The following is a 60,948-nucleotide window of genomic DNA, read 5'->3' on the forward strand; positions in this document are numbered from 1 at the left end:
CAGATGGTGAGCTAGCTGTTGTGTGTACTCATTCCCTTTAGGAGGGCCTGGCCTCCAGCCCAGGAAGTCATGGTCACTCCTGAATAACATGCTCAGAGAGGTGTGCCCATTCTCATCTGTACTGAATAGAAGCCATTTCACATCTATTATTAGTGCCAGGAAGTGACCCACAAAGAACATGTCACAGAGAATTACAGGAACTCTCTAATAGGAGAGATCCTTCATAAGAGAAAGCGAATTGGTTGATTCAGCATTGTGAAGAGTTTGCTATTTGCCGCATGTGAAGCCTGACAATTAAGATGAGAGCTTGCCTAGACATCTACAATAGACAGAAAGGATCAAGGATAACCACAGTGAAGTGACGATCTTTAGATAACCCAGTGAAAATTTTTCCTTGAAGCCAATGTGCTTCATGAACAATAAAAAGAAGATAAAGACAACACAAAATATTCTGAACAATAATCTCAGTGCCCTGAAATTGCACTGCTTTTATTAGTTCTGTCCTTTAAACCATATTATTTTTTTCTTTAATTAGAAAAACCCCAAGTAATACAACCTCATATATTGAGTATGCACCTATTTGTGTGTGTGTGTGTGTGTGTGTGTGTGTGTGTGTGTGTGTGTGTGTGGGTACCTTGGAGACCACAGACTTATCTCTGATGTTTTATCCACTCTCTCCCTTGTCCTTAAGATAGGGTCTCTCACTTCCCTGGCACTCACCAAGTAGACTAGGTTGGCTGGCTGATGTGCCAGCCCAAGTTTCTGCTCATCTCTACCTCCAATCCTGGGGTTACAAGAGCATATCACAACCATGTCTGGCTTTTTAAACATCAGTTCCAGGGATCCAACTCAAATCCTCATGTTATCTTAGCAAAGACTTCACTGATCAGACCATGTTTCCAGCCCAACAATAAGTAATTAAATAATTTTTTAAAAAAAGTCAGACAGAGGCTTACAAACAAACAAAAGTCTACAGTCCTTTGACCTTCTTTACTAACACATTCTTTTTTTATGTGGGGCAGCAGGTGTCCTGGGCTGGTCTAAACCAGTTCAAGTGTCCATTCCTATGTGGAGCACTCAAAATAGGGGATGGGAGTAACCCTGCATTTATTCCCATCCAGGCCACTCTGGGAACTCTGCAAACAGTGTCAGTGGCCCATCACGGCTTCAATCCAGCAGTGGCAGAGAAGAGCAGAAGCTAAGGGGCCACTGTGCTCACAGTTAGAGCTCCCCTCGCCCCTTTTTAATTACTCCATGAGATAGATTGAACAACAGTCCACAAAACACCCAAGTCTTGCCCTAGAGCCTATACAAGTTTTCTTCTAGGGCCAACATGGCTTTGTAGATGTGAGTAAATGGAGGATCCTGTGATGGGGAAATTTTCCTGGGTGATCTGGGTGGAGTTATGTGAGTAGAGGGAAGAATAAGGAAGGCAAATGGAGACCTAAACAAGTTGCTACCTCACTGACTTTGAAGACAGGAAAAGGGATTCAAGCCAGGGAGTGTGGGGTGGTGGGTACAGGGGTTCTATTCAGCTTTCAAAACTGGAGAGATGGGGGAAGAACAACTCTTGAGTGAAAGAATGAATAAATAGCTTTACACAGTTATGAAAATGGGAATCCTGTCCAGTTGCTGTGGATGAAACCTATCCCTCCTGTATTTAAACTACAGAGATGCATTTTTGTTTCTCACAGATGTCCTTGACCTCTGCATGAACTTCCTAGCTGCTTGATACCCAATCATAATAGTGCAGATCTGAATGTAGCCACAAGATGGAGACTTCGTCCTGTTTAGCACTGGGAACAGCCCAGCTCCATGAATTTTTGTGCCTATTAAATGCCTTAGTTAATCTCTAGTCCAGGCCCCTGACCTCACCCACAGGGAAGAGACTCTGGGGCCCACAGGATCTGTTTTTAAGGGGTCATATCTAACATGACGTCTGCTAACTCTCCCTCTGGTGTTCAGAGGCAACATTCTTCCCTCTGCTATCTTCTCTGGTCACAAGTACTTTCTGTTCCTGTACTCTGAAAATCACTTTCCATTTCCTTCTCCTGCTATACATAAAACAGGACTACAGATTACTTCACAGTGCCACCTGCACTGGCCTATGGGTTGTTATCCTCATGAGACAAAGGGAAAGCTTGGGCCCAGACAAACTAATGTCCTCCTATTGCTTCCACTGACTGCTGAGCTAGGCTCTCAGGTTTCTGAATGAATCAGACATGGGCAAGGGGCTCTGAGTTAAGGGAAAGATACAGACAAGCAAATGAGATGATTGGTATAAATGGGTCACGGATTTCTTTCAATCACCAGAAAAACATATGGGAAACATTGCCAAGTAGAGACTGAGGTGGGCAAAACATAACATGAAATAGACCATGCATGACACATAAAATTTTATAAACCAGAAAGAAGGCAAATGGATCTGTAAGCAGACAGATGGCTTGACCAAATTATGCAGCCAGGAAAGGAAGCAAAGATCGAGAGCGGAAGGTAAGTTAGGTCAGTTACACGGTGGAAGTAGATGACTCCAAATCATGAGTGCCTTACAGAATAGTCTTATTTCTCACTTGTTAGCTGTGCAAATGTCAGCAGAGTTTTGTTCTCTACCCAGGGACCCGGGCTGAGGCCAGCACCATCATCTTGCATCTCCATCACCTGGTTCACCAACTTCTAGCTACAGGCATCTGGAACAGAATCCCAAAATTGACCTATTTGAGCCATAATATAGGAAGTCTTTTAAGATCTAGTGAAAGACAAATGACTTGCTTCAATTCTGAGAAAATCATCACACTAATTGCAAAGAATATACATGTTTAACATGTTTACCAATGAGCCAGGCTTTGCCAAAACTCAAACAGAAAAGCAACATTTTTCTGGTCCTGTATGTGAGGTTTGTAATTAATTCAGCAGAAGGACTGCTGGAAAGAACAGCTTCCAAGGGCCTCATATAGCTTCAGGTTTTGCCAAGTCAGTCAGATCTGGATTCCCAATGTCAGTGTTAACAAAGGAAACCCCTCCCCCAGATTCCAGGTTATAGCCTCAGAAAGTAGAGCCACAGATCTGCAGGTAGCTTCAAGTATTCTTTCCAAAAACATTGTCTGTGGTGGTCAGAATAAGAATGCCCACCCCACATAGGCTCATATGTTTGGCTGCTTGGGGAGAATTAAGAGATGTGTGGTCTTGCTGGAGGGAGTACGTCACTGGGGGTGAACTTTGAGGTTTCAAAAGGCCATTTTGAGTTAGCACTCTCTCTGCCTTGCGCTTGTGGATCAGGATGCAAGCTTGGCTTTTGTTCCACCCTCTACCATCACGGACTTTCAACGCTCTGAAACTGTAAGCACAATTAAATGCTTTCCTTTATACTTGCCTTGGTCAAGGTGTTTTGTCGTGCAGCCAGAAAAGCACTTGGAACCATAGCACTGCAAGAGACACCTTAATACAGAAAGGCTCAAGAGAGGGCATGAGAGAGGACACAGAGGGGAAGACAAAAAGGAGAGCATAGCTGTAACCAGACGCTTCTATCACTGTGTAACTGGATGTTTCTATCCTACCTGCCAGTTTCCAAATAACAGCTAAGAACTTAATATTAATTACCAGCTGTTTGGCCTATTAGCTCAGGCTTACTACTGGCTAGCTCCTACTTTTAAATTAACCCTTTCTATTAGTTTGTATTTTACCACAAGGCTCGTGACTTATCACCTCACACCTTGCTTCCCTGGTGGCTGTTAGTGTCTCCCCGACTCTGCCTTCTTTTCCTCTGTGTCTCTGTTTGAACTTCTCACCTAATTATATTATGCCTAGCTATTGGTCAAATCAGTTTCTTTATTAACCAATGGTAATAAAACATATTCACAGCATGCAGAAGGGCATCCCACATTACCTCCCCCTTTTTGCCTAATTAAAAAGGAAGATTTAACCTTAACATAGTAAAATTACATATGACAAAACAATTATCAAGCAAGAATTGCAGTTACAATATTTAGTCTATTTGTATTTGGCAAAATTAAAGAAAATATTCTATCATCTATCTTATTTTGTGAGTTTAAAGTTTCATATCTAATTTATCTTTTGTCATAATTAAGGAAAACTATAATTATAACTATCTAGTCTTCAGTTCCATCAAAGACCCAAGAAGAATATAATATTACCTAAATAAACAGGAACTGCATTTACAGCAACTACCAAAATTCTAGAAATTACAGAGATATCTGACTGCCTGGACAGTCACCCTAAGTTATTCTGTAATATTGGGGCATCCATCTGCAGCTGGCCTAGAGTGTCTGGCGGACTTCTCAGTGAAGCAGGAAATTTGAAACTATCCTGCCTGTATTGACAGTGTGTCAGTCATTTTTCTCTGTGTCCTGAAGAATGTCTGGCTGACTCATCTATGAAGCAGGAACCCTGCAGAAATTTCCCATCTTGTCTTGACAAGTTCAGCAGTCTATTTCCTGTGGGTCTGGTTCATAAAGCATATAGAAGGTAAGAACAGTTTCTTATCCAAATGGCTAGGCTTTCCACATTGAATGCAAACTCCATAAGGAGCTTCTTCAATGCCCATCATTCTTTTAAGTAATTGGTGCTGCCAGAAACAGATGTGTCTCACTGTCTAGAAAAGTGTAAGTCCTTAAAACATTTTAAATGCCATATTCTGTAGGTCTTTGAAGTGTTTGACGGTTACATAACCATCTGAAATATATCTGTTCATATCTAGAAAACCTAACTAACATGACTATAAGTTTGACTATTATAGATGATTATTAATCTGTATATTTAATTACACATATTTTAAATGAGCTGCATACAAGAGTAGAATTGTGTATTTACTATAACAAAATTGACCTTAAATTTGTGGCAATGAACAAAAATAGAAACATATATACAGTGTAACAAAATTAACTTTAAATTTGTATCATTAGAAATATCTGAGATTAATAGTTTTTATCCTATATTCCCCTAAATATAGCAAACATCCATAACTTGCCAAATAACCATCCATACCCCCCCAAAAAACTCTTGGGAATGTGGGCATCATTATCTCCAAACTGCTTCCTGCTGTCTGTGGGTAAAGTATCTTTAGGGTCCCTGATACAATTGTGAGATAATGTCCAAGTCCTAGAAAGACCAGCGGTAACCTTTGTTGATAGATATCACCTGCCAAGGCTCAGGAGGTATCCCTTGATCAAAGCTACTCCATCTTAACCTGGAATGAACTTATAGCCTCTTGTTTCCTGGGGAAACAAGCAGAAATGTTTCTCCAAAGCAATGTTATCATTTAAATTCCATTTTGCAAATATATTTTTTTCTTTTGTTTGAAAGTTAAGGCATTTTTAAAATACTTAGGTTAAGTTAGTATATTTTATCAGTCTCTCTTTCAATCCCAAGTCTCTGAGCAGCTGTCCTTTATTTTCAGCAACCAAAAAATTCAAAATCAACACAATACTATACAGGATCCAGACTCCCTATTTTTTCCATCTTTAGGTGGTTTTTTTTTTATTTTGTTTCTCTTTTTAAAGACTTTATTATATTATTTTTTAACTATTTACTTCTTTCTATAACTGTTGATACCTGATAGGAGATGTCATGCTGTAAATATGTTAATGAATAAGCACTGTTGGCCAATTGGAAAGTAAGATAAATGGGACTAGGAGACAAGGAAGAGAGAGGAAGTAGTAAGGGAATCCAAGATGGAGGACAGAGAGAAAAGAATGCCAGCCTCTCTCCGGTAAGATAAGACCACGTGGAAGTACTTAGATTAATAGGAAAGGGTTAATATTTAAGACAGGGCCAGCCAATAAGAAACAGGTAACTGGCCAACAGCATTTATATCTAATACAGTGTCTCTGTGTGTTATTTGGGGCTGGCACAGTGGTGGGACAAGACTGGCAGGAAAAACCTTACTCTTACCTTGGTGACTGTCCAGGTGGCTTGCTGTTTCTGTCCTTGCTGCACCTTTTGGAAGTTGCCCATCCGCACTTCCTGTCTACCCTAGTATCATTATTTTCCTTCTCAGGTCTTGATGAGGTTGGAGCTTAAACTATCACAACTATTATTCTCTCTTTCTAGTTAGATATATTAGGTACTAGACTTACGTTTTCCAGCTTAGGACAACTCTATTGTAAACGCCGTTATGCCTTCACCCTAGGACTAGATATGTAGGTCTTTGTTCTCTATTTTCCTTTTCTTAGAGCACACTTGTTATTCACTGTTTTGTATATAGTTTTGTATCAAGCCTAAATCTTTTCTTTAGACTAAAAGGGGAATTGTAGTGAGATATTTACTTTGTTTCCTTCTGTGGTACTAACCACGCCCATTGGGGGGGTGGAGCCAGGGGCAGAAGTGACTGGTGGAACTAGATCTAAGGAGGAGCCAGGGAATGCTCTCTTGCTGGGGAGAGGGGAGCATCCGGAGAAACCTGCTGGTGTTCATCTGTCTAGGTTGTAAATTATTTCTCCCTGAATAAACATCTATTTGGCCTATTTGTTTATCCTGATCCTTATTAAATCGCGCTAGATACCCTTTTTATTTTTTATTTTTCTTAAGCCTACATACATTGTAAAACACATTGGAACCTGGCTTTTCTGTCTGGACCTCTTTATACTGTGTATCTTTTAGCCCTTTTTTGTCTGTGTGAACAAAATATAAATCCACCACAGAGCAGGCAGCTGATTAGCCTTTCCATACTGAGTCCTGAGGTGAAAATCTGCCATGCCACTCTGGTAGCTAGCTACATCTTTCAGGCAGCTGTTGGGAGACACATCTCTGCTCTACTGCTGGCATGAGACTGACACTAAGAAGCCCAGTACAACTCAGTTTCTGTGTGTTCAGAACTTTTTTAAAAAAAAAGGCTTTCTCAGGCCCTATGAAAATTCCAGAGCCTCATGTTGGTATGCCATTTGTAACTGGAGGTTTCTCTCCTGACAACCTATTCCTGAATAACCACTGAGAGACTTATTAATTATAAATGTTTGGTCAATGGCTCAGGCTTATTACTAACTAGCTCTTTCATTTAAATTAATTCATTTCTGTTAATCTAAATATTGCCATATGGCTGTGGTTTGCTGGTAATGTTCTGACATCTTACTCCTCCAGTGTCTACATGGTGTCTCCCTGACTCCCCCTTCTTTTCCTCTGTTTCTCTGTTTTGACTTTCCACCTAACTATATCCTGCCTGGCTACTGGCCAACCCAGACTCTTTATTAAGCAAGGGTAACAGAACATATTCACAGCATACAGAAGGGCATCCCACATTATGTCACTGAAATAGTAGGGATATAAGAAGAATGAGAAACTGGGGGGGGGGGGCTTTTGAGCCTGGAAAGTTTAGGATAAGGGGTGGGGTGACAAGAGCAGGGATACAGCAAGGACTCTGAAATGTGTAGCAGGTACTTGTGATACTGAGGGAAGCCTGGAGGCAGGCATGCACTCTGGATGTTAATAGGCACCATGGATAGCCTTTTGTCCCTTCTGCCAGTAATAAGGGAACTGGCTCCTTTGGTAGTTCCTGGGGAATACTGGCTTTTGTCTAGCCACTAGTATTTGGACCTAATAGACATTGACTCCAAGGGACAATTGCTGTCTGTTCATTACAGTTGGAGGGTTTATGACTTTCCTCCTGTGACTCTCCAAATCACAGAGAAGCAAAATACAGTCATGAAATTTACCTCAGGGAAACAAGAATAGGAACTACAGGGTGTGTGGTTGCCTTCTAATGAAGCAATACACACTTGGTCAGAAATTCTATTTTAAAACATCCTATGAACACACTCTAGTTGGACTAGAAATTGTTCTGAAGTTTTTCTGGTGTTCCGTATAATTCCCAAAACCATTGCTTCCCTAACAGTGTTAGGGAAATAATAGTTTGGGCAAATCCAGACTGCATTGAGCCAAACAGACCCCAATGGCCAGTGTTACCACACAGGGTAGAGTTCTGATGTGTTGTGTGTTCTATTGTCCAGACTATGCTGTGATAATGGGGAGGACTCACAGGTGTCAGGTCAGCAGGCATCCTAGTTGCCTAGTTACAACAGGACTGGCTGATTGTAAAATCAGAGGCAGAACCAGTCTACCCAAAAGGGAATACCAAAGCTGGAGAAATTCAAGCCAAATAGTAGACTTTCACAAGTCTAATCCTTAGACTTGTGGAAGAAAGATCAGTTCTACAATATTGAGCCAAATCTGAATCAAGCTTTAGTAAAGAACTGACCAGAAAAAATGGATTTTTGTCAGGACGACCCTGAGTTTCCAATGAGTCTTTAAAAACCCATTTAAAAAAAAAAAAAAAAAAACATATTTCTGTCATTCATCCATTTAGTCACTCTGAGTCAGAAATACAGGTATAGACATAAGACAAGATACCAAGGGGGGGGGAGAAAGAAAAGAACAAAGTAAAAAGAAAGCAACACAGAGCCAGAATGACATTAGGAAACACCAACAATTAGAATCATTTAGAAGTCTGCCAGTCTAACCAAAAGAAATTCTCTTAACAAATAGGAGGCCTCTCTATAGCCTTCCTGGAGAGACCACACACTAGGAACCCATCAGAGGATGGGCCTCTCCAAGTTCTTGGCTCCTGAACCCATGCTGGACCTTTTCAAATCTTGGCTTGATCTCCAGTGTCATGGAGTACCCCTATGGCTCCTCAGCTGTTGTGTAGCCTAGGCATTGGAATCCGGTCCAGGTTCTTTGACTCCCAGTATCACAAGGGGTCCTTCAGGCTCCAAGAAAGGTCAGAAAAGAAAAATTGATGGTTCTTACTGGACTCTAATTAGCTAGAAATAACCAGTAGACCATGGGACATCTCCCTTTACCCTGAATAGGAATGCATAGACCTCTTCAGATCCTCCCCATTCCCAGATCATGATATCATATAACCAGAATCCAGACACCATGTAGGAAGCTAAAAGTGACTTCTATGACCTACCAAAAGAGGCCTCAATTTTTAAAAAGGGCTTCTTAACTCCTTCAATAGTAGCCATTAACTTCAGGAGTTCATAAAGCCATTGGGTTAGCCCAAGGTACAACTCCCCACTATGGCTTGTCAATCCCAGAGTAAATAGCCCCACTTCAGAATTTAGGTGGAAAGGCTTTTGATCTCACTGGGGCCTCCAAATGTTAATCCTGAGACCAGTTTCATAATTTTGAGCCAAATTTGAAGCAAGCTTTAATTAAGTACTGACCAAAAAAAAAGGACTCTCGTTAAGTCAACCCCTAGGTTTCCAACAAGTGGACCCAAGTTACATTTTGCAGGTCTTTAAAAATTCAAAACCCATAGTTCATTGCATTTCCCACCAGGTCCAATTATGGGCAAGCAAACATTCTGAAACATGTCTTGTCTACATACATCCCACCTATATGTGATTTGGCATATCCAGAGCAGTTTTTGGCATATCCAGAGCAGTTGGTTAAACAAACACTTGTGTAAGGAGTTAAAAACATGTGGCTTGTTATTTTCCAAGAACTACAACTCTCAGCATTCCAGGAAGTTACCTTTTCCTTTGGCAGGTAGGGCTTTAAGATTAATGTCTGCTTTCACATAGTTCCAAGTGGAATGACAGCAACACAACTTTCTCCGACAGAGTAGTCCTATGTGGGACTGTGTACCACTTCCTGTGTATTACTGTGCTGATTAGTCATGTCAACTTGACACACAAACTAAGAAAATGCCTCCATAAGATACAGCTATAAGGCATTTTCTTAATTAGTGATTGATGGAGGAGGGCCCACACCATTGTGGGTGGTGCAATCCCTAGGCTGGTGGTCATGGTTTCTTAAAAAAGCAGGCAGACCAATCAATGATGGGCAAGCCAGTAACCAGCACTCCTCCATGACATATGCATCAGTTTCTGCCTCCAGGTTCCTGCCCTGTTTGAGTTCCTGTCCTGGCTTCCTTTAGTGATGGACTACAATGTGGATGTGTAAGCCAAATCAACTCTTTTCTTCCCACCTTGCTTTTTTTGTCATAGTGTTTCATCTCAGCAATAGAAACCCTAGCTAAGACAGTTACCATCTTCATTGCTGTGACAAAATACTTTATGTGAAACAATTTAGAAGAAGGTTATATTTTGGTTCATAGCTTGAGGGTGCAGTCAGTTATGGAAAGGAACAAATTGCAGAGTTCATAACAACAGAAGCATGTGGCTGGGTAATCCTCAGCTTTGGGTAGATAAGCACTGGAAGACCTTTATTCATTTGAGGATTCTAGCCCATGAGATGATATAACCTATATTCACAGTAAGCCTCCATCTGCTCAGTTAATTCTCTGGAAATATCCAGAAATCTATTTCCTGGGTGAATCCAAATTCATCAAGTTGAAAGTGAAAAATAACCACCACAGATAGGGTAGATAAAGGCTGATAGTAGAGTGGAGGTGAAAAAAAAGTGTAGGAATAGGTTTTTTTTTTTCCTCTGTCCTACAAGTTAATGTCTTCAGAATGCAATTACTTAGAGCATCTGTTATTAGTCTAGATGTCCTCTCCACCCATCCGCTCCTCCTGAGTTGAACATGGTCTATGATTAGCTGACTGTTACATTGGAGGCTTTGTTTCCACCAAGAAGTATAAATGTGGAGAGGCCAATACTTGCCTCAGAATTGCCAGACAAATATCTTCTGATATCCAGCAGTGGCAGGAAGCAGGCATCCAGACTCGACATGGCTATAGCATCCACTGTGCTTTCTTTTGCCATCAAGATGAAACTATAAACACAGAGCACTCACTAGTGTCTGAATAGTCTGGAAAGAATGATGTTTTTCAGGATGTGCTGAACATTCCCTTCAACTTACCTAATGTAGATATTCCCATCCTATTGTCCCGGATACATTTCAGGGTGGTGGGGAACATTACAGAGCCCTTGAGAGAAGAGACAAAAATGAAAGAAAAATATTTCTCTACATGACCCACAATGCATGCTCCATGGGGTTGATACGTTTATAACTGTGACAAGGGAAGAAGTAATCACCCTAACCAATGCTGGGGTGGGGAAGTTCCCATTAGATCATTGTGACTGTCTGCATGCACTGTATGAATGTTTATTCCCTTCAAACACATCTTCTCTAAGACCTGGAAATAGGCATAGAGAAGGGGGAATAAGCAAATGATAACAATCTCCCCTCCCCCTCACTGTTAGATGACATTTGTTTAATTACATGGTAAACTCTCCCTCGGTTTTGCATTTCCACTAACATTGTATGGAAATCTAGTCCTCCCTTATATTCCCTAGCCTTTGCTTTGATCTTTTCTTCCTAACAGGTATGTGCCAATTCATTGGTGTTTTCACTTGACTTTAACTAATGACTAACATGAGTGGATGCCTTTTCATGTACTTATATACTGTGTACCACACTAGTGGTTGATGAAAAAGGCCAGAAGAGGGAGTCACAAATGATTGTGAGTCACTATGTAGATACTGGGAATTTAACCTGGGTCTCTCCAAGAGCAACAAGAGTTCTCAACCACTGAGCCATCTGATCATTCTCACCATCCCCCTGCTTTGGGGAGTAGTGCAGCTCGTAAGACTCTCCCAACCTTTGGAAAGCATAATCTTGGGCAGGTCTCCTTGGGGAAATCGCAGCCTCTAAGTTCAAAAGTGCAGTAGCTGTGTCATGCCTGGAGGATGTCATTCCACAGCTTGCAGGAGGGCTGATGAGGGAATATTTTAATTCACTTTGTATTATACAGAAAGATCTTTTCATTCTCCTCACCAGGCCATGCCATCTCCCCCTAGAATAAGCCACATTAAATAATGGTACTTTAACCTTGGGATGGTGTGGGCTTGTAAGACACAGAGCAGAGAGGTGATAGACAGGAGATAGAAATTCTAGAGCCGAGCATGCAAAAGAACTCAACTACAAGTTTCTGGAATCACAAATTTTAGCAAACAGAACCTCATTGATTCTCCTCTGCTCACTGCCATGTCTGTTTAATGGATATTTGGGAATCATTTGAAGCCCATCCCATAATGGTTTTCTTGCTAAATTTTCTTTACACATAAAAATGATAATGTGGTTAGGATGCTTTCAAAAGCCTCTAGGGAAATTAGTTTACAGGGTTATGTATCACATAGTGAAAACAACAGGACAGACTTCCCCCCCCCCTCGGTCCTGCTGTAAGTCCTGCCTCATGAAGTCCATACACAGGGAATGTGTGCAGGATCATGTGAGTGTCAGTGAGGCCTGACTGTTAGGACCTGTGGCCTCCAGTCCTGACCAGTGGCAGTAATTCAAGACCTCACTGTGATGCTGTTCCCAGTTACAGTGGCTCAACACTCTGCTCATTCTGTACAGGGCTGATCAGTGAGGCTGGGTCTTCTGCTCTTCCTACAGGGCTGGTGTGCTTATCACATGTCAGCAGTTTTTCAATCTATCCCTGATGCTTTCCCAAGAGGGGTCTAGAAAGTCAGCCCTCATGAACCTTCCTCTCCATCTTCCACCACCCAAGTGCTCTGACGGCACCTTCTCTCACTCTTAGCACTGGAAGAGAACCCAGGCCACCCTGAGGGTGATAAATAGGCACATGGAATTGAGATACAATAATTAAATGAATGCAAGGCCTCCATCCAACAGCGCAGGGTAATGCAAAATTTCCAAATGATAGCACTTAACTCTTTATTTTTGTCCTCTAGCATGTATGCCAAGTCCAAATCATCAGTTTCCAAATTAGCAAAGTAGGGATGCAATGATATCCCTTTTTAACTTCATCAAAGATAGTGGAGTTGTTGAGGTCAGATGCTGTGTCCTGGTAGCTCTAACAGGCCAGGCTTGGCCATCTTTACACAAATAGGTCAGTTAAAGAAACATGTAATAGTGAAAATCAGAAAAGATAATCAATGTAGCCACAGTTGGAAGAGAAACAAAGAGGTCCAATGAACCCACTACCCAACTCTATCAGGGTCCTAGAGGAGGTTTAGATTTAAATAGAAGGAGGAGGGTTGTACAACTAAGGATTTTCCTTCTTCCAGGGTGAGAGCTGCTTCAAAGTCAGGGACACAGAGATTTCTTGCCAGAGCTAGTGGAGGCCCATTGGCCAGCCAGTGAGGCTGGGCTGGGTAACAAACCATGTGGTCCTAGCCCAATTGCAAGAAAGATGAAGTTTATTACATGTGGTGTAACCATCCTGGCAGGAATTCAGGTGTTCTGTGTCCTTCTCTTTGGTTCTCAGACTACTAAAACAATGGTCACTAAGGAACTGAGATGTTCCCAAGGTGTCTCACTCTGGAAGAAAGAAAATGCCAAGCCTGGTGCCTGCCAGAGGAGGTGCTTGTCTCTGGAAAGATATCCCACACTGTTTTGATCTTCAGGAGAGACTGGAGATGAGATGATGGGTCAATGATGAATGAGACCACACCTCAGTCAGGACTGAGCCAAACTCCTGAAATCCAGTTATAGAGAGGGAGGAGTGATGAGCAAAGGGGTCAAGACCAGACTGGAGAAACCCACAGAAACAGCTGACCTGAATAAGGGGAAGTTCATGCACCCCAGTCTGATAGCTGGGAAACCAGCATAGGACCAACCCAGACCCCCTGAATGTGGGTGTCAGTTAGGAGGACTGGACAGTCTGTGGGGCCTCTGGTAGTAGATCAGTATTTATCCCTAGTGCACAAATGGACTTTGGAAGCCCATTCCACATAGAGGATACTCTAAGCCTAGACACATGGGGGAGGGCCTAGGCCCTGTTCCACATGATATGCCAGACTTTGAAGATTCCCCCATGGAAAGCCTCACCCTCCCTGGTGAGCAGAAAGGGAATGGGATAGGGGTTTGGGGGAGCAGGTGAGGAGGGGAGACAGAGGGAACTGGGATTGACATGTAAAACAAGCTTGTCTCAAATTCAAATTAAAAAGAAAAAGAAAAAGAGAGTCATGTTAACCATCAACCATCAATATAATAACAGTTCATATGCCATTAATAAACACAAAACATGCATCCTGACCAGAGTTTCATGGTAAGAGGTAAGTAATAAATAATGCTGTTATTACAGACATAGCAAAACATGGCTGCCAATTTGGAGACTCAACTATGCCCAGACACTCTGCTGTGCCTATGGCACACAATATTGCTAACAGCTAAAAGTTTACCAGGCTTCAATGTGACAACCCTGAAGGATGATGTCTACATTATACATAAGGAGAAGTCTCAAAGTCAATCACTGCTGGCCCCAAGCAAACACAGGGTGAGGGCTTAGACTGTTTAACCAAAGGCCATGTTCATAGCTGCACATCAAACAAATTATTTTTGGTTGAAAAATTAGATTTTTAGGAGAAACTGAGTAAGTCGCAGTCTCAGTTGTTGTTTTTTAAAATTCACCCAAATGCAGTCTTTTAAAAATAAATATGGAATATGGAAATTGGCATGTTCTGTTATTTTTCTACTGTCATGTAAGGTATCATGCCATAAAAAGCAATCAAGTTGTGTGCGTGTGTGTGTGTGTGTGTGTGTGTATGTGCTATGTGTGTATTTAACACCATAAGGGACAACTGCTGTAAATAAAGGTGTAATGTGCTATCAATAGAGGGTGTATATTTGCTGTTACAGCTACTGGGGTGCAGAAGAGACTGAGTGAAATAGCACCGCGAGTGAACTTGTTAGTAGAGGGAAGAGGGCAATGTGGTCAGAAAAGCCAAGAGCCAAATTGGCGTAGACTCTTCATATATCTTAGTCCATTCAATCTGTGTTGGAGTTTTAAGTACCTTACAACCAAAATATACCAAACGGGGTGTCAACAAATTTTAGAGCAATCAATAATGATTTCCCTTAAAGAATTTTCAAATGTCACCCTAAGACCAAACCAGAAACCTAGAATTGCCAGAGCTTTAGCAACAGATCAAAGCAGCAAAACTGTTTTATCTGCTCTGTTCTGTTCCCTTGGTAACTCCAGATACTTTGGCTTCCTTTCTTCTATTGATGGCCATGCAGCAACTCTGCAAAAAACCTGAGGAGATGCTGTCAGTCAGCTGGCTAGTTCTTTGTCAATTTGACACAAGCTAGAGTCATCAGAGAGGAAGGAGCCTCAGTTGAGGAAATTCTTCCATGAGATCCAGCTGTAAGACATTTTCTCAATTAGTGATCAGTGGCGGGGGGGGGGGGGGGATGGCGCAGCCCATTGTGGGTGGGGCAATCCTGGACTGGTGGTCCTGGATCTATAAGAAAGCATGCTGAGCCAGCCATGAGGAGAAAGTCAATAAGCAACATCCCTCCATGGCCTCTGCATCAGCTCCTGCTCCCAGGTTGCCGCCCTCTTTGAGTTTCTGCCCTGACTTCCTTCATGATGAACAGCAATATGGAAGTGTAAGCCAAATAAACCCTTTCCTCCTCAACTTGCTTTTTAGTCATGGTGTTTCATTGCAGAAATAGAAGCCCTAACTAAGACACACCCTTTGACAATAGCATCCACTGTGCCAACTCAGAGAACCTGAGCAAAAGAGATTAAACAAACCCACCAAAAAAGCATTATGGAAAATCTCAGTCAATTCCTAAACAGTTATTTGAGAAGAAATTTGACTGCTGGATTTTTTGTTTTGTTTTTTACTTCAATTTTAAGGAGGTTCCAATTTTTTTTTCCATTTTCTGAAGACAATGTGTATGCTTGGTCAGACATGAGAAGGATTTTCTTCCATGGCAAGATTTGACAGCAGGCAGGAAAGGGAGTTTTAAAGTTCATACATGTCAGCTGAATCTCATCTTCAAATCATTTCCTCTCCATCCTTTTAAAGGTTACATTATAGTAATTATTTTTTCAAGTTAACCATAAAAAATATATGTATTTATTAACTACTGTGTGATGTTTTTGTGCATATACATACAGGCTAAACATGTATGTCCCTTGATTCTTCATGATAAAAGGTGTCTCTCTCTTTTTCAGGGCTTGGGAAGAGAGGGACTCACACTGTAACCCAAGCTGGCCTCAAACTCACAGTGATTCTCCTTCCTCGACTTCCTGGGCTCTGGGCTTACTGGGGTGGGCCACCACATTCAGCTAAAAGTGTTACTTTTGAAAGGGTTGTGTGGTGCTGACAGCCTGTCCTCAGTTGTTTTGCAAAACAGCTGCGGTAAAGGCCAGTCCCCCCCCTCCTCCCCAGCCCACCTGTCACTGCTATAAATGAGCAGAGTTTCACAGTCCCCAGGGACTCTCAGCATGAATGCTGGGTTTCCTCATGATTTATAGCTGAAAACAGCTAGAAACTGTTCTGTCTCAATCAATTCAGCTCAGATTGCTGAAAACCGTTTTGACCATCTTCCCTAAATTACAAACCCTAAACATTTCTCAACTCCAAACCAAAGCTTTCAGAGTTGCTAAAACAATGTGACTGGCATTCAACTAAATCCCCAGAGGAGGAAAGACTACCTTCTTACAAAATGCCAAGGCTAGAAACTGTTACCTGAGAAGCAGGCTCTTGACAGATGGAGATGACAGTCTACAGGTCAAGATGTTCTCTGGGATATTAGTGCCTCAGAATAGAATTCACTTAGCAGGATAAAGAAACCTAATCGGCAATGTAGGAAATGAACATTTTTGTTCCTGTAAGCTAAGCCACCTGGTGACTTCTATTCAAATCTTCTGGGGTTTATAACTAAATATTAGCCTGTTTCCTTTCTGGAAATGACAGGATCCACATGCTACAGGGTGAGGTCCTGTCTTGGCTCTTCCTCTGCCTTCATTACCTTTCTTCTCCCATCATGTAGATCCTGTAAAGTATGTGTAGTGTGTAAAATCATAGTCGTAAGTCATTTTGACATTGTTTGGTTCCATTTTGATAAGAATGTTTGGCTTGTAAGTATTCAGGGGCTTTTCAGTAGTTTCACTATGCCAGTACTGACCTGACTGAAAATTATGCAGTAGCTCTCAAGCTTCTAATCACACTCTCAGGGGGCTGAAGGCATGCAGTGTTATTCATTACTGCATTCAGAAAGATGCAGCTGCATTTGCAATTTCTGACCAGATCTCTGGCATCTCGAGGGGCAGAACCCTGTAGGGAAAGGGGCAATGGGTTGAATTCATCCACAGGACAGTGATGAGGCCTTCACGGCCTCATTAACATGTCCCTAGCAAAAGGTTTGGGGACTTTGGGCCAAAGAAACCAGAAGACACCTACAAATGTCATCATGTGAAAACTTTTATTTAAATTGATGGTAGCCAGAAAACAGATTTTGAATGTTTCCAGCACAATGAAAAGGAAACACTCCAGACCATGGGTTTGCTTACTATCCTGATTGACACTATTTATGTTATTGTATATACGTATAACACACAATACCCCTTAAATATATACTATTATGTGTGAATTAAAAATAATTTAAAGTTGAATGCAAGCATATCCATATCTATCACTATGCACCAAACTCAAGTCTAAGTGGATCAAAGACCTCAACATAAATCCACCCACACTAAACTGCATGAAAAAGTGAGGCCAGGTGTTGGTATCACACTCCTTTAATCCCAGCACTCCTGAGGCAGAGGCAGAAGGATCTCTGAGTTTCATGCAAGCCTGGTCTAGGACAGGCTCCAAAGCTACAGAGAAACCCTGTCTCGAAAAACAAAACAAAAGCAAGGGGAGGGGGAGTACCCTTGCATGCACTGGCATAGGAGACCATTTCCTAAATATAATACCAATAAATACCAATAGATAAATGGGACCTCCTGAAATTGAGAAGCTTCTGTAAAGCAAAGGACATGGTTACCAAGACAAAACATCAGTCTACAGAATGGGAAAAGATCTCCACTACACATCTGATGATCTCCAAAATATACAAAAAACTCAAGAAACTAGACATCAATATATCAAATAATCCAATTTTTAAAAAATTGGGTACAGATCTAAATAGAGAACTCTCAACAGAAGAATCTCAAGTGGTGGAAAGACACTTAAGGAAAAACTCAACATCCTTAGTCATCAGAGAAATGCAAATCAAAACATTTCTGAGCCATCAGGATGACTAAGATCAAAAACACTGAGGACAGCTTATGTTAGACAGGATGCAGAGAAAAGGAAACACTCCTTCATTGCTGGTTGGAGTGAAAACTTGTACGGCCTCTGTGGAAATCAGTATGGCAATTTCTCAAAAAAAAAAAAATTTGTAATCAATCTGCTCTAAAACCCTGCAATATCACTTTTGGGCATATCATATACCCATAAGAGGCACACTCACACCACAAGGACATTTGCTCAGCTATGTTCATAGCAGCACTATTCATAATAGCCAGAACTTGGGAACGACCTCAACTGAAGAATGGATAAGAAAAATGTGGTACATTTACACAATGGAGTACACAGTGGTAAAAAAAAAAAAAAAAAAAAAAAAAAAAAAAAAACCAAGCATATCTTTAAATTTGCAGGCAAATGGACAGAACTAGAAGAAGAAAAAAAAAATCCTGAGTGAGATAACCTAGATCCAGAAAGACAAATATAGTATGCACTCACTCATAAGTGGATACCAGACACAAAGCAAAGTGTAACCAGCCTATAATCCACAACCCCAGGGGAGTTAGATTCCCTCTTCCAGAAACAGATGGAAGCAGATAAGCAGATGCAGAAATCCCCAACAAACAATTGGCCAAGCTCTTGGGGTACAATTCAAGTAAGAAAGGAGCGATAATATGAGCAAAGGAGTCAAGACCATGATGAGGAAACCCAGAGTCAGCTGACCTGCACTGTCACTGACTCTGCACTGTTAACTGGGGAAGCGGCATAGAACTGAACTAGAATCCCTGAATACAAGTGACAATGGTGAGGCTTAGGCAGTGGGACCAAGATCTAACTCTAATGCACAAACTGACTTTGTGGAGCCCATTCTATATGGAGAGACACCTTGATCAGCCCAGACATTGGCGGTGGCAGGGGTGGGGGAGTTGAAGTTGCAGGGGTATTGGGGGGGGGGGAAGGATTCCAACTGGGATTGGAATGTAAAAACTAAGTTAAAAAGTAATAATTTAAAGTTAACAACTGTTTTTAAATTCATGATATCAATCTCCATAAGCACTTACGATATCCAAACCATTATAAAAAAGAGAATAATTCATTTGATATGAGTTTTCTCTTGCATTTTACCAGAGTTTTTGCTTATGGCCAGCAATTAGAGCAATGGAGTTATTTGCCAGTGAATTGAGGGAGGAATAAATGAACAAATGAATGAGACCTTCTTCCTTTCCCAACTCACAGTTGCCAGTGCCTGCCTTCCTGCTCTGTTGTCTGCCCTGACCTCTGCTCACACATGAGGACTGTCCAGCAAAGCCCAACCAAGCCTTCTAGCATTGTATTATCGTGTTCAGTGACACACAGGTTAGCTAACTCACTGCAAGCAGCAAGCGCTCTGGATGTTCGCTAGCTAACGGGTGTGTAATTCACAAATGCAGGAAGGTCCTAGGTTGAGATGAGATGTTTGGCCAAGAAGCCAGTGTACAGCTAACAAGGGAAACAAATGTACAGGAAGGAGACAAGGAAATGGGCTCCATTTTGCCTGTGGCGAGGACAGGAAGGAGACCTGGGCCTTTGTCCAAGGCCCAGTATGGCCAGGTGCATCATTTTCAGATCTATTTATTTTTTGATCGCTAACATACATAAATCTCCAGAGTCTTGTTTTTTAAAGACTTCTTTTTGGAGGGAAGGAGAGAGAGGAGGAGGAGGAGGAGGAGAGAGAGAGAGAGAGAGAGAGAGAGAGAGAGAGAGAGAGAGAGACAGAGAGAGAGAGAGAGAGAGAGAGAGAGAGAGAGAGGGAGAGAGAGAGTCATGTCTGTGCAAGTGTCCACACAGAACAGAATCGTTCATCCAGTTCCCAGGAGCTGAAGTTACGGCTGAACTCAGGTCCTCTGGAAGGACAGCAAATTCTTTTAACTTCTGGCCATCTCTCTAGCCCTTAAAATAAATCTTAATTTTTTCTCTAACCCAGTTTTGTGGGGTCATTGTGCATAGTGATATGCCCACACTTAATACATGTCAAACTACAACTAAAGTAATTTGGTTTTTATTACTAGAACACAAAAGTCTTTAAGGTTGAGTTGTCATTATTTCTAGAGTTTACTTGCAAATGGGAGGTGGCAAGGAAAACATGGGTGGAACTAAGGCAACTGTAGCAAAATATAAGTAGTAAATCTATATGGGAAGTAGCCAGATGTTTATGATACTGTGGTGCCAACTTTCTGTAAGCTTGACATCATCCAAAGTAAAAACCAAAAGATGTAAAAGTAAGGAAAAAAGAATAGAGGGTTATCGTTTGCGCCTGAGTAGCAGTGTACTTGCTGTCTTTAAGCCCCTTCTGGAGAGACATGAATAGGAACACCACGCCCTGCCTTCCATGTTCCCCAAGCAGTAAGTGACTATCAGTCATGCTAAGAAACAGAGGACTTTGCAAGTCTTTGGGTCCTGTCCGGGCACACAAGCTTGCAGATAGACTTTGGGAAGAACCAACTCATCCCTAGGTCATTGAGCCACACCTCCTACTGTCCAGATCTCAGCCAATCAATGTGGGCACGCCCTCCTCACTGTTACATATGTATGACCCTGGCTGGCCTTCTGGCTTCTTTTATGCACCAGCACCAGATGTAGGCTGGAATTTGCTCCTGCTTCTGACGCAGGAGAGCAAATCAACTCTTCAGGCCCCTTTCAACATAACCCTGCCTGCAGACTCCCAGCCTCCCAACTCCCTGGCTGTCCCCAGGGACCACTGGCAGCAGCCGGGTCTCATGAAAACCTCAAAGGCATCCCAGCGCTACAGAAGCATCCGGAGAAACACCAGCCAGCGCTATCTCTACCAGGACTCCCTGCTGCTTGGGTGAGTGCCCAGCTGGCTTCTCCAGAATGAATGCATAAACTTACTTTTCAGGAGTCGCCTGAGAGTGGGGTGTCAGTGCTCTGGGAGGGAGAAGCTGCCAGCGGCTGCCTCTTGACCAGAGCTGTATCCTACACTCACTTTGCTGCCCCTCCAAAGGACAGACACACAAAGTCCACACATGGGACTGTAGGGAGAGAGCTGATATTACACCTGTCTGTCACCTCAGATAAATCAGGCGTCTGCTGAAAAGGCTTCTGGTAACTTAGAAGTGGGCAAGGACAGGACCTGATTGTGTTAGGTTTTCATCAGGAATGGTTTTTGTTAAATGCTGAAACCTCCCCTAACTATGAAGAAAAATTTCCTTCAAGGAAATAAACGATGTCTCAATGGGAATGAAGGGAAACGTTTTCTCCTGCAAAAGCCATAGATTATTATCTACACTTAAAAATGTATTGGGTTACATATTAAATATTACTGGAAGGGGGAGGCCCTGTTATATGATGAAAAAGTGTTCTTCTACAAGGTAGCTATGTCCTGGAGGAGTCTGCCCCAAGCATTCACTTAACTCTTTTTATTTATTTTTTTTTTTCAAAAACCGCTGCCTTCTTCTAACTCTCTTGTCTTGGGTTTAAAACAAACGAACAGACAGGCATCTCTGCTGGCACAGGCTTGTGTTTATCTCTTTTACCCTCAGTGTGGAAGAAGGAGTCATTGGGACTCTAACCGTGGCTGGTCACTTTGGTGAGCCTATAATTGACAATGCCCCCCCTCCTCCCGTCAAAACTGCTGCTCCTCAAGAGTGGATTCCAATTTGGGAAATCCACTTCTCCTCTCTCCTTTGGTGTCTCTTACCTTAACAAGTTATTCTTTTTCACTAACAACTGAGGTAATAGAATCCCACAAATGAGTTTCTACGGGTGCTCTCAGTCTATGGACACACACACACACACACACACTATACAGTTGACCTTAGGACAGTCAGATGCAGAAATTACCCAGGAAAGATGCCCTTTGCTGGAAGCAATTCTATAATCAGATTTCCTCCATGATGCCCATTTCCATTCAGTAACTCGGATGACAGCTTTAATGCTGATGAAACAGGGGACAACAATGATCCGGAGCAAATCTTCCAGAATATACAGTTCCAGAAAGATCTCATGGCAAATATCCGTTGCAGACCCTGGACCATGGGACAGAAGTTGCGGGCACTAAGGTGAGAGCTTCCCACAGCAATCAATAATAAATGTGAATTTTACTTTATAATTAAACAGCCACATCCTGCCCAGGAAAGCTGGGGTGAAGAGGGATGTGAGAACTGTGGCCACCTTGCATATGACTCAGAAAAGTCCCAAAGATGCTTGAAGGGATTATCTAGCCTAAGTGTGCATACATATTTGTGTGTTTGTGTGTGTGTGTGTATACGTGTGTGTGCCCACGCGCATGCGTGCACACACGCCTGTGCACACGTGTGTGTTGTTTTGTGTTGGTAGACAGTTTGGGGTTTCTAATAACTTTTCTAAACACTAGATTTTCTCATTGTCTCCCAACTCACAGGAGACAGGGTGAGGGCCAGAATCAAAGAAATATCTCCTTAACTTCCTGCTTCCATCTCTCCTAGGAAGAAAGTCTTTAGTGGTCAGGATATTAGGATATTTTGAATCCATTAGAACATCTGTCTCACCGATGGTTAAGTGCTTAGATGTTTTTAAAAAGTGGCTCAAGAGAGAAAGATGCCATGCAATGGAGTTCAAGTGGAGGGGTTTTTTATTGAGGGAAAATAATCAGAAATGGGACAGGGGATGGGGGAGACCAGCCTCTGGGGACAGGAGCAGCAGGAGAGAGGAAGGAGAGGCAGAGAGAGAGAAAGAGAGAAAGAAAGAGTGAGTGAGAGAGAGAGAGAGAGAGAGAGAGAGAGAGAGAGAGGTGAAAAGGGCCCTTTTAAAAGGAAACATATTGAATGTGCACAGGAGGTGCTCTTAGTAGCAGCCGCTGAGGGTGTTTCTTGTCAGAACTCTAAAAGCCGGCCAGTGCTAATGTCTAAATACTAACAACTTCCCTTCTTGAACTCTATTACCTCTTTGGATCTCTAGCTGTTCGACACTGGACAGGTTTCCTAATTTCTCTAGATACAGGGTCCTCTCTTTAAAGCTAAAGTGGGTGGCAAGCAATGACTCCCACCCCTGCAGCAGTGTTAGTGAAAACATCAACAGCTAAACACTCAGAGTTCTGTCAAAAACACTGCTGTGACATCTCCCAGAATCAGAGCCAGATTATGGAAGATGAAGCCGGCCTCTCCTCTCTCCTCTCATCCCTGTGACATTGGGGATGGAACACAAGGCTTCACACATAACAGTCCATATTTGACTACTGAACTATAGCCCAGGTACCCAGAATTTTTAATATTGATTCAGCGCAATCCTTTTGTCCTCTGAAGTTTGAACTTATTGAACATTAGATGTGCTAATAATCACCGTGGGAGTTAGCTATGTGGTCTATGTAACATGCATGCCTAAGAAGGAGGTGATTGCCACAGATCCCATTAGCGGAGTTGTGGCATGGACTTCATGACTGATGATACTGAGCTGTGGTGGTGAACATTATGTTTAGTGAATAAATTTACGGTGCAGCTGTCCCCATACCTGCTGATCAGGGACCTCCTCTGTACACAGAACTACTGTCATGTCACACTGTGCTCTTCCTGGTGGTTTCCTAGATACCAGTGTGCATTCCTGCCCCTTCATACCTACCATCTATCAGGCTGGTGGATCTTCCTGTCAAAACACCTGTTTGTGAGATTTGAGTCCCAGTCTGACCAACATGCCCCTCTGGCTATAGTGGGTTCTCCTCTGCCTGCTTCCCATGTCTGTTTCTGTGTCTCATCATTGCCATCCTTTAAGGGTGGGTAGCACTATGCCCACTTGTCAGGTGAGAAAGACTGGTTGGAGACATTAAGAAAGCAGCCTGAGCAAACAGCCCATGAGTGCCAAGATCAGCTTTAAACTAGATGCTCTGGGCAAACAGAAGAGATTCTCAGAGAGGACCTAAGGTAGGTGGGGATGGGAACATGATCGATCAGGTTGTGGGCAGGGAGACCAATGGGGTGGTAGTGAAAGAAACTACTGGAAAGGAAGGGCTTTGGAGTCAGGTAAAACCCTGGTGCAAGTGAGACTCAGAAAGACCCCTGCTTACACCCCTAGCAATAGTGGATACATCACCTGAACTGGTCATCTCCTGTGCCTGGACCAATTATCATCAGAGAGGCTTCATCTAGCAGCTGGTGGGAACAGATGCAGAGCCACAGTCAAACACTATCCAGGGAATACTGTAGAAGAGGGGAAGAAAGGACCGGAGGAGTCAGAGAGGTCAAACACAGCACAAGAAAACTCACCAAATCAGCAAACCTGGGCTCATAGGGGCTCACAGAGACTGAATGGACAACCAGGGAGCCTGCATGAGTCTGACATAGGCACTCTTCATATATGTCACAGTTGTGTAACTTGGTCCCCTTGTGGCACTCCTAACAGTGGGAACAGGGGCTGCCTCTGACTCTTTTACTGCTTTTGGGACCCTAGTCCTTATACTGGGTTGCCTTGCCCAGCATTAATACAAGGGGAGGCACTTAGTCTTACTTGATACGCCATGTTTTGTTGATGCTCATGAGAGACTTGCTCATTCATAAACAGAAGTAGAGGAGGAGTGGATCAGGGGATTGTGGGAAGGGACTCGGAGGAGAGGAGAAAGGGGAAACTGGCTGGAATATTAAATAAATAAATAAACAAACAAACAAACATCTATATGCTTTGACCCCAAGTTTTATGTACTCTTTGGAGCAATTAATTTAAAACTAAAGAAGAATACATTCTACCAGAACTTTCAAAGACCATTCAGAAATGACAGCTTTTATCTGAGTAGTGGGAAGTTAAACCGTGTGTGTGTGTGAGGGGGGTTGGGGGGGGTGGGGGAAGGAGAGAGAGAGCTGACCTGTGTGTGTACTAGTAATGCTCAGGTGTCAACAGAAGCCACCATCCTCTGTCACTCCCCACCTTATTCTTTGAGACAGTCTCTCACTGAACCTGGAGCTCACTATTCCTGCTAGACTAGCAGGTCAGTGAGTTCTCAATACCATGTCTCCTCTCCCACACACTTGGAGCTAGACTTACAAATGTATGCTTTTGTGCCCAAACTCAGTATCCAAACTGAGTATCCAAACTCAGTTTCTCATGCTAACACAGTAAAGCAATTGTGATGCTTTTTTTTTTTTTTATGGCCCTCAAAGGGAGTGACAATATTAGGCCTTTTCAGAGGAAGTGTGTCACTGTAGGGGCAGGCTTTGAGGTCTCTTTTACTTAAGCTCTCCTTGGTGTGACTGTCAGTTGACTCTGAGCTCCAGCCCCACATCTGCCTGCATGCCTCCATGCTTGCCCCCATGACAATAATGGACTGAACCTCTGAAACTGTAAGTGATCCAGTGCCAAGTAAATGGATAAGAATTGCCATGGTCATGGTGTCCTTCACAGCAATAAAAAACCCTAAGACAGCAATTCACTCCCGTGAGCCATCTCCCCAGCCCAGACTAAACCTTTTTTTTTTTTTTTTTTTTTTTTTAACATTGAGACCACAGCACAGTAGATGCTTACCATTCTTTCGGATAACTTCAGGAATAAAACACAAACCTGGGTGGCTGGTGGATTCAGTCATGCTGCCTGCCTCACCAGAGCTCCAACAATGTCAGACACAGGCCACACCTCAGGCTGGTGGCAAGGCTCCTTTGTCATTTCCTGTGTCCCTTGAAAAGCTACTGGCACATCGCCTCACTAATTGAACCCACTAATGCTTATCCTGGTGTATGGGGACTGTTCAGAAGGCACTGAACCCTGGCTGTTTAGACATCAAGGAGGGACCCCAACACCTGTCAAAGCTACCCATCTGCAAAGACACAGCTCCCACTTGCTTCCTGTTATGGGGCCTGTGTTGTGCGTTTCTCTCATCTCTCCACACCTGTCATCCTCCACCACCTCTTCTTCATCAGACATCTTTACTGAGTAGGGAGCCCTTCCAGGACAACCCTTTCATGCATGTCTGTATTCCACTGTCCTTGACCCAAAGCAAACGTGCCAACAATACATGCCGGGAACAAAGCTACAAATAGGATGATGAAATTATTTGCTATTTTGACTCTTGCAGTATTTTTTTTTTTGCATGCACACTGTATGTGTGTTTAAAAGATGTCATGGTATTGGCTAGAACATTAACTTTCATCCTTTCTGTACCTGTGATTTTGATCAGAGTAGAGCCAGTGTGGATAGTAGGCTATCACAATGAAGGCATTAAAACTGAGAAGATAGAGCCAGGAGGATAAATAAGTTCAAGGCCATCCTTGACTACATAGCAAGTTTAAGGACTGGGCCACACGCAAGACCCATAATCAACAAAAATAAAATATAATGAATTGCAACTAGTGGAACAGAAGTCTAAAATCCAGAATTTGGTGAAATAGTGATTTGGGGAAGTCACCTTGTCTGTAGAAATAGGAATTGACTTCTCCCTGATGCTTCTAAAGGAACACGTATAGTAGATTTTATTAGGACGGCTTGGGGAAGCACACACAAGAATGTCATATTAAATAGATCTGTCAAACCCACAAACTGTCTGACTGAGAGGAACTGAGTGTAACCCCACAGAGAGGCTGATCATCAAGTGTGGGTGAGTATCTCTGCCTTGGGTTGTGCTTCATTAGGATTGAAGCTCTAACATCAGCCCAGCTCATGGCACTAACACTCAATGTTACTCATTCAGTTGCTATTTTAACCATAACTATCCTGATGAATTCAGCCCATTGTGTGGATGGAAATGTGCATATTTGTGTGTGGGGGGGGGGGGAGAGAGAGAGAGAGAGGAGAGAAGGCAGGTTCATATCTGTGTACCTACTGTGGAAGCTAGAGGATGGCCTCTAAGGCCATGCCTCAGGATTCTCTCAATGTCATTTTAATATACAAGTTTCTCACTTGTCTGGAACTGGCCTCACCAAGCAGGCTAGGTCAGCTTGCCTGTTTCCAGTACTGAAATTCCAAGTGGTCACCATCACATCTGGATTAATATGTGTATTTGGGAGATTGAACTCTTGTTTTCATGCTTGTAAGGAGAGTATTTTATTGACTAAAATCATCTGTCAAGTCTGGATCAGGTTCAAGGCCATGTAAACACAACTTTGTTACACTCATTAACTTGACAGTGCCCCTTTCTTGAAGCAGGCTCCTTAAAAAAAAGGGGGGTGGTATGGCTTTCCCTACTAAAGACGTGACTGAAAGGGGCTGGAGAGATGGTGATCTTCCAGAGAACTCGGATCAATTCCCAGGGCACACAACAGCAGCTTGCAATGGTCTGTAACTTCAGTCCCAGGGGTTCTAACTCCCTGACTTCCACTGGCTCTGCATTCGTGTGGTACATAAGCATATATGCAGACAAACACTCAAACATGTAAAATAAAAATAAAATTTCAAAAAATGTAATAAAAAAGTGCCTGGAAGAGACAAGTGTCAAGTGGAGGAACTGAGGTATATTGTCTGCTCTCAGGATACCCAAGGCCTGTGATCCCCAGCCAGCCACCAACCAAAGAAGCACGTGGTAAGAAATTGAGTCATAACTAACTGGTGTGGATTCACTATTTCCAATTAGTTCATCCACATAAATGTTATGACAGTTGTAAAATGTGTGTGTGTGTGTACAAGTGTGCACAAACACATTTGCTCTCTGAAGCACACTTGCATGATTTTAGGTGTGCCATGTGCGCACAGGTATCTGTGGAAGTCAGAAGAGGGCATCCAATCCCCTGGAATTGGAATTATAAGTGGCTATAAGTCACCATTAGGTGCTGGGAACAGAACTCTGGTCCTCAGAAAGAGCAGTAAGCAGTTTAACTGCCAAGCCACCTCTCCAGCCTCTTAAAATAGTTTTAAAGGAATTTTCTTGTTAATGAAATATTTTAGTTGTACTCCTGCATCAGTCGGTGCTCTTTTCCTACTAAGTCTTCATATATTTGAAAAATGGTGAGCGTGGTGAAGTTGTGGTAACATTTACATGTTTCTTCTCTCAGACGAGCAAAGGAGATTGTACTGAAGTTTGAAGGGAGGTTGACTAGGACCCGAGGCTATCAAGCAGCAGGAGCAGAGGTAAAGAGCACACATAAGGCACAGGTGGCCTCCCTTCCTTCTGTCTCTGGAGTTCAGAAGCTGCCATAGTCCCAATCATTACATGTGGGTTAGGAGCATCAAGCATTAACAACTACAGAAAGGGGGATGAGGCAGCAAATTTGAACTCTTCCAAACCTGAATCTTAGTCCTGGGGATCACCAGTTATCAGCTGTATAATATACGTAAGCCTGGTTCATTTTTGTGAGAATTATCCAGGACCCTTCCTGATTTATCCCCATACATCTAAGTGCATTTGCGTCATCCCTATATTTGGCTGTATCATTATAGCTTTCACATTGAAATCCTCAGAAAATTAAAAATGGGAAAAGGACTGGGTGCCACTCCTGATATCTGCTGCTGCTTCTACAGATGGCCAATTGCTGCCAAGGAAGGAAAAGAACTTCCTGACGAGACAGATGTATAGTGGAACTAGAGCTCAGGTCTCTGACTCCTGCCCTGTGCTTCCTTGCTGTAGGACTTTAAAACAGTGCAGAGGCCTGATGTTTACTAAGGCCAGGCCTTCGCTAAAGGATGCTTGAGCAGTCTGGAGACCATAGGGATGGGAGTGGTCAAAAAGTTTCCTGTATTTCTGGGCTCTAGATATGAGGTGTGTAAAGTGCAGATGATGCCAGATAGACATAAGAAAATTGGAAGCAAGACCTGTGACCCCAACAAGAATTTAGAGACAGAGATATCTGTTCCTGGCTACTCACATACAGTCTGTGTGATCGCTCATGGAGTAATGCCTGTCTTTGACTTGGCTCTCAAATCTTGAGCTAGACAATTCCAACTTCTAATAAAACTCAGATTTCCATGGGCAAGCAGCCGTCTGGCCTTAGCAGATGCACCCTGAATGACATTATCCTGCGAGCCTGTGTCAGGACCGTGTGCTGTCTTACAGTTGGGAATGTAGTAATTACATTTGTAACTCTTCCTTGTGCAATGATATCATTTGCTTCCAACACAAACCCGGACTGTTTGTGTGTTAGAATGTACAACCTGTCAATTTTGCTGGAGAGCAGAGCCAGTATAGGCCACATTCTGCCTTGTTCTCCTTTGAGAGAGAGAAGAATGATTTCATACTCTTGGCAATTATATACTAAGTCCACAAGACAAAATTCCCAAGCTTATTTTTGGCAGCTTCGACCAGGACAAAGGCCAGGAACTAGCTTATAGAATGCAAGATGAATCTAGGGTGTAGCTCATTTTCAAGGAAGATTCTAGATTTTTGGTCTATAAACAAGGGTGCAGATGGAATCATCTGGGTGGCTGGTGACTCAAGCAGATCTATAGGCTACACTTACAAAGCCATTAGGTGTCTACACCTACACCTACACCTACAGCTGGGTCAAATGACTCCCTTAAGATGACATTCTTCATGTGATTTCCACTTCCCTAGCTCCCAGCCCATAAATAAGGCAGACTGTGACTCAAAAGAATCTAGATCTCAGGACTGGGGTATAGCTCAGTTGGTAGAGTGGTTGTCGAGCATGTGCAAAGCCGTGATCTCAGTCAACATCACATTAACTGGATCTGGTGGGGTACCCACACTTGGAAGACAGAGACAGGAGGATCAGAAGTTCAAGGTTATACTTAGGTACATAGTGAATTTGAAGTCAGCCTGGCATGAGTCTGTCTCAAAAAAGGAATGCAGATCCCATAGCGCAACGTGAAAATTGGTCAGGACACAGGGAAGATAAGGGGCTACTTTGGTCTTGGAGGTGTTTAATGGCCTGTGAAACCATGATTAAAGGTTCTGTGAATGTGTCTGGGAAGCTCTTCTCTACCCAGAACCCCAGAGCTCTAGTTTTTACCTAGGTTATGAATGAGAAGTTTTCTAATCATGTCCTCTCCTGTCTAGCTCTGGCGGAAGTTTGCCCGTTTGGCCTGTAACTTTGTGGTCATCTTCATCCCCTGGGAAATGAGGATAAAGAAAATTGAGAGTAAGTATCCACTGGAGGAGTGGAAGGAGGAGGTGCAGCTGTGGCCAGCACACAGCCTAAGACATCTGGTAGGCCTTGGCCATTATGGCATAAAGTCAGCCAGGGCTCATGTACAGCTAGAGGCTCTGCTCATGTGGGACTCAGAGATGGGAGACCTGGTGCCCTCACCTGAAGAATACCTTTCTCCATCTGATCTGGTCCCATTGGACCAATTTCTCTCTGCCCACCCAGTCTCCACAGTCTCCACTATGGAATAACCACTCTGAAGCTTAATATCAGTTATAATTGTTTGGCCAATGACTTAGGCTACTTATTGGCTAGCTCTTATAAATTAATTCATTTTTACTAGTCTGTGTATCACCACATGGCTGTGGCTCACCTAGGTGATGCTCCAGCATCCCGTCTCCCCAGCAGCTATGTGGCGTCCCTTGACACTGCCTTCCTTCTCTTTATATCTTGGTTTGGATTGCCCGTCTAACTACATTCTTCCTGTCCATTGGCCAAAACAGATTTATTCATCAGCCAATAAGAGAAACATATAGTCACAACATATAGAATGACATTCTACATCATCACTCACCACCTCCCAGAATGAGACAAGTCCCCATGCTGTATTTCTACATTCAGCCATGGCCCCATGTTCATTTCTAGTACATTCATTCAGTCATACAGCAAACTCTAAAGGATCAGTGAAAATCTGTAAGAAGTAAGATGATGACTTCCAGATGTAAGTATGAAAATACATACTTTTATAGAAGACCATAAGCATTTAGAAAATCCATGCCAAAAATAGTTAAATAATGCCCCAAATCTCTTTCTCCTTCTAGCCCACATGCACAGAGAAATAAACAAACTTTGAAATGTCCCAAACTGAAGAAAAGCAAGAAGCTGGAACCAAGATGATGAATGTCCTTTAGAAGAGACAGGGAACATTTATTCAAAGTTGTAGACTTTCCCAAAAATCAATTCCCAAACTTAAGGTGATTCTACAAATATGCCCAATGTATTACTTAGAGTCCTTGATCACATGATCACAAAATGCAAGAACAAAAACTTCGAAGAGATAAATTTGGAGACAGGAATAAGAAAATATTCCCAAGAAATTACATGAACAAAAGGTTAAAATAAAATATATTATTAAACAGCACAGAGCAGAGCAGCACAATGGAATTCAATGGACTAGGCAAACATTTCAGAAACAGATAAGAATGTAAACCATTCCTTCTGCATCCAACTATTTCTGGATTCAATAGAAGTCACTCTGTAAATATTGCTGGGACAATTGATTCAGCTGTTTCCAAGAGTAAAACTAGTCCATACATTCTAATATTCTATTAAATAATATGAATCTATAGTCAGAAATCATGAAAATCATTAAAGCAAATATAAGAAATGAGATCTTAGCATGGATGATGGGATATGCCATTCTGTAAATATATTTCTTGTATTGGTTAATGAATAAAGCACTGTTGGCCAATAGGAAAGTAAGATAGGCAGGACTAGGAGACAAGGAGGATTCGAGGAAGTAGTAGGGAGGAATCAGCATGGAGAGACTGGAGAGAACAGAGGTCTTGGCCCACTCTCCGGTAAGGTGAGACCACGTGAAAATACTTAGATTAATAGAAATGGGTTAATAATTAAGACAGAGCTAGCCGATAAGAAAGTAGCACCTGGCCAACAGCATATATCAAATACAGAGTCTCGGTGTGTTAATTGGGCCTGGCATGGTGGTGGGACCCGCGGGACCAGACTGGCAGGGAAACCCTTACTCATAAAATATGGCGCCACAACGTGGCTAATAAGAACTTCCACTTAAAACTAAGAAAAGCTAAAGAAATGGTTTTAGAAACAAAAGAACAAAGACAAGCAAGGCTTCTTGATAGGACCATGTTTCTCAGTTGAATTCTGTTTTGCTAGAGACAAGCAGAGACTTGTGTGGCTCCTTTAAGGGAGATTTCCTGACTCCGAATAAGCAGCAAAAAACTGCAAGGCTTTTAAAGAGCTCTACTAGCAACTGAATGGTGTGTACAAGAGTTGGCAATGGCAGTGACCACATCTCCAAGCCGGAAACATGCTGCTGGGTGCAGCGTAGACCAAGGCAGTGAACTGCACAGCTCTCAGTGCTGGTGGTAAAATTACCTGCCGCCATCTTGGATAGACCGCTACTAATACAGCTATGCCTTTCATTTTAGCAATGTTGTTGTTTGCCAGATAAAGACGTGTGGCCAGAAAAAGATAAAGATTTACAGTAAAGACAGATTCACATTAAGAAAAAACACTAAACATTTACAGTGTGTTCTAAAATATATGTAGGCTTGGAAGAGAAAAGGAATAAAATGGTTTTTAAAAGACAGCGAGGGGCTGGGTGTGGTGGCACATGCCTTTAATCCCAGTACTCAGGAGACAGAGAAAAGCAGATCTCTGTGATTGCAAAGTAAACCTGGTATGCACAGTGAATTCCAGGACAGATAAAAGTTACACAGAGAAACCCTGTCTCAAAAAAATGAAAAAATAAAAAAGTAAAAGAAACAGAGTAATAAAAAAGCCAAGTAAAGATGGAGAGAATCTGGATACTATACAGTATTATATTGTCTTTGTATCATTTGACTGCTGAGGAAATAGCAACAACTGTTAAAACAAATGCTGCTGGATCAATCCAATTTATATATTTTAAAAATGCTTTGACTTCAAAATTTAAGTCTAAGGACAAGTTACTGGGGAAAAGGATTTCTATTTTTGTTTCCACAGAAAATGAAAAGTTGTGGATTCCTTCCAAACTAATGTGGTTTGATTAAGCCAGACCCCCTGAAACAGAGTGGCAGGTGATCCAACATTCAAAACAGTTGGGACATAGCAGCCTTGCAGACTACAGCCAAGATTTCTGCATCTTCTTAGGATCCCCCCATGACAGGGCCCCCTATCAGCAGGAAGCAGTTTGGAAAGAACAACGCCCAAATTCCCAAATATTGTTTATAAATGTTTGTTTTCATTTAAATGGGCTTGGTTATAAATGGTTAATGGCAACAACCAATCACTTTTTAAAGGTAAAAGGGGATTATGGTATAGATATGAATACTTTGTTTTGGAATGGATTGTATCATTTATTGATACAATTTAAAGTCAATTTTGTGATGTGTATATTTCTCCTGTTGTTTAGGTATTTTGTTCATATAGCTCATTTAGAAATGTAAAGTATAATTTAATACAGATTTTAGATAGTTACCTATGATAGTCAAAACTTAAGTTAGTTAGGATGTCTAGATATATAGAGATGTATTTAAGATGAATAGGCATTCTTCAAACCTTTCAAAGACCTACAGAATATGGCATTTAAAATGGTTTAGGGTTTTTCTTGACAGTGAGGCACAACTGCTCCTGGCAACACTACCTGCATCAGAAAGGAAGATGGACATCGAAGAAACATGTATGGAGTTTTCTTCCAATATGGCAAGACTATCCATTTGGACAAGATACTACTCTTGTCTGGACTGTTTGACATGCAGGACCCACAGAAAAGTGACTGCTGATTCAAGATGGATATTGCTACAGAGTTCCTGTTTCATGAAAGAGTCTGCCAGACAGGCTGCAGGACACAGAGAAAAATGACTGACAAACTGCCAGTACAAAAAGACAGTTTAAAGTTTCCTGCTTTGCAGAAGAGTCTGCCAGACACACTATGGCCTATGGGCTGAAGATGAAACATTACAGAGGAACCTCTGGTGACTGACCAGGCAGTGAGTTGTCTCTGTCATTTCTAGAGTTTATATACTATCCTTCTGTGGTCTTTGAAGGAGTTGAAGACAGATAGGTATGGTTATAGTTTTCCTTAGTTAGGATTAAAGATAAGGTACATATAAGACGTTAGACTCACGAAGATAGGGTAGATGATGAAATATTTCTTTAAATATTACTAAATGTTAATGGACTAAATATTGTTAACTGTGATTCTTATTTGATAACTGTTGTGTGATATATTTTACTATGTTAAAGTTAAAACCCTTCTTTATATTTTAGACAGGAAAGTGGAGATGATGGGAGATGTCATTCTGTAAATATGTTTCTTGTATTGGTTAATGAATAAAGCACTGTTGGCTAATAGGAAAGCAAGATAGGCGGGACTAGGAGACAAGGAGGATTTGAGGAAGTAGTAGGGAGGAGTCAGCATGGAGAGACTGGAGAGAACAGAGGTCTGGGCCCACTCTCCGGTAAGGTGAGACCATGTGGAACTACTTAGATTAATAGAAATGGGTTAATAATTAAGACAGAGCTAGCCGATAAGAAAGTAGCACCTGGCCAACAGCGTTATATCAAATACAGGGTCTCTGTGTGTTAATTGGGGCTGGCACCGCCGTGAGACCAGGCTGGCGGAAAACCTACTCATAACACATGGAGACCTATTTAATCATAAAAGTGGAGGGGGAAATTATCTAGAAAACTGCTTTTTAATTTAATTATTGGGAAATATTCTTTAAAGATTTGTTTATTTTCAAGTGTGTGAGTGTATTACCTGCATGTATATGTCTATGTACCACGTGTGTACATTACCCACAGAGGCCAGAATAGGGTGTCTGGAAGTGGATATGGTTGTAAGCCCCCATGTGGTTGCTGGAAATCATACCCAAGTCCTCTGGAAAAGCAGCAGATGCTCTTAGTTGCTGAGCAATCTCTCTAGTCTCAGAAAATAGATTTCATTTGCATAAAAAATCAAAAGCTGGATGGAAAGCTAGAAAACTCATGTCCAGGGAATTAAATGTTCTCTTACCTTTAAATTGAAGGAAATGTGTGTATACAGAACATTACAGACTTTCTACATACCCTTTATCCACCTTCCCCAGTCATTAATACCATGGTATTTTTACTGTTGAAATTAAAACAAAGGACCTTGGAGAAACCTTGGAATGTGCAAAGTGATTCAAAATAGGACAGAAGTATAGGAAAGTCTCAGAAGTTGCTAACTTTCCAAAAGATACATGAGTTAGCGAATTTGACTCAGCACGTTAGCTGAGTACAGTAGTGGGGATATTGTCAAACAGTGGTCTTGGTAAACTAGAGCTAGTCTTTCTGTACATAGGGTGGGAGGCCAGGCACAGGATGCTGGCCCAGCCAGGGAGGGTCATCACTGTGATGCTGTGGGTGAGGGCGGATGGCAATGATGCTGGCTGCAGGCTTTCTGCACTGTGACAGTTGAACAGAGTCACTTTCAGCGTTGTCTTCCCACAGGTCACTTCGGATCTGGTGTGGCCTCCTATTTCATCTTCCTGAGGTGGTTATTTGGAATTAACATAGTGCTCACAGTGATGACAGGTGCTTTTGTTGTCATTCCTGAGGTAAGAGTTGTCCCGGGAGCAGGGAGGTGCAAGGCATGAAAGAGCTATAGGGGCAACAACCTGCTGCCCTCCCTCATTGTTACCATACGAAGGCTAGGATGGACAAGGCGAGCACAAAAACGCAGTGAACGTGTCAGACTTAGTCACCACTACTTAGATTTGTGGTGTGTCCCAAAAGAAGAGTTGGGTGTGGCAGAGACCAGTGAGGGTGGCTGAAATCTGAATTTCATATCATGTTGTTTTTCTTTTGATTATTTTCCCCAACCACTTAGTGATGGAAAAGTCATTCATATCCATATCAGTTCATACAAGAAGAGATGACACACTGTAGTTGGTCAAGATGCTGGCTTGCCAGCCCAGTATTCCATTTAAACTCCTTCCTTATAAATAGAACTATTCATTTCCTCAGGGCATAAGAGGTCTGGGGACCTCACTGATCTAGCCATAGAGGTCACTTCTAGTTCTTTTTTTTTTTTTTTTTTTTTTTTTTAACATGGGTTTACACAGGCAAGCAAACCCTAATCATGGCATCTTTATAGGCACATGGGGATCCACCATTCCTCTTATCTGGTCCCCTGGCCTGAGGAACATGTCAATCCTTTCTCTCTTACCAGCTGATTGCAGGCCAGCCCTTTGGAAGTACAGCCAGCAAGACCATCCCCCAGGAACAGGTCATGTCTGCACAGGATCTGGACACTGTCTGGTCCCTGGGGGTAAGGCTAATGTTGGCTACACACAGGCCTTTTGGAAGGGCTGAAAGGGCCACAGTTCCAGGATCTGGGAGACAACTTTTTGCTCTCTGTACAGGGCTACCTTCAGTACTCTGTCCTGTTCTACGGGTACTATGGAAGAGAAAGGAGGATTGGGAGAGCCGGCTACCGCCTGCCCTTGGCATATTTCCTGGTGGGGATGGCAGTGTTTGCTTACAGCTTCATCATTCTCTTAAAAAAGTATGACTATTGATTTATCAAAACCATGCTTGGAGTTCTGTTAGAACATGTGTGATCTCACTTCATCCTGTCAATAGCCCTATGAAACTCATGAGTCACTGTAGCCAGTTTTTAGAGGAAGAGACCAAGGCTCCATCAAGGGTTACATGAATTTCAACCAGCAGTTACTGTTCACTAACTACTTTATGCAAGGCACTGTGAGGGGTTTGGAGAGACAAGCTTAGCAATTAATGTGTGGTATGTGATTTTAGAAAATGCCATAGCTGCACTAACAAGGTATGATTAATGGCATCTATGTGACTAGAGGTAGAAGAAAGCAAACAGCTCTCTTTAGTTCTATGTTTACAATTTCTCCCAGAGCCCTCTGGCTCACTTTTCCTCTTTGCAAACATTGGCTCAAAAAAGCACCAGGCTCCCAGGCTCCCTTCAGGTTAACATACTTTGCTTCTGTGTAGAGCTATTGGGGGGGGGGTGCGGGGAGGGAAGGAGGGAAAGAAGGAGAGAGAGAGAGAGAGAGAGAGATGTGAGTTGACAAAGGAACACCAAGCCTAGAGAGAGCCTGGCCCCCATTATCTCAGCTCATATCTTGCGTCTACTTCGTGCTGTCACCCATTTGTCACCCTGCCCCCCACATCCAGTGTTGTGGCAGCAAAGTGCACTTAGAGGTGGTGTTTGGGGTCAGAAACTACACAGCAAATAAAATGCAAACCCACGAAATTTGAAGAGATATACAGTGATTTGCAAGGGCTCTTCAGATGACTGAATGCTCTCCAACTTAGTGCCCGATGGCCCCAGGACCCCACCAGAGCAATTTCAATCCTTTACTCTTTAAAAGCAACTCAGAGCAGATGTGAGAGCAAGAAATGTAACCAGGGAAGAAAGTCAATGCTTATTACTGGAGGTACGGCCTAAAAGGCAGAGAGAGGGAACTCCTGCCTTCAAATGTCTAAGGAATGCTTGTGTAGGAGGGACTGAGCAGTTCTTAGGAATCCCATTGGAGGAGATACGGCAGGCAGAAGCTACAGGATCAGCTGATCTCAGAGGAATGGTGACAACTTTACCATCACAGCTGCAGACATGAGATGTCTTGGAACACCTCAATGGCTGCTGGCTACCACAGTGCTGGTGGGACTGCCTATCAGATGGACTCATGGGACAATTACCATGTCCATTTTCATACTGGTGAAAGGATGGGCTGAGGGTTCAAGTGTGGTTAAAGTGTGGCCAGTGCTCTGCTCACCAAGCTGGTGCCGAGGAGCTATGTCAGAGGACAGTTTTGCCCAGGTCCCACAAAGTTTCCGGGTCAGGTTGTGGCACTTTGGAAAGAGTGATCCCATCCCTGAGACCCACTCCTATGACCTGACTGGGGCCTTTCTTGCAGAATGGCTAAGAACTCTCGCACCAGCCTAGCTAGTGCCTCCAATGAAAACTACACCTTCTGCTGGCGGGTGTTTTGTGCCTGGGATTACCTCATTGGGAACCCAGAGGCAGCAGAGAGCAAGACAGCTGCCATCGTGAACAGCATTAGGGTAAGTAAAGGCAGCACCATGGAATCCAGATTGTCAAGACAGCAAAACAGTCTGCACCCCCTGCTGGCTAAGCCGCATACCCCATTTCCTCAGAGCCAGGGCAACAGACCCAATGAGGTCAAAGCAACCCAGAAATGCACAGCAAGAAGCCATAGGATGTGAAAACAAAAGACCAAAAGGACTCTTACTTGTGTATATTGTTTCATCTTTAATTTTTGATTCTTGTATTTTTATAATTTACACGATGGATTTGTAAAGCCTATAAACGAATAAATATTTCTACATGATGTATATAAAATTATCTTTAATTTAGAAGTCAATATGATCGAAATCATCCCTCTTATTCCCCCCCTTATTCTGAGGGGGAAATGTTTCCATGATCCAAAGTGTCACAGCCTTTTCTCTCCATTCTTTTGTTTAACTAATTATTAAAGAATTGATATCTAATTCATCCATCGCTGTCAATAGAAACTTACACAAGAAAGTCATAGACATTGACAATAAGAATTAAGATAATAGATCAGTGTTTGGGGGCAAGGCTGGTTTTGTTGATGTTCTTGTTTTTCATTTTGCTTTTAGACCCAGGCTGGCCTCACACTTAATGTGTAGTCAAGCAGCCTAAGGGCTTGGGATTACAGGGTGTGCCACCATGCCCAGTTGGATACATTATTTCTCGTGATTATAATTGGTTATGAGGCTAAGCTTCTAAGCTTCTAATGTTTTTCTTTCCAGGAGGCCATACTGGAAGAGCAAGAAAAGAAAAAAAACAAAAACATGTAAGTATTTATGTGCTCATCCGCTAATTTTTGCCTTATTTGCACAAAGAGTTATCAAGTTATCAATGTCTTATTTTCATAATTGTTAGGCAGCTCCTCCTCCTTCTTATTGTCAGTAATATTAGTAATGTGACCTTCAGGAATCCCATTCCTTGTCCATTCTTTAGGAGTGGTTCCTTCTTCTGTACCTGCAACACCTGGACAGGGCATCTGAAACAGACCAGTTTCCTGTTCTTTTACTCATGTAATAAAATGGCTATTTTTAGTAACAATTAGACATGTGAGTATCATTAGGATTAATTTTATTTAGAGACAAACCTTTGAGTTCCTAAGATACAAGGAGAATCCCATCCAAAGCCATAGCTTTCCAAGATGGCCTCTTAGGCAACAGCTTTGTCATGGGATCTGTAAACAGAGACCCAAGGGAATGGAAGGGTCCTGCCATGAAGGGGCAATGGCCCTGTCCTCATCAAGACAGACAAGTCCACCTGTCCCGTGTCCTTGGTGGTTGCATTGTCCAGTTCAGTTAAATTGTGGCTACTGGCTATTGGGGAATGATGGGAGCCAGAAAGAACTGTACCCAAGCAGCTGGGAGAGGTAGATTCTAGCCCTCCCTGGCACAAACCCCAGTGGCCCAGAGAGATGACCTACATTTCTTCTCCAGTAATTGGCAGGATGGGCCCCATCAGGACTCCCAGAGGCTAGAGAACAAACCCACCACAATCACTACAGTCTCTGAAATCACAGACCTCAGTTTGGGTTAGCATCCCTAGCAATAGGATGTCTATGTCTTTATCATTCCAATCAAATGATTTAAATGACCCCTGGAATTTGGACATGATAGCCACCTTTAAGTTCATTCTAGATCCAAGAGGTCTTACTTTACTGGAGAGCCAAGGAGGAACCAGTTTTCTCATTCTTCTTCAGTAAGTCCCAGTCCTCCTCCTTTTACTCAGAGGAAGACAGAGATGCAGCAGGGGCTCAGGACCAGAGGAGATGCAGAGAAAGAAGGGATTACCATGTGTACACTTGGCCCCAGGCCCAGCATGCCTTGACTGGTGTGACCACCAGGAAGGATGCAGGTGCATGGCCACGGGGAGCCAGCCACTGCCTCCTCAGCACCTTCCTCCTAACTGGTGCCTTGTGAGTAGTATTATCCTGGCAATGATGACTGTGTGCTCTAGAGGCAGAGGATGGCATTGGTGGACCCCGGCTCTTCTGGTGTTTTCCTTCCCAGTACTCTACAGTTCTGGGTCTACAGTGTTCCCCTTCCAAAGGAATAACGCTGTCATTTAGAGTACTGTGTTTTCCTTTTTATTATTTTTTTAACCTGGAAGATACCATTCACCATTTCATTTAGGAGTCAGTTTCTTTTATGTGAATGAAGGGCAAAACTATACACAAAGGGAAATATCTTGACCTGCCCCAGCTCCCTAGTACTGTGATTTCATAGGAGGAGTGGTATAATTCTTGTGTGCCCCTACAAATCATCTTGGCCCTTACTCTTTCCCCAGGCAGAGTTATGCAAGCTTGTTCATACCTAGGCTAGCTACCCCAGTGCTGCTCTGGGAAGTACTCACAAGGTCCTGGTCCACACTTAGTACTGTCGTCCACAGCAAGGTACACTCTGGGAGAATCACCCAATGCCACAGAAATGGAATGAATGCTTTCCTCTTGAATTCTGGGTACACTGGGAGCATCCCATTGCCCTGAGCGGACCTCCAGCTGTGGCAAACTCTACCACTTACCCAGCCTTCACTCCTGCTTGCTGGAATTACTTCCCCAGTCATCTCCCTGCATATAAACATTTGACTGGAGCTCTGGTTTCCCACTGGTCCCCAAACAGGCAGAAGAAAATGTTTTGGACACAGACCAACCAGTCATATGGCCAGTACTTACAAAAGGTGGGGGGGTGTCCTATGTAAATTCTAGAATCACTGATGGTTTCTTAATCTTCTCACACTGTCTGAGGAAGTGTAACCAAACAAGGGAGGGGATGTTCCCAAATCCCATCTCATGGTGACTGAGTTGCTGGTTCATCTGACAAATATGGATGGATTATTTAGGTGTACTGGGAAGAGCTATCCTTAGAGCCATGAACTTGGAGAAGAAAGAGATAGACAAGATTCTGAGACCTCACATAACCCAGGGGAAAAAAAAATAACCTAGTAACCAAGTAAATACATGGCAGATGTCAGACTCATGGTGTGGAATGATGGGTCCACCAACTCTCTTCTGAAAGACAGGAGGCCAGTCTCTCCCCTCCATCCCATTCCTCTTCTGCTGGAAGCTTTATGTGAATTCCTGTCTGCATCACAGGACTCTAATGTGTGTACATGGGGGTGGGAAGGGGGGAGTGTGTGTATATATTGGTTACCGTAGGTGTGAATACACATGCATAGATGCTGGGCGTCTTTCCTCAATCCTGTCTACCTTTATGGTTTGAGACCTGAAGCTCATTTCCCTAAGCTCACTGGCCAGTGAGCTTTAGGGATCTGCCTATCTGCCTCCCCAAAGCCAAGTGCTGGGGCTAAGTACACTCCACTTTGCTTGGCATGTTTTAAATGTGGGCTCTCAGAATCCAAACTCAGGACCTCAGGCTTGTGTGACAGGCACTTCACAGCAGAGTCACCTCCCGGCCCCTGTAGGACTCCAATTATAAGTGACAACCCTGGAACTGAAACCCACATACTCGGATCCTAAACCAAATGTTTGATGGTTTCATAAAGGTCCCAAGCTGCTGGCTAGCTAAATTTACAACTCTGTTGATTTCTCAGAATATGAGAAATTGGAGGTGGAAGAAGCAGAGGGGATTCTAAGAAGGGGAAATGTCCCTTTCCTAAAGTCCCGTCATCTGCATCCTGGTGATGCTTCTCTTTGCAGGGCAGTGACTGTCTGCCTGAGAATCATTGCCAACATTCTGGTGCTCCTGTCACTGGCTGGGAGCATCTATCTCATCTACTTTGTGGTGGACCGGTCCCAGAAATTGGAGCAGTCAAAGAAGGAGCTGACACTTTGGGAAAAGAATGAGGTACCCAATAACCAGCAATTATGTTAGCAGGTTGCTCTTTAAGGAGGATGACATTACCTTGTCTCTGAATCTTTGGTGAATTAGGCAGAAACATCTCTAGAAATGAGCATAGCCTGCCAGTTCTAGGGTAGGGACCAGGACCTTCAGCTCCTGGTTAAACAACTAGGAAGATCTTCACATTAAGAACTCCTCCAGGTGCCCACACTGACCCTTATGGTTCAGCTTTTTCCTACTCACTTCTGTTCCCTTGCGTCCACACTCCCAAGCATGGGCTCTGCCCACAGACCCGCATCAGTGACCACACTGACCCAGTGTGTGCCTCAAATCCCACTAGCTGCCTCATCCAACACTTGTATGTTTCCAGAACCAACCACGCCAACCGTTTGGGCATTGAACAACCCACACCCCCCACTTGTGTGAATATCTCCAAAAACAGAAAACCACCAAGGAGGAGGATATGGAGAACTTCCAATTTCTAACATTTGTTGTGACTGTTGTCTTGAACGTTTGGCCCAATTTACCTGCCAAGATTTGAAAGACAAAAAAAAAAAAAATCCTCCAAACTGCCTCTTGGATTATTCTGATAAAAATAACTAGCATCCACTCGAAAAGCAACTAGATGGGCACTCATTTGTCTCACATGCATTCATTTCTTAGAAGCTGATGTTACACCAGGTAGCCTTTTCCATGCCTCCTAGCAGTTTATACCAGTTATGTGGGGTAAGTAAAGTTTTACCTCCTTGCACATTTATAAGTTGGCAAATTTTAAAACATCTGTTTATGAATGACTTCTTTAGTTAGCTTTAACATCTTTTGTACCAGCTTAAATTCTCCTTTCTTTTGCCATAAGTCCAGACAAACAAGAGCCAGGCATGGTTCTCCACATAATTAATCCCCCGTGTACAGAGGGATATTCAATTACAACTCTGCCTTCCCCTTTCTGATCATAATAATGATAATTATTTTCATCCTCCATCCAAGGTCAGGGAGGTATAAATACAATGAATTAGTGACTGGTAAATGTGACAGAAATTCTACAGAAGCCCAGATAACACGCATAAGCATCCCTCATGATGGGATGGGTGGTAGCCTTCTGAAAAAAGGATGACTTTCAGAGACTTAGGGAGGTTTCTAAACAGGAGCTCAGTGTTCCTGTGGATGTTAGATGGCCATATAGAAGGAATTGGGTCTTGAGAAACATGTACTCTCTCCATAGGTGAGTGTGGTGGTCTCCCTTGTCACCATGCTAGCACCATCTGCCTTTGACCTCATAGCTGCCTTGGAGATGTACCACCCACGGACCACACTGCGCTTCCAGTTAGCAAGGTATAGCATCCTAGCTAGAAGAACCCCAAGGTGGCTCAGCCATCATCCACCTACAATGGGACTGGATCCCTGCAGAACTGATGCATGTTTCTTCTCCTCCACACTAAACATAAAGCTTTCCTAGGGTGCAAATGGAATGAAAGGAGGGCAGTGGAAAGGAGAGAACAGAGTGATGCAGGTAACACAGATGGAATTATGGGTAATAAAAGAGAGGAAGCAGAGAAAGAAGAGGAGCAAACAGAGAGGCAGAGGGGGGAAGTGGGCAGGAAAAGCAGACACAAAAGAGCAGCAAGATGATGGAATGTGTGTCTGGGTTTCCTCATTATTGAATTCCCTCTGTGGTTAGACTCTGAGTGGCAAAATAGACCCTCATTGCTTGCCAGACATAAGAGAGAAAGCCTGTTCTCTGCTAATGACTACCCAAGCACAAAGTCTATAATGCTATGAACTGTACCAAGACAGTCAGTGGCTGCTACAGCAGTTATGGCCTGAACCAAAGCAAACTGCATGTACAAGAGAACATCCCACGACTGCCTCCCCAAGAGTTAGAGCCACATTTGTGTCTAGCAATGACTGGCTTTCTGAAAGTCTGCTTTCCTTCTAACAGAGAGCATGGTATAGGAGGTATCACAGCTCTGGGCACTTGTTCCTTACTCTGTCCACACTGGCTTCTCCATGCCATCTCCTGTGACACCTCATGAGACTCCTCAAACCTCAGACTACTCTGAGAAGAATCCCTTCCACTCAGGAGTCAATAAATATCTTCTTAAAAAAGACATGGCAGCCAGTATTTTATACTCTGCCATCTATGTCCACATCCCTGTCCCAACTACAAGCTCTAAGGGAGAAGCATGAAAATAGCCACTGCTGATAGCACAAAGGCTGGGTTATCCAACAGCACTTGATTTACTAAAATGGGTTAAAGTTTTGTTTCACTTGAAGACTCCAGTTCCATAACTCCTGGAATCCTACTGCCATAATGACAAAAGCCATCGCGAGAAAAATCAAGGAGTTGACCAAAAGCCCACAGCACGAGATAGACCTGGGGCAAAGCTTGGGGACCCACTCACCCTGATGTTTCCTGTTGCATTCTGCGCCCCTCCAGCCTGGATAAGAAGGACTTTCTCTAGTTCCTTCCTTGCCCACAGGCACTGGGGAGAATCAATTCCATTATTGCATTTGGTGTAACAGCAATCCTATTATACAGATCGGCCTCGTTATTCATACTCAAAACTAGAGAAACAGAGCCACAAAGAGACATAACCTCAGACAAATGAGACATAATTTTGGTAATAAAAGCAAGACATGTTATTTCAGTTCCCTTCACTCACCAACAGACCACCATACCTTTCATCCGAGATGCAGTGAGAGCTGTAGCAAAACCCTGGCTCTGCCAAGAACTCATCAGGCCTTTCTTCCACCAGCACTCACCATGCAGCATTGGAGAGGCTAAGGCTAATGCTGAGGTCATCCTGATGCATGAGGAAGCCCTCCATAGTTTCAGAGGAAAAACAAGTGACAAAGGTGTCTTCTTGAGGAACCGTCTACCAACACGTGACGTCACCTGAACCCCATGGAGATGAAAGAGGCCAGTGTGGCTGTGTGGGTCACTGTTTCCATGTGGAAGTAGTCTCCTTAAGATAAAGCTGTTTCCCTATCACTGGATTTGATTCCACATTTGCACAGCACTGATTTGGGGAAAGATCTGCCGAGGTTGCTTTCCTTGCCCATTATATTTCTTAGGCAGGTTACTCATAAGACACAAGGCTCCATTGTGGGCAATGCCAGGACATGTTTCTCAAATATTCCACTCTGGGAGAATGGGCATGGTGTCTATAGTGACTGGTACAGACCAGCAAGCAGATTCCATTCTGCGGTAGCTGCTTGCATGATGTGATTGTAATACTTTCCCTCTGTGCTGCTGTGGAGCCCAGCCTATTTTTTTGAGGGTGGGTGTTGAGATGTACAAGTGGCATGCTGGTCCTTCCAGCCTCATGGACTGAACAACTCTCAGAGCTCCACCTTTCTGTTCTCTCATCCCTTGAATGGATAGTGTAACATAGACTTGCCAAGAACTGAGTGGAATGATGCCAGGTCATAAATTTACAGATCAGAAAGCATGGGTCAAATGTTCTTTCTGCTGCACTAGTGTTTCTAACAGGCTGGTCCAGGGACGGCTACTGTGGGATCACCTGGGAAAGATGTGCAATCCAAGCCTCATCCTCACCTGCTGAAGTTAGATGATTTTAATAGTCTGTGATTTGGTTTGTTTTTTTTTTTACATTTGTGTGTGTGTGTGTGTGTGTGTGTGTGTGTGTGTGTGTGTGTGTGTGTGATATTCATGTGATGTGTGTGGAGGTCAGAGAACAATTTGAGAGAGATTTCTCTTTCTACTATGTGGCTCCTGGAGATCAAAGTCAGAGGTCAGACATGGCCACAAGTGTCTGTACCCATTGAGCCATCTTGCCTGCCCTATTATCTGTGGTTTATTTCAGTGACACTCAGGTAACTCAACCGCTGTCTTATTATCATATTCATGATGGCTTAGAACTCTCTGGAAGCTCCACACTTCTGGTCCCATGTGTGGTGATCTTGTCTTTCAAGATGTCTTATGCTTTTCAGGGTCCTGGTACTGTATCTAGGAAATCTCTACAGCTTGATCATTGCTCTTCTGGACAAAGTAAACAGCATGAACATTGAGGTGAGTATCCAGCTGGGACAACACCTGCTGTCACTACTGTCATAGCTGCCTAGACTGTATAGTACCTACCAGCATGGCTCAGACTAGAAAGTCTTCCTCCCACTACTGTCCAGACTGAACAGTCACCTGCTACCACTGCCTAGGTAGGGCTCACTCAACATCAAGGCCTAGATTAAACAGTCTCCTTCCTTCCCATCACTGTCCAAACTGGACAGTGGTCATTGCTCTCCAGACAGTACCCCCATGTCAGTGTCTTCATCATCTATGTCTTCTTTACTGCTTATATTTGTGGCTCAAATGACACATCTCAAACCATGCCACTGTGGTCCTTTTAACATGTAGAGAGAAATTTAATTCCCATTTCCCAAATAAAAAATTAACAGTGTTATTATCGGAGCCTGGGCTGTTGCCACCATGTCTCCCTGGGCCATGCTATCTTATTTTCATGCCTCTATCAGGAAAGACTGCCAATGGTTCTTTTAAATAACCACAGGAAGATGAGCAGGCCATAGGCCCATCCAGAAAGTAGAAAGAGAATAATCTTCCCATACCAAATAGTTCAGAGTATGCTCCACCCAATCCCAGCCCCACAGGGCAGCTTTAATGCTCATTTCAACCTGCTCAGCCTTCCAGGACACACTGAGTGGGAGAGGTGGGAAGACAGGAGGAGAAGCTTTCTGAGAGTCATTTATTCAAAGTTTATCATAAATTCCAGGGTGTATGGGCCAAAGAGGCCATGGAGAGCTGGGGATTGAAGTTGCATAGACCTTGGTCCTTACCTGCCACTGTCTGGAGCATTAGTCTATCACTCATTGATCCTTATGCACTTGATCTAAAATTCCCTTGAGGTTGAGAACAGGGGAATCTGTTACCTAGAACCACAGAACTATTTCTGATACTTGTTGCGGAGCAGCGAACTCTATTTCAGCTAATGTCTTGTGAAGTATGGTCACCTCCAGTCAAATGATAAAAGGGAAGGAAAGAGAAGAGAGGAACAAGGAGTGAGGAAAAAAGAAGACTAGAGTTGGGGAAAGGGATGGGGGAGGGGTAAGAGGGAGAAGGAGACAATTGGGGAGAGAGAGAATAGTTATTCTAAAACAAAGCAGTGGTCCCCTTCATTTGTCCAAGCTGGATTCTTGCTCACAAACATGTAAACAGCCTTCCTTCCTCTTTCCTTCCTTCCTTCCTTTCTTCCTTCCTTCCTTCCTTCCTTCCTTCCTTCTCTCCTTTCCCTCTCAACAGGCGGCTGCTACCAAAAATATCACAAGCCGTTGGGCAGATCCTTCCACCTTCTATACCACCAGAGCAATGCCTGAAGAAGGGCAATGGTCCACACCTGGGGCAGGCATGGAGCTCAGGAGTAACAGCAGCACGTGGATCTTGGAAGGCACAAGCATTCTGACTACTGTTATGCCACATACCAAGGCCAACAAGACAGTGCCCTACATGCAGGGCCCACAAGGACAGTGCTGGGAGACCTATGTTGGCCAGGTGCTACCCCCTGCCCCTTGGGAAGTCCCTTCAGCACCTTACCCTGGAAACTCTCTGGGACATCGATGATCCTTTTTCATAGAAAAGAAGCATGGAATCCAGTGATGTTTTATTTTCATATGTCACTGGTCTCAGAGTTAATCATAGTAATCAGAGCAAACTTACTGTGGAGTAGTAACTAAGCAAGGTCTTTGTAAGGTGCTGACCTCAGCCTCATAGGCACAGAAGAGGAAACTTGTGTTAAGAACTTACGTTTCAGACAGGGTGGTGGTGGCACACACCTTTAATCACACCTCTCAGGAGGCAGAGGCAGGTGGATGTCTGTGAGTTCAAAGCCAGCCTTGCCTACAGAGCTAGTTCCAAGACAGCTAGGGATACACAGAGAAACACTGTCTTGAAAAAACATAAAGAACTTGTGTTTCAGAACCTGACCTTAGGGTCTTCCCAAGTTTTGTGTAGTACAGGCTTTGCCTTGGACGTTGTGACCCAAACTCAAATAAACAGATACCCTCCAAACAGCCATGATGAAGTAGAAGGCCCTCCCTCTGCCACTGTGCTGTATAAAGATGTGAAGGGAAAACATTATGTACCTCCTGGATCTGGCTCCAGGGAAAGGACAGAGACAGGATGGACCCTGGAGGATTGTGGAGAAGACAGAGATGGGGAAGACTATGGGGAGGGGGACAGGACGTGGTGGCAACAGGACCCATGTGTTGCAGGAGATGTTGAAGCTGTCTGTCATTGACATGCTCTTCACGGTGGCCAGCATCCTTCTCATAGACTTCTTCCGAGGACTTTTCGTTCGCTACCTAAGTGACTATTGGTGTTGGGACCTTGAAAGCAAGTTTGTAAGTGAAATACTGTGTGCTTGGGGGAGGTGTGCTAGAACTAAATCCACCTTTCACTGTTAGCTTTTCTAGGAATCAGTCAGGCATGTGTTGTATGGCTTTTTCTGTGGAGTTTAATTCTATTCACCTCAATTAGAGGGAAACAGACCTAAGAAGTGGTTCCATTTCAAGTCTAGCTTAGTAAATTTATGAGCTTCTTGGGGTGGTGAGGCAAAGCTTGCTGAACTTGCAGGTAGCTGCACTGGAGTCTTTTTTCTTGTTAACTGCTTGAGGGAGGGCATCCTGAGCCTTGGACACTTCCTGAGCCTCTAAGTCTTGACTTTCCTAAGTCTCCTGACCTTCCCCCTTCCAGGAAGGAATGCTTTAGTCCAAGGAAACAGCTACATATGAGTATGGCCCAGGTAGGACAGAGATCCAGAGAGAGGGTTCATAAGGAAAAAGGAGAGGGTATGCATGGAAGGATAGTGTTTCCCCAGCTTCATATTTCCCCATTTGCTGGTGGCCAGCACGGCAGTCATCTCTGAGTGTCTGTAAGAGCAAAGAAGTCTGTCCAAGTTGTCACAATGAGCCGCTGTGTACAAAGAACTTCATGACTGTTTTTAAAGCAAATGTTTTTCTCTCACAGCCTGAATATGGGGAATTCAAGATCGCTGAGAATGTGCTGCACCTAGTCTACAATCAAGGCATGATTTGGTAGGTCTCAAAGATGCTAAGTCATCAGGGTTAAGGCTTTGATAAGCCCAGGTGGACTCACATAGCCACAAGCGCTATCAGGAAAGGATATTGACAAGGGACTTAGGTTTCTTAGGTGAGGTGCCTTTCTGAGGATTTTATGAAAAACAATGACAGGGGGTGGTTCTTTTTTAAACCATGTCTGATCACAGTCCCCCAAAAATGTCAGCTTAGGAAATGGTAGAGTCTCTCAGCTGGGGGGGTGGGTGTCGATCCAAGAAGAGGGACTTTTCTTGCCAGGAAAGGGTCAGGGGTTGTGTAGTTACACTTGAGCACTTAGAGCCAACCCCATCTTGGGCATTTCCCATCATTTCTTTCATGGAGACATGGGGCCAGATGGAGAGCTATTCTTCTGGATAGCTGACACATTCTGGGGGCTGACCAGGACCCTGGCAAGCCTCCAGCCAAGTAGATCATGTTCCCGGGGGCACCAGGGCACAGGCAAGGGTCATCTTGTCATCCTTTCCTCAGTAGTGTGTGGGGGCCTCCAGCTTTATCTACAGGACCATAAATGACACTGTTGATCCAAATACTGTCAGACAAAGAAAGAGAAGCTTGGCTATCCTAATTATTCAGAAATACAGCCTCCACCATCAGTCACAAAATGCACAGAGAACCCACTAGTATAAATCTGGTGTTTGAATCCATATGTGTTGGTCATTTAATATGTTCATGCTGAGTTAATTTTTACCACAACCCTATCAACTCCATGCAATCATCAAATGCAGTAGAAAATGAGGCTACAGAGGCACAAGGAGGGATGCCTGACTATTACTTTTAAACACTTCATTTTCCCGCCTCTAAATCTGAATTCCATGGGGGTCTGGTTCAATTGCATATCCAAAACAAAGTGAACTAAAGTGGAGGCTATGGGTTTTATTGTGTATTTGATATTTGTGCCTTGGCTAGACGCCCCAGTATGCCTGGGGTAATTGAGTGGTTACTCCTAGTTTACTTATTTTGCTCTTACAAGTGTCCACATCTAGACATGGGGCCACTTTTTTTTTAGCAACATGTCTTTGAACAAATAGGTAAATTTTCCCAGATTTGCCTTCCTAATCTGTTAACTTTGGTCATCTCTCCTTTTCACAATTTCAGAAAAATAAATTAGCTAACAACTGCAAGGGTGATGAAGAACAATGGCCAACAAAATTTGGGGGAGGGGTGTCTGACCTGTGCTGATTCAGACTGAAACTCAGTAACTTATTAACTTAGTTCTTGCCCCAGAACTGCAAAGGGTAGCATTTAGCCCAGGGCCTAGTTCTACAATGCCTGCCTCTCTGAGAGGAGGCCTTTCCCATTGCTAAACTAGGAGAAGAGAAACAAACATATCACTATTGCCCACCTGTGGGGACTCATCATACCTCTGGAATGTGGAGACTGTGCCTCAGATCTTTAGAGGTTCTATGATTCTTGACATATAAAGTGTAAATGTCACGGCTCAGACCCTTGTGCCACCATGGGTGGGGCCTCTGGTATACAGTCCTGAATGTGGACACACACAGACTACCTTCTGCCATTTCAGGATGGGGGCCTTCTTCTCTCCGTGTCTACCAGCCTTCAATGTTCTCAAGCTCATAGGGCTGATGTACCTGAGGAGCTGGGCAGTGTTGACCTGTAATGTACCCCACCAGCAAGTGTTTCGAGCCTCCAGGTTGGTAGCAGTAGTGTCTTCCTTGGACTGAGACCATATAAGCTCTGAGCAGACCTCTTCAGACAAGGGCCTTCTAGCACAGTGCCTCAAACCCTACTGTTTCTCCACTCAGCTCCTGGCATGAGGTCACTGCCTATGGCCCCACCTTGCAATCTGTTGTCATCTCTTTAAGGCTCTTGGCCCATAGTGGGTTTTTTTTTTTAAGTTTTTACTGATATATAACAAAATCATTTGGGAAAAAAAGTAAACAAGTTAGAAACATCAAGCTTGAACTTTCACAGATGGGACACAAAGGTAGGAGCAGCAGAACATGAGGGATTCGCAGAACACATCCCTTCTTCCCATCACCCCTGGTTGCTACAGAAGTACTTGGGCTTGCCTGGATTTGTCATTTGTGTTTATGTAAAAGGTGATGCACAAAGAATGTGCTCATTTATGTTCAGGGTTCTTCTTCTTCTTCCTCCTCCTCCCCCTCCCTCTCCTCCGCCTTCATAGAGCATTGTATTCCTCTACTTCATGTCCCTGAGGAGACACACAAAACTGACTTCTGGTTTCTTTGTCTTGTAGCTGCCAGCTGCTGACTGTAATGGACAACAGCCCTGAACAAATTATAATACTGTGTATTAGGCAGGTACACATTAGTTTTCATAGTTGGTTAGAAGTTAGAATTGTTCTACAATCCTGGCTATACTAATTCTTTACTGAATTTCATTTTAGCCACATGGGTGAATTCATAATACATTTTGAATCTCATGATTAGTTATCTGCGTGTCTACCTTCTCTATCAGTGGCTATCAAGCTTTTTAACATGACATGGAGAGGAATATATCTATTTTACCTGGTGACCAGTACACACTTATGCTTATGTTTGGATATGTGTGGTCTTATATATTTACGTGTAGTTATTTAATCTCTACCTCCCAAAGACTCCACAAAGGTAACCACATGTCAGCATGAGCTATGGAGGGCACAAGCATTAGTATCTACTTACCACATGAAATGTGGGACTTCTGGTTAAGTGTTTTTCATCAGCAAAGGAGAAAGATAGGGAAACCAACAGACAGGGTGGTTGAATATCACTAGACTAATTAACTATATACAGGGCCTCACATACCAAATTGGTCTGAGCCACAGTTGTGGAAGCCAGGCCACTGGAGGCCCTGATACCAGCCTGGTACAATTCATTCTGAGCAGTAAGGGGCAGAGAAATAAACTGAGAGCAAATGTGAGCCAAGTCAGATGGTTGAGGATCACAATTAATAGAGCCTTGCTCCTGAGACCCAAGAAGCAAGCTCCAGGCTGGTAGCAGGAAAGGAAGGCACTAGGTATCAGTGCTCTGAGTTACATGGATCAGACGAAGAAAGAGAGCAACTGCAGATGAATTTAGCCTTAGCAAAGGCAGCAGGAGTAATCAGTCTCCATGGACTGTCTGACTGCAGAAGCTCTTTTAATTGATACACAAAAGGCCATTTAGCAAGTGAGTTCCCAAATACCAAAATCTCTTATCTGAATTAGAAGTTGTCTTAACGAACCATTGCCTAAGCAAATACAGTCATTTTAAAAATTCCAGGTGTGTCAGGAAGGTCTTATGACTGAGGTTATGCTAAGGTTCTGAAATCTCCAAGACACAGGGATCCCATAAATCTCAGATGGCAATCACTGATATTTACAAAAGATAATTCCAAGGCCTAAGTGGCCATCACTCCAGAGTAAGTGCCAGGTGCAATGGCCCTGTTAATATTCCACTAAAATTAGGTAAGGCCCCAGGTGGGTGGAGGGCAGTTCTAAGATTGGCTATGCAGAGGTAACTGGGTAGAAGCCATGCATCCAGGGGTGCAGCCACTGCTTTCTGGGTTTACATCTTACAAGTGCACAGCCAGTGTTTGTGAAGTGAATTTACTGGGTTGGAAGCCTTTTTCTGAAAGCTGCTTTCCAAGTTTCTAAGCTGTGCAAGCCCCTCACACAAAGCACAGGTGTGTGTGTGTGTGTGTGTGTGTGTGTGTGTGTGTGTGTGCAAATGCTGGCACTCAAGCACATGCTGGTCTATGTATGCATACAAGTGCATGTGTACATGTGTATGTGTAGGAGTGGAGGCCAGAGTTTGATATCAGGCATCTTTCTCCACCTTATGTTTTGTCAGTCTGGCCGGCCTGACTGGATAGTAAGTCCCGGGAATTCCCCTGTCTCTGCCTCCACAGTGCCTCCAGCCTTTTACAGAGATACTGGGGAATCAAACTCAGGTCCTCATGCTCATGCAGCAAGCACTGTACCAACTGGGCCATCCAGACCCCTGCTAAGAGCCTGGTTCCATGTCCAGAGGTGCTGGCTGATTCTGGGTGGGTTGTTAGGTTGTGCTCACTCAGACTCTGGGATGAACGAACGCTGCATGGTGTTTGGTCTTTCCGCAGATCCAACAATTTCTACCTGGCAATGCTCCTGTTCATGCTCTTCCTCTGCATGCTGCCAACCATCTTTGCTATCGTCCACTACAAGCCATCTCTGAACTGTGGCCCCTTCAGGTAACACACACATTGGGGAAAAAAGTAAATAAGTAAACAGATAAATGAAAAAATATAATATGTAAGAGAAAAAAATCCTAGTATGGTTTGTCACATCTCTAAATCCTAGTATTTAGGAGGCTGAGCCTGGAGGATTGTCAATAGTTTAAAGCTAGCCTGAGATATCAAGTAGGACTGTCTCAAAACTGAAAACATACATACAAGTAATATACAGACAAGGGAAGTTGTATTTATGTACTTAGGAATATACATATATACATATGATAGTAATTAATGCAATAAGGCACTATGTGTTTTAAAGAGAGCAAGGAAGGTGGTGGTCTGTGATAGAGTTTTGAGGGGAAAATAAGGAAATGATATAATTACACTATATTCTCAAAAAGGAAAAGAGGAAGAAAGGAAGGAAGGGAGGGAGGGAGGGAGGAAGATCTGGCTATATAGAAGTCTACATAGCTGAAGCCAGGAACTTTACTTGAGGACAATCCATGTCAATTTTCAGTCTATAGTATCTTTCTATAACCATACAGAAATCTCAACTGCAGTCTCCACTGATGCCTAAGCCAGTTTTGACACACAAATCTTTGGAGGAGGTCTCCACTGACCTGCAGTGTGATCAGTGGCCTTATATCCAGTCCTTCTAGGGAACTAGATGACTAGCCACTTCACAGAACTTCTAGGGAGCATTAGGAATCTTTGCCATTTGGAGATTTGCCTCCAGCTTTTGTAGCTAGTTTTGGGGATCCACCTCTAGATACCAAACATTTTTTAATAGGTCTCAAATCATTCTGTAGACAAAAGCAGTCAGATCTGGAGTTATCTTTTTCTTTCTCACAGTGGACAAGAGAAGATCTATGACATCGTGTCAGAGACAATAGAGAATGACTTCCCTGCATGGTTTCACGTTGTGGTTGGACACATCAGCAGCCCTGTGGTGATACTTCCAGCTGTACTCCTTCTGTTGTGAGTGCTACAACTCCCAGCCTCCAGGGGATGCTACTCCTCCCAACCACCAGGGGGCATCACTCTCTTCAACCTCCAGAGGACACTACACCTCCCAGCCTGGAGAGGCTATCTTACCTTCCAGCCTTAAAGGGGCATGACTCCTCCCAACCTCCAAAGGATGCCATATCCCTCACCCTCAAGGACAGCTGTGTGTGTAGCTATATGATCACACTGCTGTCCAATAATTAAATAAAATTAGTTCATTCAGGAGTCACTTACAGGAGTTGATCTAAGCATGGACTCAGCCACACTTCAGAATAGCACAACCCACCATGCCACAAAGAGACAGCTGCATAATTACTGCATTGTTCCTGTAATCCATATCATCTGGTGGATTACCATGGCCACTGTGAGTGGCCATATACTATTAGTACCAGTATGGTAGTCTGCAGAAATGTAGATAATTTTGAAATGTCATAATTCAGCTGAGTAGCTTGTGTTTATTAGTGCTTCCAGTGAGAAATGAAACCAGTACTCACCGCTTGATTGACTACAAAGTGCTTGCTGACCTTGGTGCCTTGTTTTTATTGTCAGAGTGCAGAACAGGGGTCAGCCATGAACAGCAAAAGATGAAAGGGGGGAATTTGCACTTTCCCAGTGGCCACAGGCTATGAGAAGGCAGACACGCTTTTGCTAGGAGTCCAGGGGTCACTACTGGATAGCCCACATCTGATCTGGGAACCCTCATTTCCACTGCCACCAGAGCAGGACCTGAAAGCTAAAGAGCCAGTTGAAGCCCACTCACTATTCCATGTCCTTCCATCCCAGCATGCTCATCTACTACCTTCAGAGCATCGCAAGATCCCTGAAGCTCAGCAGCCAGCAACTCAGAATGCAGATCCAAAACGCAAGTATCATCTGATCTCAGCTGTCTTCCCTGACAACATCAACCCCAGTCATATGCCTGCCCCTCTATAGCAGGAGAATGCAATGGAGCTCAAACTCTTAGGTTATAGTGGTTTGACACTTGACATGCTGTGGTACAAAGTGGCTACCCCCAAATTCCCTCAGGTCACTTGTAAGAATATCCAGTGGTTGCTTGCATTTTCTGGGAGTGAGCCTATTCACTGGAACAGTCTTTGCATGGTCGTGCCAGGTTCCCAGTGTGCCAGGCACCTCTGTGGACTTTAATAGACTGGTGAGGACCCACCTCTAACCTGACCAAGGGACCAAGGTCAACTTTGACCTTTGAACCCTTAGGGCTGCTTATACCCTCTTTCTTATCCTTTAGATTTTGTCTGGCATGGACTCCTTCCCACCGGGAAGTACTCTCCTAAAGTAACCAGATTGAGGTAGACACTCCCAGCCCTTCCACAACTGTTCCCCTACATCCTCTCCCTTAGGGTCAGGAGGAAGCCAGGGAAGTACCCAGGGTACCAAATTCAAGGATGCTCTCTCTGGGTCCCATCTACCTGCCTTTCATAACACTGAGAGTCATCCTTCCTTAAGTGTGGCATCCTGGTTACCTTCTTGTCTTTACCATCATTGAAAAACAACTCCCTGTACCTTTTCACAAAAAAAAAAAAAAAAAAAAAAAAAAACCAAGCAAACAAAAAAAAAAAGCAATTGCTCCCATAAATTCAAATTTATGTAAAGGGGCAACAGACTAGCTTTGTGAAATGTCAAGTTAGAAATCCATTTCCAGTTGCAGGGCATTTTGTTCATGGGTATTTATTTCCCTAGTGGCTGATCTGTGTTTTCTTTGTGACTCAAGCCATTTCAGGCAGAGCCTCTCTCATCTAAAGATCTGAAATACCCCAAGACCTCAAAGTGCCTGCTGGTCACCATGAAGCCAAGAGTAGAAAATTCTACACCATGAAAATGTTTTGTGCACAAAGTTATCAAAAATAATATTCTATAAAATCACTTCTGGGCTACATGTACTCAGTACAGGTGAAGCAAATGAATCTTATTTGAGACTTGGATCTTATCCCTAAAATAACCAGAATATGAAAAACTATAGGTTCAAACTCCTTCAGCTCCTCTGCCTGCCTGTGCAGAATGTAACACCCATGAGTTAGTTGTCCTTATAGGAAAATCATCAGGTGTAAAACCTTGGCTCTTCTGTGTTTGCATTTACTCTCTCAAATAACAAGTCCAGTCTGTGCGATCCAAGCATCCTGTCCTTATTGGTACTTTCATGCCCAAGGTCTGAATAATTGTGTATAAGTCATCTTCTTTCCTGCCCAAATAAAATGTTAACTGTCTCAAACCGGAAGCATACTGATTATTATTCCCATTTCAGGCAAGATCTGAAGATAAGAAGAAGGTTGCCCAAATGGTAGAGGGTAAGTGAATCTTAAAATACAAATGTCTATTCTTGAAATGGATGGGTGTTTTTAGAAAGGGCAGAAGGCCCACCACTTGCGAAGATTGCCTCATAACTAGTGCGAAGATTGCCTCATAACTAGTGCTGGGCTCTCACAAGTCACTGGGCACACTAAGTAAAACTAGGCCATCTATAGCTCTAGGCCCTTGATCTAAGCATGTCCAGGCATGGAAACAACCCCCAAACCTCTGTAATCAGAAGGAGTCTTTAAAACCAGAGGGAAAAAAAAAACAGTGTGGCAAGATGGAAAATACTCAAGAACCTGTTTGTCTGACCATGTGATGTAGGCCTCTCAGATGTCCATCTGTTCCCATGGATGCCCATATCCCAGGCTTCTGCCCCAGGCTTCTGTGTTCCTAAGTTCTGTCATCTCTGTCTTAGCTTCACCTAGGGATGCCAGCCAGGCAGGCCCAGCCACAAAGCAGGTTACAGAGTAAAGACACAAAGACTCTCCAAGGCCAGACCTTCTTTCCCCCACTTCTCCAAACTCACACCCATCATGAAGAAGAGAAAGCTATGGCCCAGAAGGAAGGAAAGCATGGGGAACAAAATTTGGTGTGGCTAGGCTGGATTCAGAGAAGGGGTGTGGTAGGTGCAGCTCAAAACAGAGGCTGTAACTCTTCCCCCTAAGGCTTGAGTGTCAGGATACTCAGTTGGTACCACTGGTCTGGCACAGCCACCACTACCTGCCAGAGCAAGTAAGAGAATGGGACTCAGATGTTGCCATGAGCCAGTCCCTGTGACTATTTTAAGGTGAGGTGTCTGCAGGAGAGCTCTTCTCCAGGAGACTCAAGCCTAAGGGTCACATTCCATGCAGAGATGTCACCAGGTGACAATTTCACACACACAAGGTGACCGTGGCTTGTGCTATAAAACCCATAGTAATTATGAGAGATGACTTGCCAAGTAAGAATAATGTTTAATCTAAGCAGAGCGGGATCTACAGAGACCTTCTCAAATAGCCTGCCTTGCTTTAGGAGTATGAGATTATACCCTGTCGTCTCCGGGCTACTCTTGGTTCCTCCGTTCCTTGCTTAAGCTCCCTGGATACCATGTTTGGAATGGCTGAGTTTGTGGGATGCAGATGATGACTGTAGACTCAGTTGTTATGAAAGTCCCGCAGTTAAATCAGCTTTGTGTCAGGCACCTTTCCATTGGGATAACAAACACCTGGCATCACTTTCTTATAAAGACAGAAAGTCTATTTTGACTCCCAGTTCCAAGTTCCAATCTGTACTCTCCTGACCTCATTGCTTAGGGGAGGAGCATACCTCCCTGCCAGACAAGCAAACCTCACAGTCAGAAGCAGAACAGGTCCCCAAAATCCCCTTAGAGCACATGCCCCCTATGACCATCCGGCCCTAGTCTCAAAGGTTCTCCCTTCCTGCAAAAAAAGCCAGCTTAAGGACCAGGTCTTAGCATGAGGGTCTTGTGGGGGATTTAAGTCTCAAATCATAGCAAACCTGGTCCTGTCACCTGCTCTTCCCTCTACACACAGCTCGAATCCAGACTCGTGAAGAAAGCACCAAGAGGCTTCTAAAGGATGGCGACATCATCAGCCAGCTGTCCTCAGCATACCTGGCAACACCCCAAAACAATGGCACCATGATCAACTGTGACTCTCTGAGTAGCAAGAGCCTCAGGATGGAGACAGTCACAAAGTCCCAGCCCCAGAGTCCCGGGTAAGGGTCCAGGGGCCCCTGCTCTCCTCTTCCAGGTGGATCGAGCTCAAGGCCAGAGCAGGATGCCAGTAGGTGAGGAGGAATGCTGACACAGAAGGAAAACAGGTTTCTTGGATGTGACACCAGTGACAGACCGAAAAAACTACCAGCAGGCTGGGGCCTTTGTATTCCAGGTCTGACAGGAGTCAGAAGACAGAGACTGCTGGGACTCAAAAGGATGTGGGAAGTGGTAGGGGACGGGAGGTCAAGATTTTTCTAACCTTACCTTATCACATAATCTGTAAGAAAATTTTCCTTGAAGCCTAGCATACATATTTCTTCAGCCTATGAAAATAACAGTTCATGTCCTGAGTCAGGATTTGGGGGTTACGGAAGCAGAAGGCACAGCTCTGCACCATCATCCTCAGCAGCCTGAGGAGTTCCCCAGGAGTTTTGATGACCCAACTCAGGCCAAACTGGGATTTGTGGCTTCCACCCAGGGAAGAATTTCGGAACTAGCGAGTTTATGAAGTAGAGTTGAGGTTAATGAAGGCATTAAATTCAGGCTTAAGCAGGAAGGTTAAGTGAAAGAAAAGTACACTCCCAAAGAAAACTAAGATGCAGGAGAGGGCATGGGGGTGGGCTCTTCAAGGAGAGTCAGGGCTCATTGTATTTGTTTTATTGTTGTTGTTTGTTGAAGTAGGCGCTGAAGTTACTCAATGCACAGGGTCATTATGAGATGTAAATGAGATTCCTAAGGAGCACCTGGCAGGATTGCAATTTATAAGGTTAAAATGTGTAGCTCTCAGGGACACAGGAAGTCGGGATATTGTCACAGGAAACAAAGAGGGCAGTCTTGTTTGAGGTTCTCAGGTCTTATCTGGGGAAATGAATGACTCTACCCAAAGTCATGTACATTCAGCCCTTAATCCTGGCTCTTTTACACACATAAAATGTCTGTGTATGAATCCTGTGTCCCAACCCTCACAGCCAGTGTTGGGTGTGTTGGATTCCAGCTTCTCCGCACCCCGGGGTCATGAGCTCTTTCCTCTCTCAAGTCCCATAGCTTCCCAATCTTTCTATACAGCCTCATTACATATTAGGTCCCAGAATGGCTGTATTAATGGTAAAGGGTCTCTGCTTTGCATGAGACTGATCAAGTTATTAGAAAGATCTTCAATGCATTATTATATGGGCCAACTGCTTCAGACTCCTCTTCAAGAAAGCAGATGAACCTAGCTTCCTTTACATTTGTACAGCACCCAGAAGACTGAGGGGACAGAGCTATGCTGTCCCAAAATCATAGTCAAAATTATATTCATCATTTGTAACACAGTGGATATCACAAAGATAAATATTTTTTTTCTTTCTGCAAGTTATCATAGAACTTGATGTTTTCTTTTTAAGAAAGTTGTCTTCATATCATTGTAGTACCTTCACAAGTGGTACCCGGACCTAAGTCCTTCTTGGGAGGTCATGGGCCTAGGGAGGGGGGTGGTCAAACCATAGTCACTATTTCTTGGAGCAGGTATAGCTCCCCCAAGAGGACACTTAGGGGAGTGCCTGGAAAGCTGGAGCAGCTGTTTAGCCACTAGAGCAGTAGAAATGCTCCTAACACAACCAGTGCTCTGTGACAGGATATACTAATGGGACATGCCTTGCCATGCACCCCAATGGAGACTGGCATCCCTTATTGTGTCAGGGTTCTAAGATGTCCAGTGTGGCCCCACTCCCTGAGTATATCCACGAGTCACCAACAGATGTTTTGGGATTCCTGGAGATGAGGAGGGAGACAGAGGCCATAGCTACCTAACCACTTCTGCCTTACAGGGATCCACATGGCCCATGTGCCAGCACAGGCAACCTCCACAAGAACAGACCCTGCACATCCATGACACAGACACAGCCCCGCAAGGATGCTTGCTCAGAGCCTCTTTCCCGAAAAGACTTTCAGCCAATCAGACCTCATTTCTGTGGACCTGGGGTCTCTGCCCTGATGACACATGGCCACAGACCCCGTGCTCCCAGATACTATGTTGTAAATGAACGTGACTATCACAAAAAGACCCACCCGACTTTCTGGCCAGAACGACATTTCAAGATAGATGCTTTAGGTGAAGTTGTGGAGCTGTACCCCAGGAATGTGAAGAAGTACATGTCCTGGGCTCCCCGACAGCCTTGCTCACCACAGCTGAGTGAAGAAGAGGAGGAGACACTGGGGACAGATTTGGTGCAATGGGCGATCCCTCCTGGCTCCCTGACAGACCTCCCTCGGGCTTCTCATTTTTACACCGGTAACAGACCAGAAAGTGACACTCAAGACCCTGAGTATCAGCGAAGAATGTACTACAGATCTGCGGATAACAGTTTTGAAGGCCAGCTTGAGAGACCCACATTTGTACATAAAAAGCCACGATCCAGGAATGTCCAGTACCCACAGCACCCTCTGAAGCCCAGAGGCAAAGCCAAGTTCGAGCCATCCTTCACAGAATCTGATTCCGTGTCAGCAGCATCCAGCAGTGACCAACAAAACAGCAGCAATGATCAATACCTGCAGGTCATGTCCAGCCAGGGCAGATTCCCAAGATCTGCCAGCCAGCTGGGCAGGAAGAAGGCCAAGCCCAGGCAGGCGCTGCCCACGGACCTAAATGACCTAATTTGTTCAAATGTCTAGGCTTCTTTCAATGTCCCTTCCTAAAGACTGGATCTCTTTGGCAGTATTGGGAGCACACAGTCCCACCCTTTCTGGAAGAGAGACCCATTGTGGGGGTTTTAGAGATCTGTGGATCTTCTTTAGGGGCTTTTACTGTCTGAGGTTCTGAGACTATGGGGCTGTACCTTCCTATTCACAGCAATGGTGTGTGAGTGCCCATTCCTAGTGTTTCCTGGTGTCTAGCACACATCACCACATCAGACTGTCTTTTCAAGAAAATATCAGGCCTTTGATTCCAATCAGGGCAGCTGGCCATGCTCACCAGCAAGCTAGACATCTCACCAGAACCGCACAAACCAACTTTGACACTCTGCTTGTTTGCCTTCAGTATGAAGTTCTTTGCACTGTGCTCTTTTAACATACCAGTAGTGGCACCATGTTGTGAGCACCCAAACTTAGGTGGCCACCCTGAGCATGTCCACTGTATTTAGTTTATGAGGACAATCAGTTTAGTGGTGGCCAGCA

At 43.6% G+C, this 60,948-nt stretch overlaps 1 protein-coding gene across 1 annotated transcript; it reads left to right on the forward strand.

The window, feature by feature from the left end:
* The first annotated feature begins 20,609 nt into the window (after positions 1 to 20,609).
* Tmc3 (transmembrane channel like 3) lies at positions 20,610 to 60,632 on the forward strand. The gene is given in 22 exon segments (XM_051206609.1): positions 20,610 to 20,761; positions 21,828 to 21,974; positions 27,855 to 27,930; positions 29,813 to 29,894; positions 35,115 to 35,221; positions 35,836 to 35,934; positions 36,029 to 36,171; positions 37,553 to 37,700; positions 38,433 to 38,476; positions 41,360 to 41,507; positions 42,724 to 42,833; positions 45,456 to 45,534; positions 46,777 to 47,025; positions 47,745 to 47,873; positions 48,499 to 48,566; positions 50,131 to 50,259; positions 52,668 to 52,778; positions 53,613 to 53,738; positions 54,549 to 54,627; positions 56,026 to 56,068; positions 57,608 to 57,863; positions 59,601 to 60,632. Coding segments are annotated over 22 exon segments (3,306 nt in total). The 5' UTR covers positions 20,610 to 20,672; the 3' UTR covers positions 60,445 to 60,632.
* The last annotated feature ends 316 nt before the right edge of the window (positions 60,633 to 60,948 follow it).

The sequence above is a fragment of the Phodopus roborovskii genome, unplaced genomic scaffold (assembly GCF_943737965.1).
Source record: "Phodopus roborovskii unplaced genomic scaffold, PHOROB, whole genome shotgun sequence".
NCBI classification, from domain to species: domain Eukaryota; kingdom Metazoa; phylum Chordata; class Mammalia; order Rodentia; family Cricetidae; genus Phodopus; species Phodopus roborovskii.